Source organism: Clupea harengus, chromosome 20 (assembly GCF_900700415.2).
Source record: "Clupea harengus chromosome 20, Ch_v2.0.2, whole genome shotgun sequence".
Lineage (NCBI taxonomy): Eukaryota > Metazoa > Chordata > Actinopteri > Clupeiformes > Clupeidae > Clupea > Clupea harengus.
This window is the reverse complement of record NC_045171.1, coordinates 16,810,786-16,863,285: the sequence shown is the minus strand read 5'-3', so window position 1 is coordinate 16,863,285 and position 52,500 is coordinate 16,810,786. Positions and strand designations below refer to the sequence as shown.

Sequence of the window (52,500 nt, the reverse complement as noted above, 5' to 3'; positions counted from 1 at the left end):
GTTGTGACTGAACATTATTATTGTACCCCCTCCATGCTTCATAGGCCACTTGCATGCCAAGAGACATCAGTTTTGTGAAAGGGGGTAATATTTTGAAATGTACAGCGAAGGGAATCTTTGTTGCGTGTAGATTGTGTGCCATTGGTCACACTGAGAGTGATGTGACAAATCGCCTTACTTCTGCCCTTGCAGTGGGAACTGTAATGAAAGGTCTGCCGTAGCTGGCTTTGATAACTGTTCTCCAATATGAGCCTCCGTTTAAAATCCTCACATTAAGATGTCTAAATGGACGGTGAATGGTTTTATTTGTGCAGTGGACTTATGGGACCTTGATCAGAGCCAGATCCAGGCAGTGGTCGAATAGTCAAAGATAAATTACATCCTATGTCCTTTCCAAGCCACTTTTTTGTTGACCTTGATAGAAAACATCATGAGGTCATGGAAAGATGTTAAGGACAATTCAAAAGGATTTAGGAAAAGACAACCGCGGTACAAAGAGATTCCAATTGCACCTACACCAGGCTACTTAATGATGCGATGGCAGATGTTATTGACGTGTGTCATGTTCTTCGCTTGTTACGACCGCAAGGAATTGTGGGAAAGAAATTATCTCCTTTCCTTTTTTAAAGGATAGTCCAGTTACCTTATGGTAAAGGAGATAAGAAAATAAATATTGAAGCACCTTCCCCTCAGCATTTAGAAAATCTGACCAGCTCTTATCATGGCTGCCACTTAGATACTTCCTTGTCATTTCACTCGGTTATGAACCTTCCAAGCAAAAGATTCCTAGACCGCAGCCTTAGTGCAGATTTGGGGAGCTTGATGATATTGGGACCAGTGACAACTCAGCTTCTCTCATATTCTTCTTCTCTCTACGTCTACGTCAATTCTCACTGTCACTCTCTGAGACCCTGCCTTACCCTGCTGCTGATCCCTCTCTCTCTCTCTCTCTCTCTCTCTCTCTCTCTCTCTCACACACACACTCACACACAGACACACACACACACACACACACACACAAACACACACACACACACACACACACACACACACAGACACACATACACACACGCACACACACACAGAGAGACACACATACATATACACACACACACACACACACACAGATATTGATTAATTAATTGGCTAGTACTGTATTGTCGAGTACTTATAACAAGGTCAGTTGAAGAAAGTCTTACATTCACTGACATCAGAGAAGTCAGTCTCTCTGTTTTACGACATTAATTGAGTTACTGTAACAGCAGTTCTGTCAACAAGGTTGTCTGTTTGTTTTGCGCCCATCCTTACAGTGACAACATTCCTGTCTGATGTGTGTGTTGATCGTATTTTGGGACACAGCCACGGCGGCTCGGCGCACAAGACATCCCAGGCAGGCGACTCTGGCTCGTGTCTGGCCCAAATTTGGCCCTGATCTGGCCCAGGTCTGGCCTCTCTGCCACCGTCCTTGGTGTGAAATCGAGTTTGATCCCCAGGCACCCTGGCTTATATCCGTCTGCCAGTCTCAGGAGAGGTGAATTACCTGCCTGCCCACCCAGTCAATTTTTGGGAGGCGTCCAGCCCCTCTCTGCTCCTGCCATGGGATAGAGTCTCCCAGCAACTGCAGGCCCTCAGAAGGCCTTACGCCAGCACCGGTCCCCATATGGCATCTACACAAATACAAAATGTGTGTTTGGTAGAACGTCACATATTCGCTGGAACCTGATATACATCATGAAGAGAACCTGGAATGAATAAGAGTCATTTTTTGTGCACATACAAAATAAAAGTATAAATAAGAATACTGTTTCTCTACATCTCTGCAGGATCTGTACTTCCTGATGACAGTACTGTAGCTATAAGATTAATGAAATCACTCACCTGAATTTGTGTATTCTGTAAATGCATGCACCTAACAATGCAAAATAATCCCTTCTTTCTTTCTCTGTGCGTGCACAAGTCTAACACAAGGCAGCGAGACTGGGACACGAGGGGAAGTGAGGTCACGTGAGCCTATTTGCTTCTCTACCAGTGGGCCCGCCTCAGATATCTGGGGCAGACGGGTCCTGCAAGCTTGGCTTGTCACCTCTGATAAGGTGTGTGTGTGTGTAGAGTACACTTAACTCCCCCTGTGTGTGTGTGTCTGTCTCTTTCTCTCTTTCTCTGTCTGTCTCTCTCTCTCTCTCTCGCTCCCTCTTTCCATCTCTCTCTGAGAGTGTGTGTGTGTGTCGTCTCGTTGATCAGCGGGTGTGGGTAAATTGGATGTGTCACAGCTTTCAGATGGAGGCCTGGTGACCCCCCACCCCCCTCTCACACACACACACACACACCACCCCCCCAGGGAATAGTGTGTCCAGCCCCAGCCTGCTGCCTCCTCTGTGATGTGAATCACAGGTGGAAATGACACCTCCATGTCGTGCTCCCCAGCACTGAGACCATATGCTGCCTTCTGCACTCATTATCGGCTCTATCTCCCTCTCTATCTCTCTCGCTCTCTTTCTCTCTCTCTTTCTCTCTGTGTTTATCCTCTCTCGCTTTCTTTCTCTCTCTATCTGTTTCCCTCCTGCCTTCTCCCTCTCTGTTCGTTCTGTTCTTTTTCTTCTGCCACTCTCTCACTGAACCTCCCCGTCTCAGCCTCTCCCCATCCCTCATTCACTCTGTGGTTCTCTCTTTTTCTCTCTTTCCTTGTCCTTGCCATCTCTCCCTGTCTGTCTTCCTATCTTTGAGCCTCTCTCTCTCCCTCTTTAAATATCCCTATATCTACTTCTATTCTCCACAGTGCCCCCCCCCCCCCCCCCCTCTCTCTGTTGTCTTGGTGGTTCTTCAGGTCATCACAAAGTTAAGGTCACTCGTGTCACGTTGACAGAAAAGGTGAGAAAGGTGTTAGATGAGAAAAATGGGAATTACACCCAAACAAGACACTAATTCATTTGCGTATCGCAGGATTTTATTAATCTATGGCTGAAGCGATTGCCTGAAGAGAGGGTTTGGATGGAGGTCTAAAAGCAATTTGTGAAAAGATGAGGACAATTCAGTCCTGCTTGTGCTGGTATATGTGTTCTCACAGAGAAAATGTCCCGAACCCCACAGGGTTGTGTTTAAACACAGTAAAAGCATTGCTCCGTGTTACATCATCTCTGCAATGCATTTATCATCAGTTTTTGCAGCTTCGTATTGAGGTCACCGGGGAAAGACATTTGTACATCTCCACTTCTGATATTTACCTCCGCCAAGGAGGTAATGTTTTCAGTTTTGGGTTGTAGGGTTATGCAAAAACCAGGCCGATTTTCATGAAACTTGGTGAAGAAGTGTAGCATGGGCAAAGGTAGAACCCATTAAATATTTGGATGGATTAAGGGGCCGATCCAGGATTTTTTCCACTTTCATTAACATTGCGAGATAGGGCATTTGGCGTTGGCAGAGATCTTCACTCTCTGAGTGCCCTTCTACCTGTAATTGAATGGATAAGACTAATTATAGCACTGCTCAATGACGAACAGCCATCATTATGTTTATTTAGTAACAAAGAAGCTTTGTTTAAGCTTTCGTGTCTTTGCTCAGGTGTTTAGAGAACCTTTGGTCCTAAGGAATAGTCGTACTGTCGGATTAAAAGTACATGTGATGCTACATTAGATTGTTTTTATAGTTGTGTTTTTGCTTCAAGGCTCCTCTGTGGAACAGCAGTGTGCAATTTCTCTGGTGTATGGATGATGAGTAATGACATTCAAACTTTAAACGTTGTTGCGATGCAATGTACCAAGATCACGTCCTTCAGGAAATCCGACACACATCTGATCCAGTTGAAACGAAAATCTCCTTAAAGTTCCGTATGACTTATTACAGGATGGCATGACGTCCACAGACATGGAAATCAGTACACAGGGGTGGCGAGACTCATGTGATTTCTCAATCAGTCTCCAGCAGAGACCAGCCTGTCTGCAGCCTCCACGGCGGATGACTGGTAGGAGTCAGGGAGAGAGAACGGGTGTTTGTGTTTATGAAAAAGGAAGTGCTGTGATTTATGGCAGCTGATGTGATGAGAATATAAAAGAAACGATGAGAAGGCATCAGCAAAAGAACAGCAGAAGCATTAAGTACATGAGATGTGTTTGGCAACAGTATATACAGTTTTTAAATGCTTTGCAAGGGCAACTTTTCTCTCTCTCTCTCTCTCTCTCACTCTCTCTCTACCTCTCTCTCCATTTTTCTCTCCCTTGCCCTTCCCTCTCACCTCCCCCAGCCTCTCTCGCTCTCTCTCTCTCTGTCAAACCAGCACAACCACAGTCATTAATAACCTCCTTTGACTGACAGCTGGAGACGTTTACATGGGCTTTGATCCGTGGGTTTGATTGCTGTATAGCATCCCCGTCAGTTTAATCTTTGACAGGTCCGCTAACCCCCTCCAACCCCCATTGCAACTCCTCACCCCACCCTGCCCAGCATGTTTATCTGTCAGCACTCTCTCTCTTTCTCTCTCTCTCTCTCTCTCTCTCTCTCTCGCTGTCATAACTCACAGCTCAGACCTGACTAAGCTTTCTGCCTATCCCGCTTTCTTTGTCACTCACTCCCTCACATCTTTCTCTCTCTCTTTCTCTCTCTCTTTCTCTGCCTCTCCTTCACTACCCTGATACCTGGACATCTAACTCTCTCTCTACTTGTCCACTACTTTGATCCCTGGCTGACTTTCTCTCTCCATTCCCTCTCTCATCACTTCTCCTGCGCTCTTTGGCTCCCTCTCTCTCTCACCTCTTCTCCGCTTTCTCCCCATCTCTCTGCATCTCTCTCTTTCTCTCTCGCCTCTCGTCCTCGGCCCCATAGCGACCCTGCTATGATTTAGAGTGGATTTGTCCTCTTAGCTAATTGATTTAGGCTGGCCTTCCTTCCCTCATTGTCGGGCTGTCAGGCCCCTCTCTGGCCCTGGGAAACTACATTAGCAGGAGGACTGATAGATGGCCGCCACTGCTGCTGCCCTCAACTCTCTCTCTCTCTCTCTGTCTCTCTCCCTCTTTTTCGGTGTCCTGGGGTCCTAATCATAGACATACATACGTATACACTTATGCACACACACACACACATACACACACACACACACACAGACACTCACGTACACATACTCACGCACACACAGACAGACATTAACCATATGAATACATGTTCACAAAAACACATTCACTACTACATCATTAGACAAACACACACACACACACACACACACACACCCATACACACACACACCCTCTCACACCCTTTCCTCATGTAGGCACCCCACCCCACCTCCAGCCTCTCCCTCTGGTTGTTGCCTGTGCTGGGCAACATATGAGTAAATGGCCTTCAGCTGGAATGTGATTAGGCTGCTGTTTACTGGGTTAGACCTGAGAGAGAGAGAGGAGACATGGTCCAGAGCTCCCCAACAGGCAGGCAAGGAGGCAGGGGGGCAGGGGGAGGGAGGGAGGGAGGGATGCTGATCCGTAGATAACCATTATCCAATAAAGGCATCCGAAAGCAGAACCCATTACTTCATTATCCAGCTGTGACAGCTTAATGAAAAATACATGACGCACAGCAGCGTTGGCAGGGCCCTGAAAGAGAAACCCCTGTGTTTCAGTGAAGGTGAGGGTACACGTGTCGTACATGCTGAAGTCACATAGGGAGTGACAGAGGCAAGGCAAGGCAAGGCAAGGCAAGGGAAGGTTATTTATATGCCACACATCATACACATTGGTAATTTTACAAATGAGCAGATAAAATAACATGGCAACAAATTATTAAAAAGGAAGCTAAAAGAACAGAAAAAAAAGAAAATAAGTAAATGATTAAAAGGAAGAGTGCATTTGATCAGTTAACTAAAAGCATTTGAGCCTTAAGAGCTAAGCAGCATAGCAGCTAAGAGCTGCAGAGGAGTTGGAGCTTTCCTCTCGCCCGCTTCATAAAATAAGAGGGAGGACAAGAAGAAGTGTGCACAGCCAATAATCAGCCCCATAAAGTCTCATTTCAGCTCAGAACAGACTGCAGTTACTAAGCAGAGGAGACTTTCAGGGGTTTCACTGACTCACTCTCACACACACACACACACACACACACACACACACACACACACACACACACACACACACACACACACACACACACACATACGCAAACACACTCTTGTGTATACACACAATGACTCACTCACATACATACACACACACATACACACACACACACACACACACACTCAAATTCAATAACATACACACATTGTTGTCCACACACACACACACACACATGCACACACACAAAATGAGAGGAAGTTTGTTTTTACAACAGTCACAGACGACAGACCTTGAAAAGGGCTAGAGTCCACACGCACTCCTACACATAAGTTTCTCCATTAAATCCATTGTCTGCCTTTTAATAAAACTTTCTTCCTTCCTCACAATAGAAGTTACTGTAAAATGTTTGTCCGTAGTTCAGACACTTTTTCCAAGGCCTCATCCACACGCAGCATCAGCAGTAGGAGGAGAGAGGAAGAGGAGGCAGGAATGTTAATAAAGTCGCCAAGAATGCAGTGATGGAAGGCGGAGGAGACAGAGGAGATTGCAGGATGCTGTATATTATCTCTCTGTGGCCCCCGGGTCAACAATTATTTTGGCACAGTTGTGAAGGTCACCGCGAGCAAAGGTGACATTTTGGCTGTTTAATTTACGTCCTGCCGAGCAGGAAATGGCTCTCTTGGGAGGCATTTAAGGAAACACTTAAGAAGGAGCACAGGGTCATCCCCCAAAATGATGAGTGGGGCTTTTCTCGCACTTCAGCAGGAGACGCACCTCACCTAATTTGTCATCCTAAAATATCCATCTGCTTTGCGGAAGATGTGAGCCCTGGTCGGCATCAACAAGCACCCTTGCGATGTCCGTAACCCTTGAGTGATTTTACATTCAACACCTTAGGGCTGTTCACTGTTGTCCTTTAAAGAGATGCATCATCTGCTACTAAACCCAACTTTAGTCTACATCGCTGCTATAAGAAGACAGGGAGGACCCAGGTCAATAAACAGCCACTGATACAGACCTTCTGCTTAACAAAGAAGAAGATTAAAAGCAGGATCTGTCTGATGTGCAACACACCACCTAACCCACCCTTTAAAGCAGGAGGGAGGAGTTTTGGTCTCAAACTAGCAAGCTAACTGCCAAGCTAACTAGGCAGGCAGACACTTTGCAAACACCTACAGCAGCACAGTTGGCGCTGATAAAAGCTTGCTGTGAAAGCTCCTCTCACCTTTCTGTGGGGTTTCCTGGGCCACCAAACTACAAAGTGTACTGCCCAGGCAGTTAGTGGAAACCGAAGATGTGTTTACCTGTCCTTCACATGACCATATACCATCAAAATGAAGACTATATCAATGCTAGTTGTCATTAAAAACATAGTTTGAAAAGTGAAATAAATCCCTGTATTTAGTGTAACACGTCCCTATGGCATTTCTTTTCAAAAGATCAGAACAGTAAACACTCATGCGTAGTGAAGTTTTCTTATAACACTTGTATATAGCAGAATGTCTGGGGTTTCTGGGACATTTCAGTGCTGACAAAATCCTTTCCATATATTGATTGACCCAGCTGCATCTAAGCAACTTTGCTCTAGTGGGCTTAATATGAGTTTCCTGTAGGAATATAATGTCTGCAGCTAAGGACTTCAAATGAGAGAATACGTTTGCCCTTTTAATTGCATGGCCCAATCCACGGACATTCCAACTAGTAAGAGTAATGCCACCACCTCTTAAAGAAAGACTAGGATGCATATCTAAGTACAGTGATGTAAAACATATGATGCCCTCTTTCCATATATTGATGAGAGAAAATACGTCCCACACAGTTTAAATATTCTAGATAATGTAAATAAAGTGAGTAAGGTATATTGGTAAGTAAGTAAACCTTCTTATCTCTGAACTTTTATCTCCATCTCTGTATCTGTGCATCAGTTGTTAGCATCAGATGTGGCTGATAGGGTAATTGTATAAGGTAAAGTCCTGTCCTGAAGGTCACTCATTAACCTTTTTTTGCTGGCGGCATGGCGTCCAGCTGAGGCCACAGGTCCATTAGTGCCAAATCACACCAGCGTGACAGTGGCTGGGTTTCCATCACGAGGCAGACACAGTGGGTCTCAGCTGCAGGCCTTGGCCCTTACCTCCTCTTTCTACCTTTATTTAATTCTCTCTCTCTCTCTCTCTCTCTGCTTCTCCCTCTGTCTCTCTCTCTCTCTCTCTGTCTCTCTCTTTCACACACACACATACGTTTCGAGATGTTTGGTGTCTTCCACTGCCGTTTCCGAGTTCCTCTCAGCCCAGCCCAGCTCTCTGTGTGGCTGTCTGATGGAGATTAATGGCTGATCACCTTGTTCATGACCCATGCAGCACTCGTTCACAAGATACCCACTATAGACCTGGCCCCACAGAGATGCGGGCGTGCAACAGAAAACACTATGCCCATACGCACACGTATACACAAAAACACACACATATACACGCACACTGACACACACAGGCACATAGAGGCACACACAAAAGCACACAAACACGTACACATGCACGGAAAGAAACAGACACACACATATACGCACAAACTCTCTCTCTCCCTTTCTCTTGCCAAAGAATAGAAACTCAATAGAGTTGAGGCTCAACGAGTCATTTTTCACACTGAGAATTTCTCAAAACTGCGTAGTTCCTTCATGCATCCCCAACCCTAACGCTAATACAACCTGTCCTGAGATAACATGTGCCTATAGCAGATCTAATTAAGACATAACCAAGATTATCAAGTGATCTAATGGGATGAAATAAACCCACTTATAAAGTTAAAATAAACCATAAACTTGTTATTCCTGAGGAAGTATAACTCTGAGAAACTAGGTCTGGTTGTTGGTCTCCCACACACACACACACACACACACACACACACACACACACACACACACAGACTCCCCACGCTCCCCATTAGTCTTAGGAAATTCAAACTGGCACATTACTCTGTCCTAGATACCTCACGTCCTGGACATAGCCACTACTCTTCGACACCCAGGTCAGTCACCTCCTATAACCCAGGGCTATTCTGGGACGGTGAAATAAATATATAAGATGCAGATAACACTCATGGCAATTATATTACATCACTTCACCAAAATCAGACTTACAAAGAAAACCCTTGCGGCCTTGAAGTGGATCTTGTGAGCAGACCCCCAAGGTGACAGAGAAAGAAAATCCCCAAGGTCACCCTTAAGCAGGGAAGAACTCGGACACTGTCTGGCATCTGGCCCTCTTTGTAAATGAGAGAGTCGGTTGATTACCATAAATCTGTGGCCGCCTGATGTATTACCCTAATGATGCGCAGGAAGCCTTTCTTCTCTGGGGGGAGAATGAGAGATAGACAAGCTCGCAGCAAATTAACTGGCAGCTCTATCATTGGGTGAAAGCAGGGGGCAGTGTGATGCCAACAGGGGCAGCACTCAATTACACTCATACACACACACGCACGCACACACACACACACACACACACACACACACACTCACACACACACTCTCACACACGCACACACACTCTCACACACACACACACACACACACACACACACACACACACACACACACACACACACACACTCTCACACACACACACACGCACACACACTCACACACTCACACACACACACACACCCAAAGACACTCTTTCCTCCTCTGTTCCTCTCTCTCCGTCTTCACTGAAGTAACCCATGTTCTCCCCCTGTCTGGGATGCGGCACTCAGTCTCCTCCTGGAAGATGTATCCTCGCCATTCCCCAAAAGAAAATTGGACATTGCTCCTGCTTGTTGTTGGGAATGGGGCTGTCCGCCATGACAAACGGCTCCTGAATATGCCGTGAGTCAGCAGGGGAAAGCTGGGAATTAAGACTGAGGACTGAGGGATGGCTGTGCCCCTCAACGACGTGCTCCGCAATTCATTACAGCTGCAGTGGTGTGTGTGTGTGTGTGTGTGTGTGTGTGTGTGTGTGTGTGTGTGTGTGTGTGTGTGTGTGTGCGCATGCATATGTGTGTGTCTCTGTGTTTAAGTCTTCATTACAAGCATCTCAGAGTCAAACTAGAGTCTGACGGGTGTGACACATTTGACAGTGAAACAGGATAAGGCCAGACAGTTTAGTTTCTCAGTTGGGAATGATGCACTACAACACTGTAAGGAACATTAAAAAAAGCTCTTAGTAGAAGTGTTCTGTTTTGAGAGCCCTCATGGAAAGATCTTAGTAGAGTGATCAGTGTCACAGCAGACAACTTCTGAAGTCCCTAGTTTAGGGGTTTTCTTTCCACAAATGAACAAGGCAATCTGATTTAGTGGTGTGGATTCCGTGGTTGGAGGTCACTGCTGGCCTTGGGTTTGATTCCCAATTGCTGCAGGTTGTTTGTAAGTTACTTTTGATAAAAGAATCTGCTAAATACCTGACCTTTACATCTAGTGTTGTCCATTACGTCAATTAGGCTGTGATATAACACTCTCAATAAATATTAAAAAAGAATACAAAAGGCAAACTTAATAACAATGTCATCCTTGATAATGTTTGTTGAGATTGTAAGGTTCCTCTCTGCACTCTGCACTAAAGTGCCCTCTAAAGTGCTCTTCAAGTCATGATAGTGAAAACCAATAGTGAAATACTTACTGAGAACTGATGTGAACTGAGCATGAATGTGACTGTGAGTTATCCTTCTCTCACACATCACTTCAAGAAGAAGGTTACTGAACAGGCGCAGCTGAGAGAGAAAATAAAAATGTCTGCAGCCGAGTGCAAAAGACGTTGCTTCCAAATTTGTGTGCTAGTGTCGGCATTAAATCAAAAAGAAAAAAGATGAAGAAAATGAAGAAGACGAAGAAGAGGATGATGACATGGAGAAGTGTGATTTGTTTCCTCTGTTTGAATGGTGTTGAGAGGACAAGGCCTCGTTTTAATTAACTTCACTCTGATGTTCAGACAGAGATGCTGGATAAATCACCACAGACCACACACATCTGGCCCTTTTATTAGAGAACACTCACACACTAACCCTCACACACACACATGCACACACACACGCACACCCACACACACACACACACACAAACATGCAAACACACGCACGCACACGCACACACGCACACACGCACGGGGGCCGCTCGCGGGCACACACACACACACACACACACATGCATGCATGTATGCACACACACACACACACACAGACACACACACACATAGACAAGCACACTCAAACTAATGCACACACACACACACACACACACACACTAATAAACTAAAATGTTCACAGTCTCTCACACAGATGAGCATATTCACACTTCCACAGAATCCACACACAAACACACACGTGCACATACATAAACATGTCTACACATACACAAGCACACGCACACACACGTGCACATTCGTAAACATGTCTACACATACGCAAGCACGCACACACACACACACACACACTCACACACACACACACACACACACACACACACACACACACACACACACTGCCCCTCTCACACACACTGTCCCTCTCTCTCTGTCTCTCTCTCTCACACACTCACACACACACACACACACACACACAGATAAACACAAAAGACACGGTGGCTCACATCGACACCATGACAAACTGTGTGTCACAGCCCAAATCGTAAAATAAGGGAGAGGGAAGTCAATCCGGCTTTAAATGAACTCATCTGTTCCGGCTGGCTGAGCCTCTGACGTTATTCGTCTCACATCTCTGAGGAAGGCTGGCCTGAGACGAGATGACCCTGCTGCAATACTGTCTGACTGGGATCATCTCCACAGCTGGACTGACTGACCACACCAAACCTTTCACCTGCATTCAAGAGTCGCTCTTTCTCTATGATAAATTGTGGGATTTCACAATGGACACATAACCACGTCCCAGGCTGTGAAGCAGAGGAAAGCTACGGGTGGCATCAACTCCTCCGCTGTTTCTTGCAGCGGCCATGCTTTCAAGTCTCCCCACGGCTACCTTAATGTATGGAGTGCAACCGTGTCAGTCCGGTGTTAATCACGTGTTTCTTGCGTACGTGTGTGTTCGTGTCTATGTTGTTATGACAGCGTAACCATAAAACCACCACGGAGGAGATGGACTTCCACATCACCAGACCTCTTCTCTTGTAATTGAACACAAAGTCATTACACAGTAACAAGGAGTGGAGGTTATTGATTTAACCTGCAATGGAAATAGTCATCCGGGTAACCTAGGGCTAGTCAGAGGGTTGAGGAGAGAGAGAAGCTTAAGGCAGGAAGATGCGTTACACATCAATTCTTTCTCTCCCTCCTTCTCTCTCTCTCTCTCTCTCTGATTGTCTCTCTCTCTCTCTCTGATTATCTCTATCTCTCCGTTTTGTGTGTGTGTGTGTGTGTGTGTGTGTGTGTGTGTGTGTGTGTGTGTTTGTATATATTTTTCTGAATACGTGCATGTGTGTTTTCCTAGAATTTATAACCATCATGTTTTACTTTAGAGTATTAAATGGCCTATCCCACACCAGTAGGAAAAGGTCATGATTAACTATTGACATTGTTTGGTTGTCCAATTTATTTTCAATCTGTTTGGAACCATTCCACACTGAGGACCACGGCCTCTTAAATGTCACCCACGAGAACTCCTAACCTTTTCACAAGTAAACAACCCACATAAATCCTCAAGACATAAGCATCCACACCATCTCCCGGCATTGTTTAACTGTTTCCCTGTTTCACTGTTTCCACCAGTTCATTTCCACTTTTTTTTCAGATCCTCAATCTCAATCTCAATATTGTTTAGTAAAAACTTTGCTATGACAATGGGGGTCGTACAAAGCATTACTGATCACGATCAATTAGAGAACAAAGAGCAAAGAAAGATAGACAGAAAGAAAGACGGACAGATAGATAGATAGATAGATAGATAGATAGATAGATAGATACTATAGATAGATAGATAGATAGATAGCACTCCACCATTTTAGGAGAAAAGGCTATTCATCCCCCCCCCCCTCCTGTGAAGAGGTGTATATTTCCTAAAATAGTCTGGCATAGCTGGTGGGGCTACTCTGTGAGTTATAGTGGCCCCTGGTCTGCTGGACCTGACCTCTCTGTATCATTAATCAAGCACACTTGGCAGTGGGTTTTGGCGGGGGGCCACATGACCCTGTGGGAGGGGTATGGGGAAAGAGGGGTGTCATCCTGGCAGCCAGCTCCAATCCCCCCCCCCCCTCACACACACACACACACACACACACACACACACACACACACACACACACACACACACACACACCTCCCTTCCCCAATAATAACGTGAGTAGGCAGCACCCCGGTTTCTGCCGCCCTCCCCAGAGCCACAGGAACAAATTACAGCCTTGCAGTGGACCAGAACTACTATCAGCACCTTAGCGGTGAGTTTCAGCAAACCTGGTGACCCAGTTCATGGCTGGACATATAAACACCCGCAGGCACTGACATCGCTTTTGGTGCCAGAGACACTCTCTGCAAAATGAGTCAAACCTTGGGTGAAGGCAAATTTTCTAACTTTCTTTGTAGGTTGGTCACTGAAGATGTGTACCTCACTGTACCTTAAGTGATATGTGGGAGGCACTCTCATTAAAACAATTTGTTTTTTAAAGTGTATTATATTTATTGTTTATTGTTCTTGTTTATTACATCTTAGTCTATTCTTGAGATCTATTCTTGAGAGTTGCAGGTAAAATCGTAAATATGGTAACAGCTCATCTTACAGTCTTTTTGTTATACTGACACCCTCATCCTATCCCGAGCACCTGTAAATTCAAAGTATTCATGTGTCGTGCTTAATAGTGTACAATAAACCAAGGGCACTCTAATGTAAGTGGCCAACACTTTTAATAGTGTACAATCAAAACACACACACAACATCACACTGAGACCAACACTAACTGGTCCAACTGAGACTGAGAAAGGTAGCCTGCGTTCATAGCCCTGTCTCAAAGTCAGTCTCAATGAACACTGTGAGGTGGGACCTGCAAACTGATTAGGTAAATGAACCATTTAGGTCAGCTGTCAAAAACACCATAAACTAAGAGGAGGGGGGTATCTGCCATGTGTCATGACCAATCCCCAAATTGGGTCTTCAACCAACAGAACAGCACTGAAGGGAGATCGGTGTAATGAAATAAAGGAGTGCATACAAGGTACTGTGTGTGTATGTGGGGTGTGTGCGCATGTATGTGTGTGTGTGTGTGTGTATGATTTACAAATGACTCCACCTCACTCTCTTCCACTTCCTTCCCCAATACAATCAAACAAGTGCACAGTGATGGAGAAACAGTCATGATTTAGGGATCGAATGTTGGACACATTTGGTGGTGATACATTACAGTATTTGTGACAAACGGGGTGGGGACATTAACTGTGTAGGTCTGTGTGTGTGTGTGTGTGTGTGTGTGTGTGTGTGTGTGTGTGTGTGTGTGTGTGTGTGTGCCTGCGTGTGATGTGTGTATTTACGTTGTAGGAACCAAAACCCATGAAATACTCAGGAAAAAAATGTATGTAAACATCTCTCAGTTCCCACATGTTTCTTAGGCTCACACACCTGTATGGACTTTGACGCATTGTCTAACATGTGATATGTTTATCAAGCCTTGCATGACTGATAGTCAGACCTAACAAGTAGATTGGGAATACATCAAACCAACTGCATTCCCTCAACATGCGAATGACTAATGCCTCACCAACGTTTTCTCACACACTCTCTCTCTGGGCCACTCAGAAAAAACATACAGTCCCATGATTCTGAGTGGCAGAGAGAGGGCATGAGTGAGTGATTCAGCATTCATCCGAAAGCAGGAAGTGAAGGCACCACTGTGACGGATGTTTCAATAAGACGCAGGGCTCCATCCTAGCGGTGTTGTGAGACGGATGCCTGTCATAACTCCTCCGCACCTGCCTCCGTCGCAGCGCTCCATCACATCCTATCACTCTCAGCGGCAAGGGAAAAAACACCATCCATCCGAACCCTCCATCCCTGGAGAGGGGACGCAGGGTATCAAGTACCTCTTGAGAGTGGGGTGAAGTGGGAACAAGCTCCTCTAATTTGGTTTGAGGAGGGGCAGTGTCGAGTGGCTCTCAAGGGGTCACTGTGGCCACTGTCACCCCTTCTTTCCAGGAGGGATGAGGAGACTCCGTATGGGAAACGGTGTCTATTTTTACGTTCACCTTTTTACTTTGCCCACACATTCTTTTCTCAAATAGAGAACCAGGTTGGCAAATGTCTACAGGACAAGTTTTTTCCCAATCCATTATATGACATATGATGTAACAGGTAGACCTGCATGCTTTTATTCCTATTACGTAAAGCTATTGCAGTTCGGCCATTTGCTGAGATTGTTTTTACTGTGTTGGTTTAAGAAAAATGACCAAATCAAATTCTGGTACCATTTTCAATTCTTAATAAATAATGTCATACCTCATTTCTGGTTTTGTCAGATATTTCCTTGAGCTTTAAACTTTCACAAGCAGATCTCCTGGTGGTATCTAGGGCCATCTGCTGGCTATTTACTGTAACTGAAGCACACTGTTAGATTCATCTTTACTTTTAAAGACACAAAATGAGAGATTTTCTCTAAATCTCCCTGCTGTCACATTAAGACATTCACATGATCAATATAATAATTTTTGTGAGAAAAAAAACTAAACTAATCCATACAAATGCTTATGTTATCTTTTGTATGTTTATGAGTATTGATCCCATGATGATGGTATGGTGAACCTCACTCAGCCAGCTGAGCTGCAGGAGTTGATAAATATTGTACCATTAAGTTGTATGGGTGTAGGTTTTGTAGGAGCTGATTGGACAGCTGTATCAGTGGGTTATTACCGATACTGTTCCTTTCCTCAGCTCCCTCAGGTTATACTTTTCAAGGGGAAGAGTCTAACTGGACTATTATATGACTGTTTTTCTCAGTTGCTTTGGTTTATTTCCCTGATCAGAATTGAACTGATCAAAATGACTTGCTCAACCTCCACATCATCTGGTCACTTGTGCACTTCATCTGGTCACTTGTGCACTTCATCTGGTCACTTGTGCACATCCTCTGGCCACTTGTCATCATAAAAGCAAAATCTAATTTTTCGGAACAAACAGCAAATGCTTTGGCACATTCATGCAAATTATTATGTGCAGTTGTCTGCCGTTCCTTACATTATCAATTGTTAATGTGATGTTGATCAAAATGTATTATACTGGTTCTTTGTCTTATCCCCAAAACATCTAGGCTTTAGTTCTCGTCTGTAGATGAACACAGCAGCGGAGAGGCTGGGCCATCACCCAACCAATGCTCAAGTTTCTGGGATGGATTCCAGGTCCAGTCTAGGGCTGCACTTCAATTTGTGAATTGCACTAAGTCCTGTTAAGCAACTAGCTAATACCAGTAATAGTAAGATATTGCGTGAATGTGAATGTATTTAATTGACACATTTAATTGATGTGTTGCCGGTGTCTGCTTAAACACATGTTGATGATGTCAAACCTATGTAAAACAAAAGGTTGAGTTGTTAAAGTTTGTTTTTACTGTATATACAGTACGTATTTATAATTGTGATAAAAAAAAAAAATAGAAAGTCATATACAGTCATTTTCTACCCAGTTGAACAGGATATGCGCTATATGACAGTGTATTGCCATCTGGTGGTGAGAACACAGAACTGCATCATTCTGGGACTGACTGGTATATACATAACGTGACCATGATCAGGGGTAGGGTTGTGCATGCAGGACAAAGGCCTACTACATGACAATACCAATCCATTTCTAGAAGTCACCATCACTTCCTTTCATCTCATAACTTGGTCTATTTTGCGTACATAAAATACAATACAAGAATGTTCATGAGCATGGGTTCAATTATCTTTGAATTATTGATAAATACAATTATTTTTATTTTGATAACATCAGTCTTGGCTTGATAGGCTTTTCCCTTTATTGTCACAATGCTGCTGGGGTTCACAATCAGAGGTACTGATGTGTTTCAAAGTCTTCCTGACCACCACGCGGTTCTTATATCCATTGACTTACAGTTTTTCACAATTGTTAACACACGTTTTTCAGAACAATAACGGCTTTCTCAAAACTGCACACACATAACTGAAAACCTCACACACAAAATGCTAAACCTGACACTCCCTTTGCAAGATGACTCTTTGCCATCAGATCTCTTAACTGTTCACAAAATGGAACTCGTGTTTTCATTTGGTACACACAACCATATTTTCAAATGACACACACATACAATGATTGAGTACACACAAGTAAGCATTTGCTGCACACTACCAAGCATTTACAGCACACTGAAGTGCAAAATTGAAAACACAATCATTGAAATGGAACACACCATATGAATGACAATGACTCTGGAGAATGAGCCATTTCTCCTTTTGTAAAATGTCTCAGTGTAGGCCTACTTTTTTCATAGTCAAACATAAAACAGCACACAAATATGCAGCAAAAAAAGTTTTATTTCGGTACACACAGAGTACTGTAAACTGTGTGATACCGTTGTTCTCACAAACCATATTTACAATTTCAGTCTCCTGTTCGGCGGTGAAAGTGTGTGTTCTTCCTCCACGGTGTGGTTTTCTTTCAGTCCTGCAAAATACAAATACTGTGAGCACACTGTATTCTATTGATATGCAGTATTACAGTATACAAGGCAAATAGATTTCGTACCTGTTCTCCATCCTGAAGGTTCTAATGATGGCAGCAACTGTGAAGCGGCTGAGATTTGGTTGGACACTCTGGCCAGCCTCCCTCATGCTCAAACCATGGTTGAGCACATGGTCTACCACAGCGGCCCAAATCTCATTAGAGATGACCATTCTCCTTCTTCTTTCTCCTCCTCCTCCTCTTCCTCCTTCTCCTTGTCCTCCTTCTCCTTGTCCTCCTACTCCTCCTCCCCCTTGTCCCCGTCCTTCTTGTCCTCCTCTTCCTCCTCCTCTCACTCTTACCCCTCTCCTTCTCTGGTTGTTGATCTTTCCAAAGTTCTCCATTATTTACCAAACAACACAGAAGCTCAAGGCACTTTTATGCTGCAGTCCTCATTGCAAATTGCTCAACCGACCTGAATGTTTAGAGATTTGACTATTTGTGTGTTGTAGGTTGATGCTTTGAGATTTTACTTGAGAAGTGTGTGCAACAACTGAACATTGTGTGTAGTGTTTTGACAACAAGGTGATGTGTAATTGACATCAGAGTGTAAAGAAGGAAAGTCAGAGTCTAATGCAGATAAGGGAGTGTGAAGTAGTGCGATTGGTACATGAAGTGAAGGTTGTGCAAATTGTGCCGAATTTTTGCTTTTTGTGTGTTAACAACTGAGAAAAACTGTAATGATATGAACATGAATCTGAACTTAGGGTAGCCATTTGTTGTTTATATAATGGATGTAGAGAAACTTCTGAATAGCTTTTTGGATTACTTTGGGTATGTGGTCTTATATACTGTATGAGGAAAGTGTGCTCTATAGTTGAACTTAAAGAAGCTTTAAAAAAAAAAAAAACTTATCTGAAAACTCTGAAATTTGCAGAGACATAGCCTTGGCCATTATGTTTTACATCAATTTGAAGTCATCGATATGGGATCAGACCATGGAAGCCCGGGACATGTGAATATGGAAACGTTCTATCAATACAAACAATATTCTTTTAACTATTTTGCAGAGACATGTCTTGTCATCTCTAAGGATGTATGACCGGCCAAACAACTAGTCTGCAATCAGAAATAAATCAGCACAGGACACATCAGGACACATCAGCATCTGTTCTCTTCAGTTCGTAGTCGCTCACACCTTATCACAAGTTTGTCTATTATTGAAAAGGTTAGTAGCACATTTCACCGTGTGTAATTTGGGGATCTATTGTACATTGGGAAATATTCTGACCTCCCTCATCAAACCACCATTGGCCAGTTTGGCCCTTGGACCAATTCTGATGCAATAAATTGTCAGTTGCAAATGTGCTATGTATATGGAATTGTTGTTGAGGCTTGAGCTCAAGATTGTGCTCAAATTGGGATCCCTGAATTTGCACCTCATGTTTGAGACTCAGACTAGCCCAGTACACTAAATTGACTTTGGTTACTTACACGTGGAAGTGACTTTTGTTAACTATCAACAGCGTAATGAAAAGGGATAATTCAACATTCCCTTTCAGGTCCCACTGAGTAAATCACAAGGATCCTTTAACATCATGCAAGATAATTGACCCACAGTGTGAATATGACACAAAGGATATGCAGTGTTATGAACTGTGTGTCAGACTGCTGCATAGTCAAACCTATTGTATGGGATTCATTGTATTCAAGTGAACAAAATAGAGTTCCATAGAACTGCTTTTTACGGAGCTGTATTGAATTGCACTGCATTGTCTGTCATGCTATAGCATTTCAGCAGCAGTGGTGGTGAGAGCAGTGTGTGAACTAAATGTTACATCCTCAGCCCTACATAATGTGCACAAGCCTTTAATTAAATTCCTGAAAACTCAGGTAATATATGAGTACCATAATTGCTTATTGATGTTCATTTGATGAAGGGGACACAGGCATAGTCCAAGGAGTGTGTAACATTATTGAGAGTCTAATGCAATTGGAAACTTGCAAACATTATTTGTTACTCTTGCATGAGCCTCTATCCTACTCTTTTAAGATGCGAAACCTTTGGTTTAGCCTCCGTTATATAGGCATTTCACATTATCATTTTTTTTTAAGGGAGGCTCTCCGCCCCGCTACAGGCGCACAGTATGCTGGGACTCTGCGGGCTCCGAAAGGCACGCCATCTTTAAACCCCAGAAGAAGCCTCTGTTCTGCGCATCTGCGCCTGGATAAAGATTCACTCTGTCTGCGTTGTGGTCCATTTCTTGCCATATTTTATAGTTGTGGTCGGTTTAACGTACACGCTATCTGCTGTTTATAGTCAACGAGAGTATTGTAAACACGGAGAAGTTCTAGTTTTGTTCATTGCCGTACTGACATCGGCCATTTATTGGCGAAAAACAACGGCCGAGGCGTTGTTATTAGCGAGCTAGCTAGCTAGCTGCTAGCCCTCTGTTGTTGCCATTAAGATTCAGGGAGCGTTGTTCAAAAGGCGTATTATCCCGTCTTTGTTGCCATTTGTGCTGCTTGCTTCGGACTCGACTGCGTGGCTGCAGTAGGTCCCGACTTCTCCCCCCTCCCCTGCGGCCCAGCCGGAGATGAGTGGAAGATGTCCGTTTCGGGACTGAAGGCCGAGTTGAAGTTTCTGGAGTCCATTTTTGACCCGAATCATGAACGTTTTCGAATCATTGACTGGAAGCCGGATGAGCTGAGCTGCCAGTTCAACGTAACCGGAGAGAAGCTGCTAATCATTCACTGCAACATCACGGTACGGGGGAACGGGGAAAAGTGTTTTCTATATTTTGTACAGGCTAGCTGTTAGCAATATTCGCCTATCCAAGACAACAAGCTAAATGTGGCCCCACTACCGTTGCGAGTTGGGCCTGCAAGTCGGATCTCGCATTTTTGTTCATCACAAGTCAGGACCGACAGACACGCAGACGGAAAAGACAGTGCATTATTGTACAATGTCAGCTAGACTGCCAAGCCCGTTCGCACACAATTGTCACAACACTTGATAATATTGGATATATCGACTACGGATTTGTAGAAGATTGTTGCATTGCGACAATTGGGTTACCACATTTGTTTTTCTCGAGTTCATTGTCGGCTCACTTAGCATAAGTCATCTGTAGCTGTTAGCGTTGCTTGCTAGTTAGCTACCTAGCTAATGTAGCATTAATGTTTGGCTAGCAGGCAAGGCTAGCCACCTGGTGACTGCGAAGTAGCTAAATTAGCTGAAATAACCTGTGACGAACAACACTGTGCTCGGTTAACATAACCAGTTATGGATGAAACATTGGCTCAGTGGACTCGCCAGTGAGATCAGATGTGATTTCTGATAGAGAGGTGGCTTTCTAATTCGTGTAGTTGAAATGGTAGCTGAAGAGCTCGTTGGATATTCAAGCGAATAGGGCAGCGTTAGGTGGCACTCATCTCTGGCCTAACACTAGTATGGCCTAACACTAGCTTAAGACAGGTTATACAGCAGCTATTTAATCAGTCCAAATAACGCTAGTTAACGAACAATAACTAAAACGACACATCTGTTATAGATACAGGTGTAGGAAAACGGGTAGGATGTAGTGCAGTATATTGACGTTATTGCTTAACTAGCATTTAGCAGCTGGCATTAAAGTAAAAAGTGGTGACGATTAAGTTGGCGGTAGATTTTAATGATCTCCTGTCGGTAGCTTACTAGTTAGCTAGCTTTCTTCCCGGTTAATTCGACTGCCGTTTCCTATCCTACGGCTGGATTGTGTCACTCTTTGATGTGTTGAAATTGGATTACCATAATTTGGCTATGTTTGAACTTTTGTATACTGGTCTTTGTGTTGTCAGATTCAAAGGCGTGAAAACACTGCGCACTCGTCTTTCCCTCATAATTGTCAGGCAATTAGTCAACTAAGGTTAACTGATCAAGTAACGTTGACGTAGCACACATCTTGCTAAGCAGTATTCAGTTGCTCTACCTGGACATCATCGTTTTGCTTATGACCTGAATAGAACTCTGTCGTCACTCAAACTATGTAGATATACAATTATGTATATAACAACAAGAAAGAGCGTTGTATGTATGTTGAACGTTGCAGATGCCGCCCGACATTGTGGTATTTTCTTTGTCAAGTGTTTTGGGAATTGTGGTTGTACCACCCAGGACGCCAAACGCATTTTTTTAAGCTCTCTGCCCATGTCAGACACAGATGATCTTAATTAAACTATAGGTCTAGACCTGTCTGTAATTTGTGATGCTTGTCAAATATTCTTGTCTAACTAGTAAACTATATACTAGTTAAACATTCAAGTGCTCCACCTGTCAATGCCAAATCTTCAGAACTGCCCCCATTCTTCTCAGATCATAAAGTTCACAATGGATATTTTGCCAACTGTATACTTTGTGTTGACCTGCGCCAATTTCCCTCTTTGTCTACCAGGAGTCGTACCCATCAACACCTCCAATATGGTTTGTGGACTCTGATGACCCGAGCCTGACTCAGGTGTTGGAGAGGCTGGACGATGTCCGAAAGGGCACCACACTGGTAAGAATTCTCAACACACCAAGCCTCACAGCAGTGGACTAGCAATCCTGTTTTAGATTGTATATTGTCCCTGTAGATTTGGGCTAATGACCATGTATCTCTGGATGTGTGTGCCAGTCATGAAAGAAGGTGCCATTTTAAATGCAGCAAATTATTCAAGTTACTATAGATGTTTGCTGCAGTTTCACTGTTGTCTATGTAGATATTTGTCCTTACAAAAGGATTGTTGTGTCTGTTTTAATTCTCATAATTTTTAGCTATCCTTGTAATAAGAAACGATAGGCCTTTTGACCATTTCAAAAGCCTCAATTGTCCCCAGTTGACATTTTCCTTGATTTCGTTTGGTCTCCACCCTCAAACCTGGAAGCAAATATGCCATGGCAAAATCAAGCACTTATACAGGGGGGAAAAACACCACACTAGCCGTCTAACCAGAACAGGAAGGACTTCCTTTGACGTAGTTCACTCCAGAGTAAAGAATTAATGGGCCAGGTTGCATCTCAGCAGGACGGCTCAGTGGATGTTCTGACGCCACAGTGCAGCCCTGCTGTTCTCAAACCCATCATAGGCCAGCCTGCTAATTGTGGGGATAAATTATCTGTGACTGGTGTTTTTTTTTTTTTTTACTTTTTGTTCTTTTCTTTTTTTTTTCATTTTAAATTTGTGCCTTGAAAGCCTTTTTGTGTGTCAAGGGCAGCAGCATGCCACAGCGGCGTTGTGTTAGATGCCAAAGCCCAGGCTAAAAAGAATCACTGGGGAGGGAAAAATCAACCTGACTCAGGGAAGAGTAGTCGGGTTGTTTCTTCCCCCCTCCCCCCTGAATCAGAACCTCAGCTTGGGCATCAGTCGGCCCAGTGTGATGCTGTGGATGTGAGCTTCACCTCTACTTTGAGAACGGTGACGAATGAGAGCCATAGGAGGCAGGACTGCTTAAGTGTGGGGGATGGTCCGGACATGTGTGTATGATGAGTGACGGAGAGAGCAAGAGAGACAAGTGGATACATGCATGTAGTGACAGTTGAGGCATTTTTCTCTGCTGACCTTGATGGGATTTCTTGCCCTCCTGGACCTCTCCATAGTCGTCTTGTGTTGGGATGTTGAGCCCATCTGGAGCTGGCTGGGTATGTGTAAGGCATTCTAAAGCGGCGTGTTTGAAGGATGTTTTATTTTTTAGCCTGACTGACCGTAAGGCGAAATGAAGAGCTAGTGCATCTGGGGCATGCTCAAGTAAGACTGTGTGTGTGTCAGACAGACAGACAGACAGACAGACAGACAGACAGACAGACAGACAGACAGACAGACAGACAGACAGACAGACAGACAGACAGACAGACAGACAGACAGACAGACAGACAGACAGACAGAGTGTGAGCGAGTCAGTTGACTGGGTGGGGTTCAGTCCAGGGCTGGGATTATTGCAGTCAGTGGAAAAAAATTCAAATCTGTTATGTACCATTGCGTTAGCAGAGGGAATCTTATGACACTGGCTGCTTGAGTTGACGTCTGTTTATTTTTTCATAATTATTTTTTGCATGACTCAGCTCTCCATCACATTTGATTGACACCTTGGAGAAATCTGCGACTTGAATGTCTTTGTGATTTAAGACTTGGAGAGACAAGCTGGTTCAGCTGAAGGACTCGAACAGAGAAAGAGAGAGAGAGAGAGAGAGAAGAAGAACTTAATGAGAGGGGGAGAAAATGATCTGGCACTGTCATGTGAACGCTCACTTGACTTCTGGTCAACGTTCCAGTGCAAATAGGCTAGACGCAGTTCCACTCCTTGCTTTGTGTCTAAGATGCGCTCCTTTCTCAAGTAACAATATAGGTGTAGAAGTTCATATCTAGGCCAGTGAATGATTGATTGATGGGTTGGCCCTAATTGATTGTTGTGGTTTTATGTTGTTCCTTTGACTGTACATCTGTAAATCACCAGTTTGTGGTCCTCTGTTGTTCTTGTCATATACTTATGCCTGGAGATTATCCCAGTGTCAATTATATGTGAGCAATTTTCAAGTCACAGAGGATGGCAATTTTCCTTGGATGATATCGTTCTGTTTGTGTCCCTGACCCCCCTAAGGCTCTAAATGATGTGTAATTGTCTCATTGGTAGATGTTGACTGTGAACATGCCCAAGGCTAGTCTGTGTTTACCATGGGAGGAAATGCTCTCTCGCTTCAGTTCAGTTTCGTTCCATGTGTATGTTTGGCAGTTATGATGAAACTGACACGCCTGCTTTGGACAGGGTAACGTGACCCCTGTCAGTGCAGAGTAAATCAGCGTGTACAATCTCCCCTTTCATGTGTACTGTCTGTTAGTCTGTGGGTGTGAGGGAGAGAGAGAGAGAGAGAGACTGTAGACCCATTCTGCACAGTTTATTTGGGATGGTGAAATATGTCTATATGCGTACTGGCGAAAGTTTTTGTATGTGGATTATCTGCCCCTGTTCTCGTATATAATGTTGAATCGGAAAACCACATCATTGCTGGTTTAGAGGGCCTCCTCTGCACTGGCGTTGGTGATGGCCTCCTCATGTTCGCTAAAAGGGCCACTGGATGAGATTCCCTTATATAGGATCTGAGCACTCCTCTTCCTGCGGTACTTTAGCTGGTCAAGAGCTCTGCTGCAAATGAAAGGTGCCAGTTAGAAACCAATACGTCTCATGTCTCAAGGTCTCATGTCTTAATGCCTCAGTATGGTAGTAATATAAAATTGTTCCTTTAAACCACATATTGCCCAGTGACCATTGAGACTAAATTAATTTGAGGGTGTTATACACTACTCTGCCTACAAAAAAAGAATGCAGCCAAAACCTCAAAGCATAAAAAAGCAAAAGCAGTAAAAACCTGTCAGTGACCAGTAATCATTTACCATCCAAATACATTTAAGGATGTGTATAGAAATGAGTTCCCTACAATAGCATGTCTTAAAGTCCAGTTAGAAACCTAGATGATGCTGCCTCGCACCCACCAGTGACTCATGCAAGTCTTTCTGCTGTCCTCCAACAGCTCCTGCAGCAGCTGAAGAGGCTGATCTGTGACCTGTGCCGCCTCTACAATCTGCCCCAGCACCCGGACGTGGAGATGCTGGACCAGCCACTTCCCGCCGGGCCTGTGAATCAGGAACGCAAGGTAAGACCTGCTCCACTGCCTGTGTGCAGCACTAAATCAGAAGTAAGGACTTCTGGTTGAAAACCAGTCCGCTAACTACCTTTGAATTTCTCGCAATTTTTGGTTTGAGCATACACTAAAGCCTGGAAGTAAAAATGCTGGAGGCGATAGCCCAGCTTACTAGAACAGGAGGGGTTTTGAGTTTGTCATCTACTCAACTCCTATACTTGACAAACAAGATTAGGTATGTGTTGGCGATGAACAGTTTTCCCATGATCTCACGTCAGCTTTCACTGGGAAAGGCAGCCTGGAGTGCTCTATGAATTCTGATTGGTATAAACTGGCTTCCTTGTTTTCTTTACCACCACATTTGGTGAAGTCTCTCGTTCTAAGTTAGTCCTGAGTGCTGGCCTTTGACTACTGCACGTTATTATGATGCCATTAGCAGAGAATGTCACCAGTTAGTGGAGGGATGATTCTACGTCAGAGTCTCTAATGACCTAAATAGACGAGTCGAGTAAGTTGACGTTGCGTATTTGAACATGCATACTTTTACATTGGGGCGCGGTGCATTTATAGGTCACAAGTCCGCTACAAGAACCACGTGACACTATTCCTAATCTGCGCTGAACAACAATTACACATTCTGTTAATAGTGCTAATTTGTCAGTTACAAAAGTGTACGCAACGTTTAATTAAGCAGTTTTATGTTCCAGAGATTAGTCACACACTTTGCTCTGTGTCTTCTGTAAGACTTAGTTGTTATACAACGCAGGACGGCCGTATTGGGTGTTGTAAAGCAAGCTTATTCTGTCACATTAAGAAACCTCCTTCTCGTCTCATCCTGTTCGTTGCTTAACACATCTGTGTCGTGTTGAACCTGCCTTGTTCCCGTTGATATCACCATAGAGATTTTCTTCGTTTACACTCTGCGGCTCCTCTGCCTTTGAAATGAACTGCATCCTGAGACGGAGGAGAGTGAGTGGGTTCAGAGGGGTGAAATCAATAGAGGCATCCGGTGTTCAGGGTCGAGGAGGAAATGTTCTGTCTCTGGGTTTGTCTGGTTCACTGTTAAAGACAGGAAGGCAGGGTTGCCTTTGTGGAAACCGGTCGCGCAAGAGGTCTAAAAACATTGTCTAATCATGACCAAATGTTAATCCAGGCATCACTCACGTGAAAGACGCCCATGATATTTCAACTGATATTATTCCAGGGCTTTCATAGAAGAATGAGGAAGAAGCTTGTGTGACAGTTTTGTTTTTTCCTTTGTTGTTAGTAGCCATGGTTTGAACTGAAACAAACACACACATACACACACACACACACACACACTCACTCACGCACGCACGCACGCACACACGCACACAGGCCAGTGCCACCGCTGACATGTTTGGAATGCGGTCTCTTAGTTTAAACGAATGGGTCAATATGGCTGAATGGAGGTGAATAGTTCTGATTCGTCAGCTAAAGCTAACCTCTCTCTGTCTCTCTCTCTCTCTTTTCCCTTTCTCTCTAGCATGCCACCACAGATGAGGTCACTTCAGAGGAAGAGGAGGAGGAAGAAATGGGAGAGGTTTTTTCCTTTCGTTTTTTCTGTTGTTGTGCATATAGAGGATAATGTTGAGACATTATTTTCTGCTCTATACTGACCTTATTTTACTTCCATTCAACCTGGGCTAGGCAATATGGCCAAAAAAATCAAATCTGAATTTTGTTTCAGTGATTCACGAATTAATTTTTTTTCTGTTTGTCAACATAGATAAAAATCCATCGATTATGTATGTTTGTGATGTGTGATGTTTTGTCCTAGTGTGACTTTGTTAATTATCACTCGCGATTAAACACATCGTCATTGCTCAACCAAGTGTAATTCGGTTGCTATTAATCTAGGGTTTACGGCAACATTAAAGGGGGAACATTGTAAACAGGCAACCACTATAACATGTCTAATGTAGGACCCTTCAACGACAGACCAGTAGAATTGTTCGCTGACTGACGTAACGGGGAAAAGCTTAGTCTACCAACAAAGTTATTGTCGTTACTTGGTAACGTTAAATCCAGAGAAGTTCTGGTGTCATCATTCTAAAACAAAAACTCGAATTTATCGAATGAATTGACATATTGCCCAGCCCTACATTTAACTATATAATTATTCCAGTCTTGTAATATTGCTTTTTAATTTAATAAAAATGTCATTGATGTTCAAAGTGTGTTTACAAGTAGCACTTATGGGAAAGGACATTTTTAATCAAGTTACTTCCTGGCATATTGGCTTATTAGTGTAAATCCAACACTGTATATATTCACGTGCATACCATATAGAGCCCTATATGGTATGCACGTGAATATATACAGTGTTGGATTTTTGGTGTGGAGAAGACACTGGCCATCCATATCCTCTTACTCACCATAAACCTGACTGACTGTCACCTGTCCCTTCTGTCTCTCTGTCCCCCGCTGTTGCTGGAGCAGGACATCGAGGACCTGGACCACTACGAGATGAAGGAGGAAGAGCCGGTGGACGGGAAAAAGTCTGAGGATGATGGCATCGAGAAGGAGAACCTGGCCATCCTCGAGAAGATCCGCAAAAACCAGAGGCAGGATCACTTGAATGTAAGTGCTCATTCGGTAAGGAAATCTTTTTCTACATTTTTGGGGTCAAGGGAAACGGGATGTATTTCTAGTATATTGTCGGTGGACTGTGTGTGTGTGTGTGTGTGCTTGCTTGCGGGTTAAGTGTGTGTGAGTGGGTGTGTTTATGGTTTAGGGCAGTGTGTGTTCGTTAAAGATTGTTATGATTGCACTGTTGTAAAGCATGGCATGATTGCTGTTGCGGAGCGTGTGTGTGTGTGTGTGTGTGTAGGTGTGGGCTCTCTTGCAGGTTGTGCTAAATATATGTGGTGAAACTAGAGCAGAGACGAGGCTGTCAGATGTCTTCCTGCTCTACCGCAGGACGCACGGGGGGGGGGGGGGGGGGGGGGAGAGAAAGAGTTCTCATCGCTGCATTTCTCTCTGCTCTTCTGCTCACTCTACCTTCGTCCTCCTTGCCTCCCAGTCCCACCCCTCCGCTCTCTCTGTCTCTGCCTCTCTCCATCCCTACGGGTCTCTCCTCCCCCTCAACATTTTTATATTTTCTCTTTCTCTGTCTGTCTCTCCTTCCCTCTCTCTCTCTCTCTCTCTCTCTCCTTCCTCTTTCTGCATCCCATTTCTTCTGTTTTCTTTCTCTGTATGTGCCTCTGCTTTATGCCATCTTTTCTCTTCTCAGTGTTCACTTTTTTCTCTGCTATTCAGATCCTTTTCTCTTTTTCCTGGTCTCAGTAGATATTTTTGGAACACATTTTAACTTTTTTTTCTCTGTGTGTGTGCGTTGTTTGTTTTGTTTTGATTTGTATAACAACGCAGCCTTTGTAAACTTTTTTCTTTTCAGGAAATGTAATGCTCTGACCACCACCTCCTAGCCCAATCTCACAGCAGTATGAAGTGTAGTACGTGCAGTAAAAATACATTTCATTACTACAGTGGCCTTTTGGGTTCTGTGGGTTGGGTTTCTTACTGCAGAATCCTCCCTTGTTGTCTAAGGAACATTATCCTAAACCCTTCGTCAGGGTCATGGCAACCATACATCGTCATTTCTGAAACTCTCTGTTTTCCCTGTCAACACACTACAATACAAACCCAGCGTTTTCCAATTCATGCACCTCAGAGAGTGTTTTCGAAAAGCATCATTTTGGGTGTCGTAAAATGGCATTTTAGTGTGGACAGAAAGACTAAACAGCGAGACATACTTATGCATTTTTAAATTTCCCCCATGTCAGAATGTGTTGAGCAAAGATGGTAGTGAGGCAAGATGGCACATTCTCTTTGTCAACAACATCTTTGCCTGGTTGTGCCTGTAACATTGACCTTGTCTATCCACTTGATTGATTGTTCAAACAACATGATTGTCAATATGGACCAATCCATACATGTCCGCTGTAATTTAATCTAGTCTAAGACATTCATTGGTGCCTATTTATTTGGGCCTCTGACTGTTCTTTTGTGCAAGTGTGTATGATCTGTAATGTAAAGTGTGCTTTGAGTATGATCTCGCTGTGTCTGTGTCTCTGTGTGTGTGTGTGTGTGTTTTTCAGGGTGCTGTGTCTGGCTCTGTGCAGGCCTCAGATAGACTGATGAAGGAACTCAGGGAGATCTACAGGTCTCAGAGTTATAAAACAGGTAAGCTCTTGCCAACTGCCTCATGGGTTGGCTGGCTAACTGCCTTTGGGCTAGAAGGCTAACTGCCTGACTGGCTAGCAGGCAGGCTAACTACCCTGCTAGGTAGTGGGATAACTGTCCCACTGGATGGCAGGCTAACTACCCTGCTAGGTAGTGGGATAACTGTCCCACTGGATGGCAGGCTAAGTGTCTCACTGGTTAGCTGGCTCACCACAGAATTGATGCAAGGACTACCCCATAGGCCTAGTTTATGTTTGACCATGATTCCTCCTATCTGATTGGACGAAGCAGATGATCTGCTCAGCGCACACAGGCACCCACTCCTTGAGTTATGAAACACCGTCATTGAAATAGAAAGCGAAACGCAGACTCATAAAAGAATGAAGAAAAATGCCTGCAGTCCGCTGGAGGTCACTTCATGCCTGTGAACATGTCATTCTCCTCTCTGCACAGGGATCTACTCCGTGGAGCTGGTCAATGACAGTCTGTACGAGTGGCACGTCAAGCTGAGAACGTGAGTACCTTACGCCACCCCCAAACACAACACACGCTGGTATCCTTGTGTCATCCCTGTTATGTGTGAAGGGGGTGTAGTGGATTTGATTAAGCCATCGTTAAAGCCAGCGCTTTAAGCCACAACCTTAAATAGATTTTATATGCGCTATTAGGAATGACCTGTGGCTTTTATCAATGCACTGATCTATTCGAGGCCAGGGTCCCTCTTGCCTTTAACAGAGACACCGTGAGACTTTAGGCCCCTCAGGGACATGCCTGTGGCAGACCATGAGCGCTCACAATAATCAGTATTTGCCATCTGTTCAAAGAGGTCCTCCTCAATTGAAACGAGATGAAGGCCTTCAGACGAGGTAGCCCTGTCCAGCCGCACCTACAACCACTGAATGGTTAGGATGCGATCCATGGGCCACAGCGACACTACTGTTGTCCTTCAGTTGCCTACGTGTGTTAGTTCTGTTTTTCGGGACCAGACTCTGCTTTTGGACCTGATGTATGCACTCTTCTCCGGCTTTCTACTTCTGTCTTCGGTGTCTCTGTGCTGTTTTCTGGGTCCCAGTGTGTTCTGATGGTGTGTGTGTGTGTGTGTGTGTGTTGAACAGGGTAGACCCAGACAGCCCCCTGCACAGTGACCTGCAGGTCCTGAAGGAGAAGGAGGGAATGGACTACATCCTGCTCAACTTCTCCTACAAAGTAAGAGTCCCCAGTCCCCTTCCCCACCACAGAGCTGGCCTGAGCCACATCAAGCAGAACACACTACCTCAGCATGAAGGGGGTGGTGTGTGTGGAAGGAAACCATCTATGTCGGCATACAGATACATAAATACATAGATACTGCACACTATACCATTAATGCACAACCTTTGGAAGTGGAGTAAAACAACAATTGACCAAGTTAGAAAAGTTTGTCAACTCTGTTAAACACTTCTCATGTGTTTGTTTTGTTTGTTTCTCTCTATAGGACAATTTCCCTTTTGATCCTCCATTTGTGCGGGTGGTCTCTCCTGTCCTGTCTGGAGGGTGAGTGCATCGCTCTCAAATATTCCTATATAAAATGAATACATATATTCAACAGGAAGTGTTTGAACCCAAGCCCATATGCCAGGAATTCAGTATACACATGAACATACCATTACGCTATTTTAAGTAAATCCCAGGACTTGCATGTCTACACACTGGGTCTCCAACATGCCTCCACAGTGGTCAAGATGCTCTCGTTCATTGTGTTTCTCTCTTGTAGTTATGTTCTTGGAGGAGGTGCCCTGTGCATGGAGCTTCTAACCAAGCAGGTCAGTCGGATGTTTCTTATTCAGGTTTTTAGGTATGATGGGTAATTATATCTGTGGTATATCTGTGTTTGATGGATAATTGTTTTGGATGAATGTGTCTCCTGGTGGTTTCTGATTTTGTGTGTTTGTGTACTCACAAAGATAAATGTGTGCACACATGGGTTTTGTAATTAGACTGGAGTTTTACTTGTGGTTTGTGATTTTAATATTGTGTGTGTGTGTGTGTGTGTGTTTGGCAGGGCTGGAGCAGTGCCTATTCCATTGAATCTGTCATCATGCAGATCAACGCCACTTTAGTCAAAGGAAAAGCCAGAGTGCAGTTTGGAGCCAATAAGGTGAGTCATGCTGCTGCTGCTGATGTGTGTGTGTGTGTGTGTGTGTGTGTTTTTTTTGTGTGTCCATCCATCAAAGTGTGAAACGTATGAGATTTGACTTGCTTTTAAGTGTGTGGGTGTGTGTATGTCTGGAAAAATGATTAAAATAGTAATTGTGTGTGTGGTTTGTCTGTCTATCACTCTAGTAAACTCTGAACAAATGATGTGTGTGTGCCAAGTCTCTCTCTAACTGTTGGAAATGTTAACTATGAAGGCTTGAATCTTCTCATTAGAGCTTTGCAGTTCCAGTTTGTCATGTAGTGTTCACAGTGTGTATGTAAAGGGGCTTTTGTACTGTGTCGTTGCAAAGCAAATCTGCTTGTTTTACGGAGACGGTCTCCTGTAATCACTGTGTAAGACACTAAACCACGACTGTGCTCTAAATATATATGTGTGTGTGTGTGTGTGTGTGGGGAAATCGAAAACCTTAATGACTTGCTTTTAAAGCTGTAGTTAACCTCTGTGAGACTCCCCGTGTAATATCCTCTTACATGACTTTCTTCCAGAACCAATACAATCTTGCCAGAGCACAGCAGTCATACAAATCCCTGGTGCAGATCCATGAAAAGAATGGTAAGTGCGCCACGCAAGACTGACTAGTCTGTGCTTTACTACTGCTCAGTCATTTGCCTTTGTTTGTTTGTTTCCTCAGTAAAGCCTTTAGTTGTCGTGTGTGTGTGGTTCAATGTTATTGCATCAGGGTAATTGTTGATGTCATGCCCTTGTTAAAATGAAGGACTGTGAAATTAAATTACCTCAGGCTTTTGATATTTGTTTAACTTTTAAAATGCAGCTTGGTGATTTATAGTTTGTTTTCTTAACGTTTTGTGAACACTAGCTGCAAACAAACCAACATCAGACAGTTCTCAGAGGCCCCTGTTCAGGAGCAGTCCTGGTTCTAAATATAGAGGCCCTTAGAGCCATGTCTACAGAATCGGGCCCCAAGGGAGAAACCTTTACAAAGTGTTTGTTCTTGGGAAAACTTGAAAACTGCATTGACAATGACTAAAGACTGAAAACATGATCCAAAAAATAGGAGCAGTTCTGTGCTTGATGCAGTAATTGCCAGTATAGTAGGAATCTGTCATGTTTGTCTCTTATGTCTTAAAGTTGTGTGTAGACAGTAAACATGTCTTAATTAAAACCCTTCTCTCCCCTGTGTGTGTGTGTGTGTGTGTGTGTGTGTGTTCATTCTGTAGGCTGGTACACACCCCCTAAGGAGGATGGGTAGAAGGTGTCCGTGGTGGTGTGTGAGCCGGGACCCAGCTGGGTGTGTGTTCAGGTCGTCGTTTCTCCCTTATGATTTTACTCTTAATTAGTTTGCTGACTGGAGCCCCCTTCCCTCCTCCACTCCCGGACTGGTTTCACATTTTTTTGACCTTGAAATCCAGAGGGTAGGATCCCCTAACTGATCACCTCATCATGTAACCTGACAAGAAGATATCTTCCCCTCTTTCAGTGTCTCCTTCCTTCTCTCTCTCTCTCTCTCTCTCTCTCTCTCTCTCTCTCTCTCTCTCTCTCTCTCTCTCTCTCTCTCTCTCTCTCTCTCCCTCCATCGGTCATCTCCTTTCCTCCACTGTCCTCATCTCTCTTCCAGCCTTTTGAATAACGCACGGGATACTGAAGAGGAAAGAAAGAAATCTGTCTTTGTCGCTCTTTCATTTTTTCCCCCCATTTTTTTTTTTTGTAAGCAGTGGTGTTGATGGCTATGATTCCTTTGGACAGCATAGGCTCCTTTGACTTCAACCATGTAAGTAGCCATGGACTGGACTACAAAAGGAAAAAAAATAAACAAAGAAAGAAAAAAGGAGAGAAAAAAAAAAAAAAAACTAAATATGCTTGTCCCCTCCTTTGAAAGAGTGGAAGGGTAAGGTGGGTTTTGGTGACTTTGTTGTCAGGGGGACGCTAACTTATGCTGTGGGTGGCTTCTGTGATGTTTGTCTAGTTGTATGCATTTCCCATACAATGCCAAGATTTCCCTCATTGGAAGCGGATGCTCTGAGGCTCTCCACACCAGTCCCCTGAGCCCTGTATACGTAAGCCAAAATATGGAGAGGGAGGGAAAGAGAGATGGAGAGAGAGAGAAAAAAGGGAAAGTTAGATGATCATGGAAGGACAGTCTATCATGGTTGGTCTGGTTGAGCCCCGAGAAGGAAGGAGGTCGCCCTCAACCATTGCTTGTTTCTCCTCGATCTTCCGTGTAATTGGCTACTGCCACCCCACTCCCCTCCCCCCTCGGGAAAGCGAGCAGGCTTAGCAGTGGCAAGGTTCGGTTTTACTCACTGTAAACTGTAGTAGAATTTAACTCCACATTGTAAACATTGTACTTATGAGAATGAATCTTCTTATTTTTTCTGTTGTTTCTTTCTTTTTCTTTTTTGTCCCTCTGAAGTATCCTTACTATATGTGAGTGGGTGGGGAGGGAACAGGCTTCATCAAAGCTGTCTGGGACAGTGGGAACTGACCTTATGGACAGAAAGTAATACAGCCTCGTCAGACGTTAAACAAATCTCTCCTCGTGGAAGTTAGGAAAACGTATCAAACGTAAAGGCATACCTTACAAACCATGTTTTCTTGTAAAGCATTTTGATGACTACTGCTATTATTGTCTTTTGTCTTTTTGTTTTGTTTTCTGTAAGAGATTGGAACGCTTGGCCTTCAGCCATTTCTTAATGGCAGTGGATCTGCTTTCAACTTAATGCCTACAGTGATCATTCCTCTATAACCAATGTTACTGGTTTTGCAATAAGCGCAATTATGGACACAGGACTTTCACATGTTATCGTTTTGGTTTCCTCCATCAAGCCCCGTATACAAGGACACAGACAGATTTAAGTAACGCGGACTAAACAGGCCGTGATATTAGTGGATGAATTAAGAAAATGATCTCCATGTGTTTTAATCATGAGTACTTTTTACCAACATTTGATCGAGCAGGTCATTGGAATTACATCGGAGGTCATTGGAACTACATCAGACACAGCTCAGATCGGTTCTCTTCAGTTTAAGGGCGAGGCAGAGCAACCTAGGTTTCTTTACTGAGTCATAGGTCAAGATGGACGCACACAACACACAGGCTACCAGCCTACGTCTGCTTAACAGAAAACACATCAAGGGATTCCTTGTAGCCCACAGTCAGCCTATGGATTTGAGCTTAGTTATAAAACCGTACTGATTCGCAGGATTTTCCTTCCATTCTCTTGCCAGGGAAAGGTCCCAGACCTATTCCGTTCATTCCCCATGAACAACTTCTGCTATGTCTTAGGGGTTCTGATCTAATTGGACAGAAGAATCTTTGGACGGCATGTTCCACTGGTGCTCGTATAGTCCTTCCTAAGACCAGACTTTGCCATTTGTCTAAATTTGTGTGTGTCGTCATTGACTTTAATTACACATCCTATCGTTAGTGGGCATATTAATAAATGGGCAGTCTCCACCGACAAGCTTCAAGGACAGAATCAAACTGACTTCCATGGATAACATACCTGAAAAATGCCCAAAACATCATGTAAGAACTATCTAGCCATTTGTGTTGTGCTTCCTACCATTGGGGAGTGTTCATTTCACTCTGTGTTTTTAAAATATCATGCCTCTTTCAAGTAGAACTACTTCTCAAGCAGTACTCAAGGAATGCTCTTTTAGATGGCCCCAGGAAATGACCTTTTCCAGTGTTAAGGAAGATTATTATTATTTTGTCTTTTTTTTTTTTTTTTTAACTCTCCGAGCACCAATGTGTGCTTGGAGAGTCCAGGGACAGGCCTTATTTGCTTCTGTGTTGATAGATGTCAGTTGGTGGTTCCCTCCTAAAGCTCATTCTTGAGCTGACCGTTGACGTTGCAAGAAACCGTTGTATTAATCCAAACCATCCCGGCCCCTGACTCGCACGGTCTCTCTCTCTCTCTCTCTCTCTCTCTCTCTCTCTCTCTCTCTCTCTCTCTCTCTCTCTCTCTCTCTCTCACGCACACAGATACACAGACTCACACTCTCTCGTTCAGACTACTGCCCAGACGTACTCGGCCCTAAACGCCAGCACTGGACCAAGGTGTATCATGGCGAACGCATCTCTTCGAGTCCTCTAGAGTTCCAGTCGTAATCCTCCTCCTGACTTCTACTTGCGTGTTCCACGCAGGCTGCTCTCTCACTAACCGTTGCTGGGGTCCCAGTGTGTGTGTGTGTGTGGGGGGAGGGTTGGGCCTGGCTGAGCTGTAGTGGGCCGGGCCTCCAATATGTTCTGGTTCAGTTCACTGGCCTGTTGTTGTTATTGGGTGGGTTATGGAGTTAAGCACTGTTAGCATGCTTTTCAATTTTTGTTTTATTTTATTTTTTTCATTGTAAGTGTAATTTTGACCATGTACAGTAATTTGTAAACTTGCATCAAGTTTATGAATAAAGAATTTTAAGAAATAAATGTTATAATGCTCTCTTGAAGTATTTTGTGTCCAGAATTCACACATTCCAGTTATTTTATACGATTCAAACTTTTGTACAAGATGGTTTATCTCGATGTAGCGTGCATTGTGAGTGAATTGGATAATGTCAGCATTGATTTTTGAGAAGAAGCTTCTGCTGTTTTTACTTGTCCACCAGATGGCAGCCATCATAATGTTTTAGGAATGGTCTGAAATATATAGAAATCCTGATTAATGGTGCAAGGGCCAACATTAATAACCAGTTTCCAAATTTAAATTTGATGTGTCAATCCAATTCCTCGTGTTCTTTAATCAGCAACTCAGTAGGGCACTGTCGTGGTGGCAGTTGGACATCAGTGGTTTGTCAACTAAATATGTTGTGCTGACAAGAAAATGGCAACTTTTATTTAACCATGCACCTTAAAAGAAGCATCTTAAGAAAAGTCCGTGTAAGGAGAGAAGATTGTAAGGTGTTTTAAGACTGCCCAACTCTCCACATGTTCGCCGCCTTTGGCCACTAGAGGGCCCCAGCGGGCTGTGAAAATGTAGTTTGTTTTGTCGAGCCCGAGTCAAATGGGGATGTGTGTGTTCCCAAGCAACACACCTTAACATTTTCACAAACAAAGGTCAGTCATGTCCCTGGCAATTTCTCATTCCAGTCATCACACTCAAATGGTCGTTCAATGAATTAGGCTTATCTTCGCTGGAAACTCAGAGACTTCTGTGCTGACTTTGGATTTATCTCAATACTGTCATTGAGTAGGTCTGTATTGCCATGGAGCAGAGATATACCTAATCAAGTCAACTGACTCCTGTCATTTAAATAATAGACATAAAATGTAAAGCATAGATTTAATATATATACATAAAAGGTTGTTCCTCAGCAGCACTAGAATGTTGCAGTGGATTGTGGAAGGGGTTTGTATCTCAAACTCAACGGTCACTACATTTGGTAAACTCATCCTGTCTCTTCTGCAGACATTCTGTTCTCCATTGTTTTGTTTTCGTTAGACGTCATTCAAATTGAAGGGTCCTGCCCTTGATTATTGTTCTGTCTCTTTCTTGTCCCTTTGTCTTTTTCTGCCTTTCATTTTTATTATATTCATAATATATATATAATATTTTCTATTCTCATTTTATTTTACTTAGATTCCATACAACCTATCAGGTCTGCTAAACAGCTTTGTTTTCTTGAGCAACACTGAAGTGTCCAACTCCAGTCTGCTGCACAGGAAAGAGCAAAGATTAGTTTAGATAAGTTTAGCTCGTGGACAGCCTCAGTCTCATGAAGTGTGGCAAGCACCCTGATAAGCGGCCAGAAGAACCTGTGGATGGTATTTTCTGATCTCCATATTCCCTCCCTTGTCCTTCTGTGTCCTTTTTGTCTCCATGACTCTTCGTCTTTCTGCTTCTCCTCTGCTGCTCTCTTCCTGCTCTGCTCAGCTGTGCATTACTAGATGTCCGCTTGGCTCTTTTCCCTGGACACAGTGCCGTCATTGAACCCAGACGACCCTTGCTCTTTAAAGGTCTTCTCCGTGGCTGCACCGCACGCGCCACAGACGATGCAGCCACATTATGGATCATAAAACATCAATCGTTTTAATTGCATGCCCAGAAAACGCTCTCCATCTTCCACGCGGACGACTGCATCCAGCAAGATCTTGAGCCCCCTCGCAGATAGAGAGAGAGAAAGAGAGAGAGAGAGAGAGAGAGAAAAAAAGCAGGCGAGGGGTGGAAGGGTAATTGCTCGTTATTGAAATGGTTCTCATTTCTGGCATTTTGTGCCGTTGTGGGTCGTGGAGTTCCTGTATGCATGGCCTGGCTGAAGAGAACCCAAATATCGTTATCTGTAACCGGACTTCTGTCTGTGACCTTGCCTGTCTGTGTCTATCAATCTGGCCCAGGGGACAAGGCTGTTTGCAGAATATTTAGATTGACTTGCATTCATTTGCTTTCTCAAAAAGCGACCTACATCAAAGAACAGATGTAAAATCCACGATTTAGGTGAACCAAGTGGTACCTTGCTGTACTTGTTAAACTACAGATAGACAGACATGGAGGGAGGGCTGAGGGAATGTTTTGGAAGGGGGGGGGGGGGGCAGTTGAAAGGAAAGCGAGATGAAGAGAGGGGCTGTGGATGGATGGATAGATGGAGGAAGGGAGAGAAAGAGGAAGGTGAACTAGGAGCACAGAGAGGGTGTTATTGTCAGCTGTCAATCAGGCTTGACCCAAGGTCAGCACCAAGTCAGTGGATTGGGGTGGGCATGGTGGTGGTTGTGGAAGCCAGGAATCAGGCTCTTGTTGATGGTGGTGCTGATAAATCTAAGGCTTAATGGTATGTAGCACTCCTGCCTCTCTCTCTCTCCTATATCTCTCTCATTCCTCCTTCTCTCACTCTCTCTTGTTCCTCTTTCTCCCCCTCTCTCTCTCTCTCTCGCTCCTCTGTCAGCCTCTCTCATTCCTCTTTCTCTCTCCCCCTCTGTCTGTCACTGGGGTTAATCTCCGGAGTAAAAGAGTGACGTGGCTCTAGCCCCTCGGCCTGTGTGACTGAGATAGCGAGGATAGCGAGGGCAAAAGCAGCGCTGATACCCGTGTTTACTCCTGGGGTAATTCACCCCCTTATCTGCAGCCGGAGGACCCAGCTTTCTGTAGAAGAACATCAAATTGAATTTTTCTGTTCTCCTTTTCCTCTATCATGCGCTCCTCCTCTACATCTTAAATCTCTTTCTCTCTCTCTCTCTCTTTCTATCACCGTTCACCATATTCAGAATGATGGTATGATAGCAATAATTACAAAAGAGCAGTAGTGAGCATAGCATCTACATAGCTCTCTACTCTCTGACTCCATGTCTTGTTCGGTACACTTTTGTCTCTCTCTCTCTCTTTGTCTCTTGTTCTGTTTTTCTCCTCCCTCTGTTCCTCAGAACCCGAGCTTGGAAGAGAGCCAGCAGCTCTGTGTGTGTGTGTGTGTGTGTGTGTGTGTGTGTGTGTGTGTGTGTGTGTGTGTGTGTGTGTGTGTGTGTGATTAGGCATTCTCCACCCGTACTGTCAACTCTTGCTATTTATCACAAAATGCTTGTCTGACAGAAGCATACACCACACACACACACACACACACACACACACTCCTGCATCCCATCCCTGCTGTATCATTTGTAAAAATGACTGCCGTGGTGTTCAGCTTGACCGGCTTGCTGCGTCTCAATTTTCTCCAGAAGTTCCTCTGCTCGAGCAGGGATGGGGTAAGTAAGGGAATTGTGTGTGTGTGTGTGTGTGTGTGTGTGTGTGTGTGTGTGTGTGTGGTTTTAACAGTCGAGTTGTTTCTCTTCAGGAGACAGGTGTCGTGACCCCACACAGGTGACTGGGAGGAACAAGGTAGAAGAGATATGTAGAGACAAAGAGGGCAGGGGACGAGAGAGAGAGAGAGAGAGAGAGAGAGAGAGAGAGAGAGACTAGAAGCCGTGTTCTGACATGCTGATACACTGATACTGCGTGTTGTGTAGTCCTTTACCTCAGGAAAGCCCTTCACAGGCAGACCAGCCTCCCTCTGACACATTAACAAGATGAAGCTCACTCTCTGGGAATGAGACTGAGGACATTTAAAAGAGAAACAGAAGCGCTGTGATTTGCCATATCCTACAGAGGCATTTTTGTCTTGCTCTCGTTATTGCCCATGTGTGTGTGTGTGTGTGTGTGTACGTACAGAGGATAAAAGTGCTTAAAGCACATATGGGGACACTTTGAGGGAATATATAGCCTCTTCTTCTGGAATCGTTTAACACTGACTTGTGATGTACCCCTAAGCATGTGTGTCTTATTTGCGACATTCCAGTGCCATATATTCTTAGAGGAGCCATCAGCATATCCTAACTGGATACAGCGACCATGAGAGCAGTTTTCTACTGCTAAGTGAAACTTGTTGCTCTTTAGGTTTTGTGCCTACAAACAAAAGGCCCTTTACACAGTCAGGGGTCTTTAAATAAGGCACAAGTTGTAATTGTAAGTCAATAATGGCCCCTGGTTTATATTGCCACTGAAAATGTCCCCCTTAGACGGGGCCGAGGATGAAGGGATACTGTTTTAGTGAGACTGTGGTGTAAATCCTTAGCAAATATGAGACTACTGCAGAATTTCTAGCACACACACATACAAACAGAACAGGGCACACTGATAATTACTGGAGTTGGATCAGAGTGATGACTAGGTTTTATACCCTCTGATTAAAATCGTTTCTCTCTCTTTCCTTCTCACATTTGAATAGATATTACATGCCCTCCCCTTCACTGGAAGGAGTCAACGGAAACTGATTTTATTCCATTACAAATAACCAAATCAGCATTTCGGAGCCGTGTAATTGCAGAAGGCACTGTCGAAAAGGGTGACCTTCACCAACGCCTTCCATGTTGCTTTTCATAAATTTACTTCAAATATATTCATGCATTGCTTCTCTCTCTCTCTATCCGATCTCTCTCTCAATCTCTCTCTCTCTCTCTCTCCCTCCCTCTCTCCCTGATTCAGTCACAATCAGGAGATGGGAAGCATACATTACACTAAAAGGCCAGGCTGGCAATTTCGTCTTTTTTTTTCTTTTTCTAGTCATGCGTAAATATTAATGGCATATCAATCTGCATTTCATATTGAGCTCTCAAAGTTCGCAAGCATAGACAGACAGACAGACAGACAGGGTGAAAGACAGACAGAGATGGATTGTTGAACCTTTTCAGGGAACCCATCCGGGAATAGCAGATTGATGAAGAAAGACACACAGCTCTGGGACCCTCTCCCCCCATCCCACCCACCACCCCCTCAAAGCCAACCCCCCTCCCATCTCCAGATTGCCTGTTGGCGTTTAATGTGGTTCATCCATCTGCTTTCACTGGGCCTCATCCTGTCTGTGGATAATCAGCTTTAATGTGACGTGGGAGCTTCCTGTGTTCCTGGCCACCAGTTGCACAGCGCTGATGAGCCCAGACAGTCACCAGTGGTGTGGGTCGCATTGAAGTATCTCACCGCCCTTTGGGACATCAGCAGCTGAAGAATATTCCCAACTGGAGACACACGATGAAGGATCAGGACCAGGATCACCGTCTTCTCTCCTTGTGTGTGTGTGTGTGTGTGTGTGTGTGTGTGTGTGTGTGTGTGTGTGTGTGTGTGTGTGTGTGTGTGTGTGTGTGTGTGTTTTGGATGAGAACATTGGATGCTTAACTCAAAATGTAAATCTTACAAGTGCAAACGATAAGCAGACAGAGGCTTAGGGTTGAAAAATAAGACTCAACTTTGTCTTATTAATATTACAAAACCGTTAGATTAGATTAGATTTCACAAAAGGAGAGCCGTGTTTTTGATGCTGACAGTACTGCTTTAGGGAAAATATATCCAAGCACGATCGCAAGCCTTGCCTGTAAACACACAGTGACTACAATCGACGGCGAGCTCTCTTCCTGTTTACAAGCAGTCATCCTCCCGCTCCCGGCCTCTGTGACAATGGGCGCCTGATCGACGTGTTCGCTCGCCGTGAAGATCAGTCCTCTGGCGTGGGCCGATGGTGTGCCGGAGCCGTATGGATTTCCTCTGGAGAGGTTATTATTCAAACGGGATGCTTACTCAATACCCACTGAGAAGGTTCCAGAAAAAAAAAAGCGCCACTTCAGAGAAAGTGAGACAGAGAGAGAGAGAGAGAGATAATTGAAAGTTAGCGTGGCGGCATCATAAAGTTTTGTTGTGGTTGGCATTGTGTGTGTGTGTGTGTGTGTGTGTGTGTGTGTGTGTGTGTGTGTGTGTGTGTGTGTGTGTGTGTGTGTGTGTGTGTGTGTGTGTGTGTGTGTGTGTGTGTGTGGGGGGGGGTGTGGGTGTGTGGTGCGTGTGTGGGGTGCAAGGCACAGTATAGTGTGGGGGTTAGGATTGCTTCCCTCTGTAGTGAGCTGCATCGATGCGCTAGCCCCCTACGGCAGAAACATACGCGAGTGGATCAATGGGGGTGGGCAACGATCAGGCTGGGAACGGCCATCTGTCTTACTGAGACTCCCACTCGTCCAACGCTGCCATGCACCCGATATATCGTCATGGCATCGATTTGGACTCAAAGTCCATCGGCTCCACTTTCTTTCACAGTGTGCTCCCAAAGGAAAGAGGTCAACACACGTGGATGATACTCCTGCTAGCTGTGGAGAACAGAGCGCTGCATTTCCATCCATCCATCCATCCATTCATACATACATTCATCCATTCATTTATCCACTTATCCATCCATCCATTCATTCATTCATTCATTCAGCTGACACATTCAGCATGTTTGTAAAAGCATAGTGCAGATGCTGCTTTTGCCCTGTTTGATTCCTGGGTACCAAACCCATGCCCTTGGTGTTGTAAGAACCTTGCTGTACCAGTGGAGCCACTGGACCACTGTCCCATACACCCAGTGTCCTAAGCACATGGTCAAACAACATGTTACATTTGTGACCAGTCCCTGTGGCTGCAGATCTGATTACCTAAGGGGGGAGGCCCGCTTCAGCATCGCGCATGACCTGGAAACACACGTCCTCCATCATGGCTGTCTGGCTGGTGCCCGCAGGGTTGGGGCTGCTGCAGTGAAGAGAGTCGGGACCTCAGGCCGGTATGATGGAGCACCTCTGTGTCTCAGCAGTAACAGCCAGCATCTGCTACACCACCACTGATGGCTCTATCAGGGAAGAGAGAGAGAGAGAGAGAGAGAGAGAGAGAGAGAGAGGGAAGGAATAGGTAGAGCTATGAAGAGATATGAGCGAGAGAGAGAGAGAACACCGGAGTGGGATATTGATCGAGGGAGAAAGAAGGAGAGGTGGACAGGAAGGAGGTGGAGGGATGGGAGGAAGATGAGGGCAGAGCAGTTAAGGGGGTAGAGGGCCTTGGAGTAAATGAGCGAAAGAACGAGAGTGGGGGGGGGAGTAGGAAAGAAATCCAGGTGGAAAGAGAGACAGTATCAAGGGAGAGAGAAAGGGAGAGAGATACTGATGGAATGATAAAACATCAGAACGGAGAGAAAACGTCATTAATTCAACAGAATCCATCTCTTCCTGAGGCAGTGGTCAGATCATAGCAGCTTAGCCCTAGCTCCAGCCACCCCGTGCAGTCAGGGTGAATCCCCTCCTCTCCTCCTCCTCTCCTCCTCCTCCTCCTCCTCTATCCTGGAGAGTGGTTCAGCCAGTTATACAGCAGCAGGTGAGCGGGAGTCTATGGAGGACTGGCAGGGGGTAAGGCAGATCTTCGAGCCTGATGAATGAGATCAGGTTAAATAGCCTCCTTGACTGCACCAGAGGAGAGGAGAAAGAGAGAGAGAGAGGGAGAAAGAGAGAGAGAGAGAGAGGGAGAGAGGGAGAGGGAGAGAGAGAGGGAGAGAAAGGATGTGTGAAGGGAGATGAGCAAATCTGATGACAATCCTGGTTAAGTAATCACCTTTACACCATCACAGACACGAGGAGAGAGAGCGAGAAAAGGATGTCAGAACAGAGAGGGGGACAAGCCAGAGAGAAGAGAAAAAGCTCCACAAGAGCATTGAGAAGTAGGCGGTGATAGACAGAGGCAGAGCAGGAGTTTAGAAGGTCATCGCCGTCACAGAGATTGCTTTTACCATGTATGAATGAACGGAGATGAGAGGCCTAAATTGAACAGGAAGGTAATCTCCTGTTGAAGTCATTTTCACAAAGAGGGACGACCGCGGGGGAAAATGGTGTGTGTGCCTGCGCGCCCTCCTGTCTTTGTTCTTATCAGCAATGGGGAGCACAAATGAAAATCCCTCTTATCACCCGCCCCCCTCTCTTTTCCTGGAAAACACAGCAAGATGGATGCCAGCAGCAACACTTCACCTCCAAATTCCCCCAATCCAACTTTTTTTCAAGGCACTGTTTCCGCTGTGTTCTCACTGCCATTCAAGGACAACTCTGTGTGTGTGTGTGTGTGTGTGTGTGTGTGTGTATGTGTGTATAATGATGTAATACCTGCTGTATTTGCCAGTGTGACAGATGTGCGATTTGAAAGGATGGCCCTATTGCTGTTGCCCTCGTGAAGGATGGATCTGTGGCAGCCAAATAGTGTTTCTTTTAAAGAATCACGTTCAGCAGACAAAGCCAAAGGCCAACAGCGCTGTGAGGAGATAACACCTGGATAACACTCTGATAAATATCTTATCTGTGTGAGAGTGTATGAATGACCTCCCTCTTGATGCGTGTTGCATTACAAAATGCCAGGCATCATTCAGCGGCAGATGAAAGAAACTATTCTTCCCCCCACGGCCGACATAGACAAAACAAGACTCCAACCGACCAACTATGCTGTTTGAACACAACGCTTGCAGTGTTGTCCTTGCAGGACGTTCATGCCGCATCCTTCACAATGTGACATTTTCTGCCACCGTCTCCTTTCCCCTCATAGTCCATCCTATCATTGTCTCACTGCTTCCTAATGCAAAAACGTCACAACTGCCGTGCAAAGACATATATTTCCCCTCGCTGGTTTCCTGAACTCCAATTAGAAGCAGCTCCTTCAGGCTGTTTCACTTTAGTGTGAAATATACCTCTCCTATTCCATTGCTTTCCTGACAGCGTCTCGGTTAAGTCTCTTCATTTCCGCACGTCTATGAATTATGCTGCAAAACAGCACAGCCTGCCAAGGTTCTCTGCAGAGTGTGGAAGATGAGGTTGGGTTGACTTCTTGGCCCCTGTCCTCATTAATCACACTGAGATTTTTTCCCCATCCAGGAGAGGAGGAAGCCCTTCATCAGCAGAGAGGAGAGGAAAAAGAAATGACTGTAGGGGAGAGGAGAGGAGAGGAGAGGAGAAAAGAGGGGATAGTAAAAAGGGAGTAGGAGAGGGGGGGGAGGAAGGATGGTAAATGGGAAGAAGAGTACAGAGGAGCAGAATGGGAAAGATGTAGACAGGTGAGGAGATGAGAGAGGGAACCAGGAGAAATGAGAGAGGAATCGATTCAGGGGAGAGTTGGGACCAGTGGGAATGGAAGAATAGAATCTCAGAAGGGTAGGTGAGGTCGAGAGAAGATGCTAGGAAAGGACGGAGAACGCAGGTGAAGCAGGAAGAAAGAAACAGAATGAAAGAGCCCAGGAGAGGAGAAAGCGATAGAGGAGACAATTGGATCTCCCTTCATTTGGAGTAAGAACACACATTTAAGCCCTTTATGAAAAGGCATGTTCAGTTATTAGGTTATAAAACATGTATTGAATTAATGAATGGAATTTAATCATACAGAACCCACCTACAGGCATATTCAGACATTACCAAGGGAACAAAGGACACAGAAAGGCATGTATTATTTATGCCATATTTACATTCTACATTGAGGTGTGAGCAGAGAGGAAGTACTGGCATGACAACAAGAAGCTCGAGGAGAACAGGAGAGGAGAAGCCATCGGGGGGACAGGACAGACAAGGAGAAAAAGGGAGACAAGAGGAGAGAGAAGACAAGAGCACTTGAGGAGAGAAAAGGCAAATAGAGGCGGACAAGGAGAGGAGAGGGGAGATGAGAGAGGTAGGAGTGAGGAGGGGAGAGGAGAGGAGAGGTGCTGAGAGGAGAAGAGGTAGTGGGAGAGAGAAGACGAGAGTGAGAGAGAGAGAATAGAGAAGCACAGCGGGTCAGAACGGAATGGAGGGAAAAGGGAGAAGACGGGGAGGAAAGGAGAAATGAGATGAGATAAGAGGAGAGGCCATGGGAGGGGAGGGAAAACAGGAGCACTTGAGGAGAGTCAATCAGACAAAGGGACAGGATGGGAGAGTAGGGGAGAGTCGAGGAGTCAAGGGGAAAGGATAGGAGAGACGAGACGAGACGAGACGAGATGAGACACGATGAGAGGAGTGCTTGAGGAAGGGAACAGACAGAGGGGCAGGAGGGGGAAGGGATGACTGGAGGCCCTCCTTTATCACAGCTGCAATCCCATTCTCAGGCCTCTTCATCCTGCAGGGCAAAATGGCCCCCGTCAAGACAGAGAGAGAGAGACATTCATCTCTAACCAAACACCTCAGGCTACACTCTGCTCCTCTTCTCTTCTCTTCTGTTCTCTTTAAATCAGGGTGTTTTTTCCTGTCCTCTATTTATTTATTATTTGAACTTAACATTATGTTATCTTTCTTTTGTCCCTTCTCTTGTGGTGTTCTCTTAATAGAGTGCTGTCTTGCTGAAGCCCTCACAGACAGACACATACAGGACTATCAGCTCAGCACTTATGAGTTCTCACCTGACTCTTAAGGTCCTGTTTTAAAGTCATGGCATCACTGTAATATATCAAATACCATAGAATTGTCTTATTTTCTTACTTTTATTTTTATTGTCACAAAATTCTTGGCATGCTCGTTAACTCTTAAGTTCTTAGCTTAACAGTGGGGTGCAGACATTGCTGTAGTCCTGAAAGGCAGTCTGTGTTTTTTTTCTCCCATTTTCCACGTACATAAATGCTTAATAAAATACACACACGTACCCAACACGGTGGTTTATCCTCTTGGGGTGCTGAGTCGGATGGAAAAGCTATGATTACTGACTGATGTGGCCTGCTGAGAATAGCCTTTAAAATAGCACAGCTGCTGCGGCCTCTAATGCTGCGGCCTCTAATGCTGTGTTATTCTCGCAGGTGGACACTATTCTGTTCCCAGAGCTCCAATTTCCTCGTTCCCTCTGTTTTTGAAATGCCTCGATTTCCTCCGTGTCTCGGCCAAGCAGCGAGTGACCAATAATCAGACAGGTGTTTTATCAACACAGGGCCTCTTGGTTACAGGTGCTATATAAGTAGTTGTTGTTGTCCACAGAAAAAAAAAATACATGTTGCAGGGAGTAAAACATAAAGTTTCGTAGGATTGAACGTGTATTATTGGTCTTGAGAGGCTTTTTAGGCCACTAATCACATTTAAAAACTGCTGCAGTTTGATATTGTGGCGATGTTCGCAGAGTCAGGTGTGTCTTTGGCCTTCTTGCCATTTAGGCTACTGACATAGAGGCACACATTCAGACACTGATACAGAATGGCAACTGGAGCAGGCTTATATACGCAGACACATCAGACTGACTTGGGGAGGACAAAGATGCTGAGACATAAGGAAAATCATACTGGGGCATTTACTAATTACACTGACTCCACATCACTAATTAAGAATTCACAGAGACATTAACATAAGAGGGAAAACACTCCAAATTAGAACACTAAAACTGGATTAGCAGACATAAACATTCTATGCCACGAACACATAATTAGCATAACATGAAAGTACAGATAATCACACATACATCACTGATCACTCCTGCTACACGCAGCAAGATTTTAGAAATGGTCTGTAGGTTACTTTTCTGTCTACACCCATATGGAAAAGGTCTGTAAAAACATATAGGAATCGCACTTGTCATTTCAAATACTTGTATGATAAATCTGTGGTAAAGAGCTTGCAAATACATTTTGTACTAAAATGGTACAATGCCCTTCAACATGCAAGGTAGGTTATATATGAAAAACTAAAATATTTGCTGTTACTGTAAATAAAAGTGTGCATACGTTTATGTGTTAACACATTGTACATTGTATATTCTACAAAAAATGAACATATATGAATTTTACAGACTTTTTCCACTATATTTCCACCTTCACCTGAGGTGATATTTTACAAACACGAAATATGACACCATTAGTGTCAGTGGTGAGCGTAGCGGTATGCTCAGATGACATAAGGGCACCCTGTTAAAAGTGAAAAATAATGTTTTCTCCTCTCAGTGATTCAGAGTGTTTTGACTGATGAGCCATTACTGGGTGTCATTTGTTCTTCTCTCTGAAATTGACCTCGGGATAGATTGTATTAAAAAGCCTGTAAAGTAATTGATTCAGTGGTGCACTAAAGTCGAATGTTGTTTCTTAAAGTGATTGGACCCGTGGCCCCGGGCATAAATGTTTAACAATGAGCTGTTGCTCTCTACTCCAACCCTGGTGAAGCATTTGAGGGAATTTGAAGTGTATTAGATATTACAGTGTGTGAGTGTGTGTGTGTGAGTGTGTGTGTGTGTGTGTGTGTGTGTCTACCTTTGTATGTTTGAATATACATTTTCCTCTCTTTCTCTATACGATGTCCTGCTCTACAACAAAACCATATAGCAATGTTATCTTGTCCACCCCAAGGAGAAATTGTGTTAATATATACCGTACGTGTCCTGTCATATAGTTTTACTCTAACCACAACTGAACATAAACATGTGACACATTTCCGTAGAACATTACCTTTAATACCAAACCACAGACTTTTCCAGTACAGTAGACTGACAGCATATCAATATTGCCTTTGCAATCTGCACAACATTACCAGCAGCATCTTGCACAGCACTACTACACAACGCATAAACACCGCTACTGTAATCAACACAGCGCTCTAACCACCAGCAGTGTATTTCAACGCCATTAGATGGTCTTCTAATATTGCACCCCAGACGGCACTGCTGCTGCCACGGCTCCTTCTCAGAGGCAGTCGGGCTGAACTTAGATCCCTGGGATTGATCAGGATGAGGGACTTCCTGTCAGCGAGGAGAGAGCGGCGTGATCTCCTGACGGATGGGATGTGGACGCCCGTGATGTTTCATCTATTGGTTATTTAATGACCTGCTCGTTACCATTTATGTAATTAGCTGAGTGCAGTCTAGTGCAGGGCTCTGCGTCTGGAGAGGGGTGTACACACACACGCGCACACACACATACACATACACATACACTCTCATGTACATATACACCGATATCCACACATATTATACACACAAGCACACACACACACACACACACACATAAATATTTTTAACACCAACACAATAAATATAGGAATGCATCTATCAAACATATAATTCTAAGTTGTTTTTGAAGCTATTGTAGTCTATCATGTGACCTTGGCCCTAATCTGTTTGGTCCAAATTAAAGTGTGTGTCATCTGTGTGTGTGTGTCACCAGTGTCCACAGTCAGTCAGTGACCAATCAGCTTCCCACATCTCCCTCCACCTGTTTCCCGAAATGGCTTTTAATCCGTAACTAATTGCTTTTCTGAGCAGTGGCTACCGTCCTCACAGAGGGCTCCGGACACCACACCTCATCACTCACGCCTTGGCAGGGGTCTGATGTGCCAACATGCCTCCTCGCGATGTACCCGCTGTCGCCGTGCCACGGGCAGAGGCAGACCGTGCCAAGGCGTTGTGCCCCCATCTCTCTGGAGGTTGTACCAGTGTCTGCTATGCTGTGCTCACGCTAGGCTAAGTAGGCTGTCTATATGCAGAGTCTGAGCTAATGGGCCCGCTCATTATTTACTGCTAATGGGCTAATCGGGCCTGTAGATGAGCTGAGCAGACAGGGCTGATGAAGTGCTGTGATGGTGTCTGCTTCTCTCAGCCTGCCTGTCTATCTTCTGTCTGTCTGTCTGTCTGTTTGTCTCTCTATCTTTTGTTTGACTGTCTGTCTGTCTGTCTGTCTATCCTCCCGACTGACCGACCAATCAATATTTGATCTGTATTATTTATCTGTCTTTTTAAACTTCCAGTATCATTCTATCTATGTATTCTTCCTCTCCTCTGTCCAGACACCCTGCCCTCCACTCTGTCCTCCAGTCGCCATGTCACTGCTGTGGTTTCTCAGGAGCTGAAACATGAGCCTGCTTGTGCCAAGGAGGGAGGGCACCCCTGAGACTCCTCTCTCATTCCTCCAGTGTCTCCTCTGTCTCTCATAGCCACTCCCTAACGTTCCACTCTTTTCTCTTCACCTCCTCCTCTCTCCATCTCCATCCCTTATTCTCTTTTTTTACTTTCCTCTTCAGTCTGCTCTGTCTCTCTTCTCCCCTCCTCAACCTCTCCCCACTAAACAGGCCCCCTACAGGAAGTGCTCATCTCCTTTATTTAACGCAGCTGTCGTTGAGACTGGAGTTACTCTGTAAATGTGCCTTGTACATAAAACTGAGTAGAACTGAATTAAAGGTTAGGTGTGTAGTTTTTAGTGGCATCTCTTAGTAGAAATGGAATATAGTATTCAAAATGATGTTTTCATCAGTGTATAACTACCTGTAACTATGAACCGTTGTGTTTTCATTAGCTTAGAATGAGCCTTTCTTATCTACATAGTGAGTGGGTCCATGCTTGTGAAGGGAAGGGTATTCAGCTGTATGCAATACAACAACCTCACCACTAGATGCACACTGTACCTTTAAACACAGTTCAGAGGACCAGAGGGTGAACAATCATGAATCATTACTCCTCTTCCTCTGTTCTTTCCTCACTCGTCTTCCTGCTTCTCCTCTTTCATCCCTCTCTCCTCTTCCCTTCTTCCTATTTCCCCAGTAATTTTATGAGGCTGAGGTCACTGTGATGTGCTCAGGCCAGTCTAAGCTCGATTACAGGCACACGGCCTCCATGACTCCCACCCCATTAAGTGGATTTGATTTCCCGCTGGATGAAAGTGCTTGGAGCGTGAGTGTGTGTGTGTGTGTGGGTGTGGGTGTGTGTGTGTGTGTGTGTGTGTGTGTGTGTGTGTGTGTGTGTGTGTGTGTGTGTGTGTGTGTGTGTGTGTGGGGGGGGGTTATGTGTGTGTGTTTATGTGGGTCTTTCTGGTAGTGGGGGGGGCAGAGGGCAGGTCCAGTGGGCTTACACTCTGCTGATGGAGAAGAGATTAGCCGGTGTGTGTGTGTGTGGTGTGAGAGAGAGGCACTCTGTGTGTGAGTGTGTGAGTGTGTGTACGTGTGTGTGACATTGTGTGGGTGAATGTGTGTGTGTACTTGTGTGTGACACTGTGTAAGTGAATGTGTATGTGTGACACTGTGTGTGTGTGTTGAGGATAGGGGGCTTTAATTGGGGGGGGAACAAGATGTATAGTTTTATCCATTACAGAGGAACCTTTGCCAGTTCTCATCTATATGATCGCTATCTGGGCCATCAAGCCAGGGAGGGAGGGAGGAAGAAAGAGAGGAGAGAGGAGAGAGGAGAGAGGAGAGAGGAAAGGGGAGATAGTATTTCATTACCCTGCTTCACACATTACTGTAGAAGCACTGCATTACACACAGCTGAGCAGGTAGGCTACAGAACTCTCACAGAAGGAGAACACACACACACACACACACACACACACACACACACACACACACACACACACACACACACACACACACACACACACACACACACACACACCACACACACACACACACACCACACACACACACACACACATGAAGACACACACACACACACACACACACACACACACAGCACACCTGTCTGTGCTTCACCCCAGGGAACTCTGGACCTGTCAGACTTCAGCACCGGCAGATGTGGGTGATGGTGCTGGAAAAAGATGCTTTGTAGATTCCCACTGGAGGCTTTCAGACTTCTGGCCTTAGTCAGTAGTCTGTGAAATAGTAGATTGTTACTTACTTGCTGTTGATTCTTTGACATCAGTTCAGACATTGAGTCTTAATTTTCTTATATCATTTATATAGTTGGCTGGATGCACCATTTCACTGTTGGCTTTCACCGTGGCAAAGGAGGTCATTATATGGGCATCTAAATAGGGTTGTCGGATTAGCTGAAGGACAGCACCCTGTTACCTCCCATCTGATCTTACATGTACAACATGACGATGCTTAGGCCTACAACAACTGCTCCATGTACCTGTTGGCTGAATTTGCTATTTCAGAGACAATCATGAAAAAGGCAGTTAGGAAATGGCTTGGGGTGCCACATTGTCCAAGTACTGTTTCATTATATGGATTCTGATGCTACCAGTGACCATTTACATTGAGTCATTTAGCAGACGCTTTTATCCAAAGCGACTTACATATGTGAGACTTACAATGTATACACATTTTACATTTACACTGATGGCACACTGCACATCAGGAGCAATTAGGGGTTCAGTGTCTTGCTCAAGGACGCTTCGACAGGGAATTGAACTAGCAACCTTCTGATTACTAAACGACTTCTCTACCACTGTACCACTGTCGCCCCAGTGACCAGCTTGGTGAAGGAGTTTAAATGTGCTAAGCCCAGCCTGGAGATGACTTTATCACAGTCTACGGATCCAGTAGTCAACAACACTGCTCCGTAGGTAAAAACAGGGAAGAAATGGAATCCGTGAGAAGCTGTTCAACATGCACAAGGCATATTACAGCACAGGGATATCTTTGGGCAGGTAGAGAGTGGAAGAGCCGGGTTTGGGGTTAGCATGAAAAGCATGGGGTAAGGCTGAGGATGAGGAAGATGAGGGAACTAGACAAGCAGCAGCAGCGTCAGGCAAAGCAAGGCCAATGGATGAACTGTCATGGTGTTGAGAGGAGGAAGATCAACTGGAGAGAATTGTGAGCTGTGGATGCTAACTGCATTAAATTAATTGTCGGAGCCACTTATGATGTCCGCCCAACT

General features: G+C 44.5%; 1 protein-coding gene across 2 annotated transcripts; it reads left to right on the top strand.

The window, feature by feature from the left end:
• The first annotated feature begins 19,809 nt into the window (after positions 1-19,809).
• Positions 19,810-36,109, top strand: ube2q1 (ubiquitin-conjugating enzyme E2Q family member 1). 2 transcript variants are annotated; one of them, XM_012834348.3, is made up of 13 exons: positions 19,810-20,427; positions 22,094-22,198; positions 25,204-25,326; positions 26,822-26,878; positions 27,778-27,918; positions 29,436-29,520; positions 29,974-30,034; positions 30,636-30,726; positions 30,995-31,053; positions 31,274-31,322; positions 31,562-31,657; positions 32,203-32,269; positions 32,896-36,109. In XM_012834348.3, the coding sequence occupies exons 1-13, from the start codon at positions 20,269-20,271 to the stop codon at positions 32,925-32,927; spliced, it is 1,125 nt and encodes a 374-aa protein (XP_012689802.2). In that variant the 5' UTR covers positions 19,810-20,268; the 3' UTR covers positions 32,928-36,109. The 2 variants fall into 2 exon arrangements, with proteins under 2 accessions (XP_012689802.2, XP_031442886.1); XM_031587026.2 differs by having other exon boundaries at positions 19,812-20,427; positions 27,778-27,933.
• Positions 36,110-52,500: the final 16,391 nt, after the last annotated feature.

What these genes read in the sequence shown, in the direction of transcription:
- ube2q1 (XM_031587026.2), top strand. Translation starts at nt 20,269, where the DNA reads ATGTCCGTTTCGGGACTGAAGGCCGAGTTGAAGTTTCTGGAGTCCATT. An exon ending in GTCTCAGAGTTATAAAACAG is followed by an intron (nt 29,521 to 29,973) that starts GTAAGCTCTTGC and finishes CTCTCTGCACAG; the next exon opens with GGATCTACTCCGTGGAGCTG. An exon ending in TGCTCAACTTCTCCTACAAA is followed by an intron (nt 30,727 to 30,994) that starts GTAAGAGTCCCC and finishes TTCTCTCTATAG; the next exon opens with GACAATTTCCCTTTTGATCC.